The 72,089-nt window shown below is 37.7% G+C and overlaps 1 protein-coding gene across 1 annotated transcript; it reads right to left on the bottom strand.

Moving 5' to 3' along the window:
- Positions 1 to 40,547: 40,547 nt before the first annotated feature.
- LOC139733569 (E3 ubiquitin-protein ligase MIB2-like) lies at positions 40,548 to 62,497 on the bottom strand. The gene is made up of 8 exons (XM_071644379.1): positions 62,266 to 62,497; positions 61,851 to 62,028; positions 58,928 to 59,034; positions 57,479 to 57,670; positions 54,872 to 54,978; positions 53,889 to 53,999; positions 50,815 to 50,916; positions 40,548 to 40,703 (listed from the first exon to the last, which is right to left on the bottom strand). The coding sequence occupies exons 1-8, from the start codon at positions 62,495 to 62,497 to the stop codon at positions 40,548 to 40,550; spliced, it is 1,185 nt and encodes a 394-aa protein (XP_071500480.1).
- Positions 62,498 to 72,089: the final 9,592 nt, after the last annotated feature.

The following is a 72,089-nucleotide window of genomic DNA, read 5'->3' as shown; positions in this document are numbered from 1 at the left end:
AAATTTGCCCTTTTTTTGAAATTTGATGGCCCGACTTTCAATTTTGGTGGCCCCGGGCCACCGGGCCACCGTTACTGTCGAGCCCTGTATATATATATATACACGAATGCATATTTTCCTAGATCGTAGATTGATGCTGATGAATTGGACCCATTTGAGTGCATTTTGAAACGGTAAATTCGTAGTGCATTCGTAAATAGTAAAAAAAAAAGGGCTTGTTTATGTCTCACTTTTGTCGGAATATCTCGTCATTATAAACATTACATGTATTGAATAGCTTTGAATAATTTGCAATCAAGTGTTCAGTTATGCTATATACAAGACAAGACATTTTCACAAAATCTAGTCTATAATCACTTCTTCTGAAGCACAACGATGCTGCAACGCTATCACCCATTTCAAAATCTTTCTCCACCGACACACAAATTAAACAAACAAATAGCCAAAGGTCTTAGAGATTATTGACTCACGTACTCATAATTCGAGGTTCATTTGTTCAGTTTTTTGTTTCAGTTCTATTCTTTTTTTTATCATTGCATATGTAATTTTCCCGCTCTTCTTCTTACTCAGCAAACGATGATTATGACCTCTTCTTACAAAGATACCAACAAGAACTACACTGCAAAAAGTCGGGTGTTAAATATGAAACACCGAGCTCGTGTTAGATTTCCGGTGCTAATCTGTAGTATTAGATTAACACATCCGGGTGTCACTTCAAAATATGAAACTCTTAAAAAAAAGGAAATAGGTCTTTAGTTCCTGGTCCTCTTGTTGATTTTGAACCTTAGACGAACAAGAACTTTCCGATAAATGATAAAGAACTTAATTGAAAAAAATGTGAACACATTTACACCACAGTAACACAAGTTGGTGTGGTCTTATATTCACACTGGGCGGGTGTTAAACCATTGGAATTAACACCAGTAATGTCAAATCAACCCCCATGTAGTGTCATTGTTAAATTAACATGACCACAGTGTCAAAAATATTACCAGCTGGAGTGTCAAATTAACACGCCACGAAGTGCCAGGTGAACACCGTCTTCTTCAACACCATCATAACATGCTTTCTGCAACTGTCGGTGTTGTCCTCTATTGACACTGCATGGTTTGTGTTAGATTTAGCACCCGTGGTGTTAAATCTAACACCGATCTTTCTGTGGTGTACATAGGATCCTCATATCAAATAATAATTATACATAAATACGAGAACAGGGAACAGGAAAAACAGATTGTTATATTTTTTCTAAATAAGGGTCTGCAGAAATCGACCCATTATTAAATCAAGACAAGCGTGCAGAGTGTGCTCTCGAATATAATAATTTACGCCGTTATTATAGGGACTAAATTCTGTATGGGGGAAACTCGATACAAAGAGATATGTAATACCATTTGCGGAAATTTCCGCGCTGTCCCGATTTTGTTTTTCACACAATGCAATCATACACGCTTTACGCTTTCCTGAAATCGGCTATAGCGTACTAACTGTTATAACAAGCTGAAAGTTGCAGAAGCACAACTGAGCGAATCCGTTATGCCGACAAAAAAAGAAAGAAAAAAAACAGTAACTGTAAAAAGTTCCACAGCCCACACGTTCAGTACATTATCCCCTCTGATACATTGCTACTGGTGTCGTATACAACACAGTCCTTATGATCCCATCATGGCCCAGTAACATTTCATAGATTCTGATCAAATAGGACATCAGTTGGTTCATCACTTATTCCATGAATAAGCAACATGCAGTGGCTGCTCATAATTTACATCGGTATACAACACAGAAAGCACGCTATCCACATGCATACACTGCATATGTGACCCTGCACCTCAAAACAAACAAAAAGTCGCCAGACATGAATTTTTAGTTAAGACCATAATCTGAAAGAGCAGACTTTAAGCTTTAAAATGATGTATAACTCAAATCAATTGGGCTCTCCTATTCTATCTAAATATTGGAAAGAAAGCACAAACTCAGGAAAAGTGTGAACTGAGAAAAGAGGCTCTGAAGTATACAGTGTCTATTCAAGCGCTTAATCTTTACCAAACCGTGCTGGCTGTGCGATGAATGGGACAAAAAACAGGAAGTAAACCACAAGAGTAACAACAATGAAGGGAATATCAGATTAAATTGAAATTAAGCATGCCTCATTAACACAATCTGTCCATAATTAATACCAACTTTCAAAGCAGTAGCACTATTCTTTCAAAAGTTATTAGAGTTGAAAGTGAAGAGTGTGGACAAGGTTTTTCAGAAATGAAAAAGGGATTCTAAAGACAAACCTAATCACACTATTCTACCAAAAATGTTCGAGATAAAATGCTAAAAAAAACACACTTTCCTGCCCGTTTTAAGATACCAAATTTTAGCATAATGTAAAAGAAGACCCGTTCTTTCAGAAAATATGAAAAAGTCAAGTTCGGCTGCATTGACCCATTTCACTTATTTTCAGTCCTCACGCAAAATCAGTGCGTGCGACTTTATGTTCGTTTTGAGGTGCACGGTCACATATATAAGTATACACCCAATCTAATTATATCATACTTGTGTCTGAGTGCTTATTTGTGACAACGTGCCCCATGAGTGACTAACAATTTGTCACTGAACGGGATAAACACCTGATACAATAACTCGCATTTTAGGGTGGGGGGGGGGGGGGGGATTACTCAGTAGGTTGGAACAGGCAAGAGTGGCTCACTTGACAAAAATCCAAACACACAACAAACAAACAAAAAGATTATAAACAGTTCCACCATCGCATAAAGGAGGACAATTCATTGGATCAAAAAAAAAAGTGTAGTTTATAAGAATGTTATAAATTGTTTTGTGGTCTTACTGATCTTAAGAGAATTTTTCAAATCATTCCATAAAACTGTGCCTTTATAGAAGATTGACGACTGCGTACAGGATGTGTAATTTACTGGGAGAGGGATAATTTAGGCGTTTTTGGTGTTCATTTAAAGATGTTAACCCCTTGGAACAGTTTATCATAACACGTCAAGATTCACTAACACCATCAGAACCGTCACTTGTATGAAGCACAACGCCCGTCAACTTCCCGCGGCAGCTTGGGCAATCGGGTACCAAATCGGCAACGCTCTTGATGACGTCATGCCCGCAGGCGAACGATACCCTCATCTCCGTCAGGTGGTCGAAGCGGCGGAGGTTGCCATGTGGGGAGTCCGCTTCTCTTTCTAGATCTTTCAGTTTAGTCTTCAACTTGGTTATCACTTCTGTGGTAAAAGAAAAGAAAAAAAAAAAGAGATAAACGCAGAAATATTTGTATTTTGAAAGAAGAAAGTCACCGAATAGACTGACGATAAGATCCAGGAATTCTATTAAGGGGGCGCAAAGCAGTTTGTATTTCTGGTGCAACTTCCGAGTTTCATCAGCTGACAAGCAAAAAAAAAAAAAACAAACAAAAACAAAACAAAACAAAACAAAAACGGGAAAAAAAGGCTTGATAAGCGCGATTTTTCTGGTGCAACTACAATCGGCTGAAAAGGATGGTAAAAAAAAGAACAAACAAATTAAAGGTCATTTTTTTTCTTCTTATTTCTTTTATAAAGAAAGAAAAGGAAATAAAACAGGGCGCCCGACATTGTATCATAAGTTTATACAAATAACTGCTTGGTTTTGCGAAATAAAACTGAGAATTCGCTTCAATAGATGCATATTATTGTCTACTTTGGACTCCAGTCCAAATTCTCATCTAAAATCATACCAAGATATGGATATGAAGATACTCTGGGTATATTTTCATCATTTAAAACAACAGCCAAATTAGAAGACAACATTTCAAGTTTACGCTTAGGTCCCATAACCATAAATCCACATTTCTTGATATTTAACTTTATTGGAAACAAGCCACTCGAAGGTTTAGATCTTCATTAAGGGCCGTGTCCAGTAACGCATCGTTTTTTGGCACTATGATACATACACGTGACATTTGCGTATTACTGCACTTGTGAGTATCAAACCACTTTGTGAAGATCATTGATATATATTGCAAATAACAGCGGTCCGAGATTAGAACCTTGCGGGATCCTGCACTAAACTTCCATTATGTCCGATTTAATCCCATTCAGTACAACATACTGCTTGGGTAAGCTCAGGTAATTCATGAACCACTTACTCACATTAGTGGACATACTCGCATAGCTTAGTTTCACCAGCACGACAGAATGATCGATTGAATCAAACGCTTTCTACAAGTCAAGGAGAACAATTCCAGGGATGCCTCCATTTAATATTCATATTCTTAAGAGCACCTTCTGACAAATTCAAGAGGGGAGTATTAGTCGGGAAAAGTGGGCGAAAGTCCGATTGATTATCGCAGTGCATGTTATCATTATCAATCAGATATTTTTGCGCTTGTTTGGTAACAAACTTCCCGACAATTTTGGCTAAAACCGATATAACTGAAATTGATGTGTAATTGCTTATCATATTTTTCTCCAGTCTTAAATATAGGCACAACACGCGCTATTTTCCATTGCTCAGGGATATCGCCTGTTTAAAGTGACACCTGATTATCTAACATATAGATATATAGCGAAATGGTGCTGCTTTACGTATAAATGAAGCCGATGTCTTATCTGGTCCGGTTGCTCTGTTTTCTGATACGGATTGCAACTCAGATAATACTTCTGTTTCAGTTACTTCTGGAAAATTCAACCTTGGATTATAACAACATTTGAAATAACCTTCGAAATCATTTTCACTGGATTATTTTACTTCTCCTTGAATGATGGTTCTTATACCGACACAAAATATCTATTAAGTTCATTAACAATTGATTATATTCTTGAGTAAGAGAGCCATTCACTCTGATACAGGGGATGTTGTCAAGGGTGCACGTCACGAGACCGACACCCACGAGTCATACAGCCCACAAGTTATACAGCTCACAAGTCATACAGCCCACGAGTCATACAGCTCACAAGTCATACAGCCCACCAGTTATACAGCCCACGAGTTCGACACTGAGTAAATAAAGCCCACGAGTTTGACATCAAGTAAAATAAGCCCAGGAGTTATACGGCTCACGAGACCGACACTACGCACAAAAGGCTCATTGAGACCGATAGTAAGCAAACAAAGCCCACGAGACCGACACTACACTTAAAAGGTCCACGAGACCGACGCTACGCATACAAGGCTCACGAGACCGTCATTACGCAAAAGAGGTTCACAAGACCGACAATAAGCAAATAAGGCCCACGAGACCGACAGGATGAACAGCGCCACCTATAGACCAATAAATTGTATAGGGTGTCCTGATAATAGCATAGGAAGATATGAGAGATGGAAAAGAAGAGTTGCCATCTCCGGCAGGGTGTTACTTCATCAGTTGCCCCCCCCCCCCCCCCCCCCCGAAATGATCAGGATCTTTAACTGTGTTTGCATGGGTGTGTGTTTGTGAAAAAAAAAATGCACGAAGTACAGTAAAAGTGTGTAACAGATCTTCCTACAATAAACCCGCGAGGGTGTTGATTTAGTACCAATAAAAAATAAAAAATAACATAATCGTCTATTAAGGTAGCGTTAGGGACTCGGAAAAAACCAGATGCATCTATGAAAACAGCTATTGTATTTCACGATAAAATGTACAGTTCGAAGGAGAATAACACAAGCCACAAAATTGAGGTGAATCCCTGCGACATAAAACGTTTTAATCAGTAGAATTACATCATAGTTACAGAGAAAATTACAAATAGATCTTACTGCAAAACGTCAAAGCAGTAGGGTAGAATATCTAAAATAGAATAAGTAACTAGTGAATCGGGAAAGAGAAGAGGTAAAATCTTGTCCATTTTCTAGCTAAAAACTGGGAAAGCCTATTAAAAATAGCACGATGGCATTATCAATGCTCTAAAATTAATTCATACATCGTTATTGTCCTCTGTTAAATTCATTTGTGTTTTTGTCTCTTTTTTTTTGGGGGGGGGATGAAGAATACTAATTCTTCTATTTTTTTTTTGTGGGGGGGGGAGCGGGGGCATGAAGAATACAATTCAATTTTTCTACTTGATAACAATGTCGCTCCCTGACACACTTGGCCCCCCCCCCTCCCCCAGAAGTATTTAGAAATACATATTTGATGACGTTAATAATTATGTAGATAGATGGTCACCATCTTTCAATTGACAGCGTTACGAAATTACACCCGCCAGTATGTTATTTTTCCGTTCATGGAACACCCTGTACAGGTGATTGACATGTAGATGGCGCTGTTTATCCTGTCGGTCTCGTGGGCCTTCTTTGCGTACTGTCGGTCTCGTGGGCTTTCTTTGCTTAGTGTCGGTCTCGTGAGCCTTTTTAGCTTATTGTCGGTCTCGTGGGCTTTTTTGCCTACTGTCGGTCTCGTGGGCTTTCTTTGCTTAGTGTCGGTCTCATGAGCCTTTATTGCTTAGTGTCGGTCTCGTGGGCTATGTTTGCTTAGTGTCGGTCTCATGAGCCTTTTGTGCGTAATGTCGAACTCATGGGCTGTATGACTCCTGAGCCGTATAACTCGTGGGCTGTATGACTCATGGACCTATCATTGATGTCGGTCTCGTGGACCGTATGACTCGTGGGTGTCGGTCTCGTCAATGGTTGTTACCAAATTTCTGCTTACTGGGCAGGAACGATTTCAAAGATGACCCAAGTGCATTCTTATCCCTACTCTTGCTAATACAATAACCAACGTGTTCTTTCTTCAAGAGACGTATTCCACTTGTGAGGCTATTTCTCAGGGCTTTGTACTTATTCCAATCATTATCAAGTCCACTCTCTGTGGCCACGTTTTTCATTTCATTTCGTTCACGTATTAGAGTATCAGTATCTCCTTGGTCATCAACGGGGATGACCTGTTTTTCACCCTTACTTTTTTGCTAGGTGCTAGTTTATCTAAATCCCTATTCAGATTCAGTTCAAGACAGCTATAAGCAGAAAATGGGCTCGGTTGCGTATCTATTTCATTCACTTTGAATATTTTAATCTTTAAACTGTAGCTGATTAATTTGTCCAATATTTCTATTGTCCAATATTTCTTCTTAATCTGTACTCAAGGAATTGTAGAGTTATACGGCTTCTCCCTTTCAGACACTAAACCATAATGGTCAATGTCAGACATATGAATAGTTCCAGATGAGGATAAATTTGATAATATTTTTATCATACTTAGTAAAGCAATGTTTGCGTTTCCATCGTTACATGAGTAGGCTCTGAAATCAGTTGAGTATAAAGCTTGGAATTTTCCACAATTTGTATAGACCTTTTCGTTTGCAATTGGTTTACATTCAACATGTCGCTTTTAATATCCCCAATAATAATCGTGTCATGACAGTGACTATCAAAAAATGTAAGTACATGTCGGGAAAATTTCCCAAGTCAGAAAATAGCGCGCTATTTCGAAACATCGGGCTGATGTGAAAACGCCCATTAGGCGTTTTCACATCAGCCCGATGTTTCGAATTAGGCGTTTTCACATCAGCCCGATGTCTCGAAATAGCGCGCTATTTTGCTGACTATTTTCTGCGAAAAATATCTCGAGCTTGGGTTTTTATCGGGCTGATGTGAAAACGCCTTAATGAAAACACCTCGACGGAAAAATTTCATGAATTGGAATAATTACGCAGTACTTGCTACATGCTATAAGGATTAGAACCAACACTTGCTGTAGGGCGGGAGCTCGTTGGTCTAGTGGAGATGACGCCTGTCCGGAGATCAGGAGGTCGCAGGTTCGAAGGTTGAAGGGTATGAATTAAGTGGAGATATAGCTGGATCTGTCTGAGAGAGACTGGGATCACAATTATTGGCGAATACGGTTTTATGGCCGACATTATCATCGACGTGAAAAGCTAACTCCTGACACGCTGTTCGCAGGTCACACTCGACGTCGAACACTGCTTCTCCGGTGGGATAACATTTCAGATAAAACCATAAGTTGCAGGTACAACAAAAATTACTATTTTGGTTACTCTTAACGGCTTTACGACATACCAGACATGGATGACAAGAAGGCAGTATGGAAAAAAAAAATTATTGATTTTTCAATCCTGTTCAATTAAAAGTTAACTGAGTTTCTTTAAGTATTTCTGGTTTCGGATTACCACTTTCCTGCAATCCTTGGTGAGAGCCGTGATTCGTCCGTCAAGGGACCATGTGTGCACGACATTCTGGTTCTTTTGGACGGAAGTTATGAGGCGTTGTCTGTAGGCTGTCAGAGACTCGATGCATATTGCAGTGCCCTTAAGCCTGACCTTGGCTTTGTGTACCGCTTGTAGGTCGACAACTTCACTATGATCCCCGCGTTTGTTGCCTTTCCTTCCCGGAAGAAGGCGATGTCTCAGCGTGTCGTCTCGCGACAGAGTGGCTGCAATTGATGTCGCTGAGCTTCTGCTCAATGTTGAGTGCTTCCCTCATCATGGCGATGACGATTTCATCAGTGTTCTCTCTGGGTTTCTCCTGGATTCCGTAAATTCGCGAGCAGTTCCTTTGACTATACTGCTCCTGTTCCTTTACAGCTCGAAAGTTTGAAAGCGTGTTGTCATATTAGTATCACTATTGTAACTTTAATGATGATTATCTTTGTAAGCATCGTTTTAATCCTAGAAATCCCGGCAGCATCCCTGAGAGGGTAGGACGACAAGGAGAGTAGTGGAGAGGGGTCTTCACTGGTGTCCCAACGACATCAATGAATAATGAAGCCGAGGGATAGGTGAAAGTGACGTCGAAGGAGATATGCCTTGCGATCGCCGCGTATATAAAATGCAGATTTGGCGCGCTAGAAAAGATCCTTTATATCATTCCAGAAGAAGGTACAGCTGAGTAATTGTTCGTTCGCGAGCTCTGTTGCTCACAGCTTGTTACCCAAACAATTTACTCCTTTTACCTAAAACCACTTGTGGTAATGTATGCTTCCATTACGGCAGGGACAGCAGAGCACACGGCAGATTCAGAAGAGCATGACATACGCAAAAGGTAGCGAAAAGGGGGCGGCAAAGGCCGCTTCCTTCCCAAGAGTCATGAGCTCTGGGTATTGAGATGGTCCCCTGGATTTCCGTTTTTTTTTATTTCATTTTATTTCATTCCATTTTTTTTTCTGTATGGTAGAAATAATCAACTATGTTCACTTTCAGGAATATACGCATGGTTCATAATAATCCATGGCTGAATTTTGCACATGAAAGTAAAGGAAATCATTGTGACAGAGAGCGGAGACATAATAACAGAAAAGTCAAGGTTCCATACAGGAGGATACCCAGTAAGCCGAGCTGAATATTGGTGCCTCGTGCATAAATAGATAAATAAACAGTTTTAACCAACTTTTGACTTACTTAACTACAACAAAAACAAAATTCATATCACACACACAAAAAAAAACATGCATGGTCATGTACACAGGTGATGTTAAGAAAGAAAAACAAAGAAAAAAGGGGTAGCGATAATGAAAGATGGTGAGAAAGAACAGCAGAGAAAGAAATAGAGAGACTCCTCGTTCACTGCACAATAACACACTGCACAAATACAACACTATTGCAGGTGCATTCACCCTGTTGCCCGCATACCAGGTAACGGCTGGTCGAAGCAACGTACAGACCAATTACTGACATCTGTACACTAAAAAAAAAGAAAAAAAAAAGAAAACTCTTTTCGAAAGGTTTCATCCGTTATAGTGTATTTGCAATTTGACAGAAGAGACTGTTGAAAATGTACCTTCAATTCGATTGTACTACATAACGTGTATTGACGAATACAAATATCTCATATAATTGTGTCAACATTTTGTTAAATTTTATCATATTGTATTCAAAACGGAATGCAGAGATAAAAATTGAACTGAACCGAACTGATAACGAACATAATCGGCCTGCAATACTTACTCTATATGCAGAAGTGTTGTTGAGAGATAAGATATTTCAGACACACAAAACATAATGGAATCATGACAACATTCAACTTATTTCAAAACTTCTCGTATCGAAAATTAACTGTAATCGTTGTTAAGTCCCACATAACGTACACGTCTACACATCCTGGCCTCTATATTCACCATTCAGTTTCATGATACATATTTATTATATACACATTATATATTTGGTTGTAAAATGACATTTTTTTTCAGACAATAGAACTAAAAGAGAAGAAATAATCAGAATTGTTTAATGACCTTCTCTGTCTTTCAATAGTCTGCAGAGCAGGCAGGATGGGATCGCAAAGAGTTCTCAGGTTGTTTCGTATAGTCCCGTTCTCCCTGTTGATGCAATCTAAATCACCTCCGTGCGATACGAGGAAAGCGACGAGTGCATCTCCCGTTGACCTCACGCCTTTCTTAACCCACTTCTTTTTCATCTGTGGCAATGGAAAGCAAAAACTCGCACACAATTATGTCTGAATGACATTTGATTATTGTACATGTCCCAACAAAGGTAAAAAAATAAATCAATTCATCTGGACTTACTGTTTTAATTCCGTGAACACTTTTACGTCCGGCCATGGACGCTTCATCAGTTCGTCTGATTTGATGGCGGGAAGGCTTCGTTGCCAATCGGCGCAGACGCAATTACTGTACGACTTAACGTCCGGAGTTAGTCGTCGAGGAATTCTCCAGATGACAGAGGTGTACACCCGGGAGAGGTTGTGTCGCAGTCCCCATCCTTGTTAAGAGAGGGATTTTCGAAGTTGAAGCACCGAGGCCAAAGTTGTGTTTGAAAGTCTTCAGGTGGGAGAAGACGGCCGAATCGTTGCCCATTGTACCCGGTCCTCAATATTCATGCAATCGCTTATGTAGCGGCTGCTTGGTTTTACCAATATAGTTTTCTTAGCAACCCTCTTCTTGACACTGTAAGGCGTAGACAACGTTGCCTCTCTTTTCCTTTGGTACCTTGTCTTTTGGATGCACCAGTTTCTGTTTGAGTGTATGAGCTGGTCTGAAGAGGACGGAATTCGGTAACCTGAAACAATCCGTTGGATTTTCTCCGATAGACCGTTGACCTAGGGCACCGAGACACCTATCCTCCGGCATTGTTCTGTTGGGGGTGTTTCGTTATCACGATGTCAATGTTTGCGTGGGTGGATCGCTTTCTCGATGCTCCATCCGACACGCAAAGTGCTTCCGGAAATGTTTCTGCTCTTTCTCCTTTGCCTCCTCAGTGTACGAAGTGTAGAAGAGGGCGTCCTACACTTCGTGAAAGAGTGTTTTTACCACTCCCAATTTGTGAATGAGGGGTTGGCGTGAGTCAAACAGGAAGTTTTGGTCTGTGTGAGTGGTTTTCCTGTAGACAGAGGAAAGGAGCTTTCCGTCGGCTTTGATGGTAATGAGACAATCTAGAAATGCTAGTTGTTTGTCATTTGTTGTCTCAACCATGAAGTTGATCGACGGGTCGCAGTTATTGATGTGTGCAAGGCTTCTAGTTATGCAGTCCTGATCTTAACCTAGGTATCATCAACATATCTAAACCAACAAGAGGGTAATTGGCCAGCGAATGAACTCAGAGCCCCGTCTTCGAAATCTTCCATGTATAAGTTGGCGAAAACTGGCGATATGAGAGAGCCCATAGAACATCCGTGTTTCTGTTTGTAGAAAGTGCCGTCAAAGGTGAAATAGGTTGCGGATAAGCAGAGTTTTCATAATTGATAAATATGATCAGGATTAAGCTTGGTTCTTAAGTTGAGGCCAGAGGCTTGAATAAGTGTGCGAACTATTCCTTTGCCTTGTCGAGCGGCACGCTTGTGAATAGAGCAGACACATCCAGAGAAACAATACATTAATTTTATCGTATTCTATCTTGATTTCCCTTTTCGATGAAGTCTTTGGCGTTTATCACGTAACGCCCTGATGAACCTAAAAGGGGGATGAGAATTGATGTGAAGAGCTTAGCAATGTTATAAATAACACTGTTTATGCTGCTCACAATAGGTGTCACTGGTACGTTCTCCTTGTGGATTCTGGGAAGCCCGTAGAAAGCGGGAACATTCTCATCAGGGTATAAACTGAAGTACGTAGCTTTGTCAATAAATACAATACACCTCTCCCGGGTGTACACCTTTGTCATCCGGAGAATTCCTCGACGACTGACTCCGAACAATAACGTTGTTAGTGCGTCTACGCCGATTGGCAACGACGCCTCCCCGATACCAAATTAGACGAGCTGATGAAGCGTCCAGGATCGGACGTGAAAGCGTTCTCGGAATTAAAACAGTAGGTCCAGATGAATTGATTTAGTTTTGTACCTCTATTGAACACTACTTGGATGAATCAGAACTTAGACCAATTGATACATGTCCCAACGTTTTGTGTATATACAAGTGTGTGTGTGTGTGTATATATATATATATATATATATATATATATATGTATATACAAAGTAGCCGTGCTGACCAGATACTCCTTGCCTTCTTTGCGTTATGTCCTTACTGTACATGATATGACAAACACCCAGTTATCTATCCTTGACGGAATGGTAACTAAGCAACTAAAACTATGGCTGAAGATACCAACACACGGCGCTACCCCGGCTATTCTCCACAGCCGAGATGGTCTCCAATTCAAAACCATATCTGAGTTGTACAAAGAGTGTCATGTACTAGCACATGCATCCTCCCGTTTGGGAGCTGACAATAAGGTTCAAAATGCTCTGGATAACAAAGTATCACGGGAGTCAGAATGGTCAAAGAAAATGTCATTATGTAATGCTGCAGTCTGTGAAAGTTATGTACATCAAACACAAGGTGTAACCATTGGAAAGACAAAGACTAAGATCAAAGGGATACTCAAAGAGGAACAGAAAGATTATTGGAGATCTAAAGTCGCTCCTTTGGTCTTTCAGGGTGACTTTCTGAAGTTGGTGGAGTTAGAAAAGGGTGACCTTACATGGAGATCACTCATATTTAACCTCCCTAAGGGCGTGTTGAGCTTTATAACTCGTGCGGCTATCAATGCCCTTCCAACGGCAGACAACCTCAGCAGATGGGGCAAAAGGCTAAACACCCGCTGCACTTTATGCGGAAACCACGAAACCCTGTTGCACATTCTCAATAATTGCAAAAGTGCACTGGAACAGGGTAGGTACAATTATCGACATGATAGCATCTTGCAATACTTGGTCTCTTTCATAGGCAAAGTGAAGCCCGACAAAGTTATCTGTCATGCAGACCTCCCGGGACATGACATCAATGGAGGTACTGTTCCGTCTGATCTAACACCCACCTCAGAAAGACCAGACATAGTCTTAGTCAATCAAAGTAGCAAATCAGTAGTAATTGGCGAGCTCACCGTCCCTTTTGAATCAAACATTGACTCCGCTCACAATAGAAAATCTGAAAAATACGCCTCATTGGTGCTTGACATTGAGAACCAAGGATACTCATGTGAGTTAATCTGTTTCGAGGTAGGATCCAGGGGACTGGTGACCAAGGAAAACAAACGTCAAGTCACTAAGCTGTTCAAGTTTGTAAGTGACACCCGAAGAATTCGGGAACATATAAGAACCATATCGAAAATTGCTATTCTTACCTCGTTTGCCATTTATAATGCCCGCAACGAACCCTCTTGGACAAAACCGGCATATCTCCAGCCTGCAATGGAAGATTCTTGGTGTATCTAAATAGTTCTATGTACACACACATACATAAACACCCATTTGAATACACACACCCATACCCACATATAAACACACACACACATCCACACACACATGCACATAACTACACCACACACACTAATTTTTCACACTCACACATGATTATAAACTTACAAAACGCATGCACATACACACACGAGCGGGCCCATGTGCGGACCTATGCATGCCTTATATTCACATGTTTATTTTTGGCGAGTACAGTATAGTAGATTGATCATTATAGGTCAATGATATTGATTATCATCAATAATATGTACCCCTTATTTGTATTGGACATTCTGCGCTCCATATCGGTATATTATTCTGTTATAAATGTGTCTTATATCTGCAATGACGACGAATGGATTTTGTATTGTATAGGTACTGTGAAAAGATTACATATCTTAAATTCTGATGAATTGTTTTTGGCATAAATTGTCAGAGATAATTAGTTAAGTGTTGTTTTGCTTTATGTATTGTATTTGGGGAAGTTTTCATACCTGGATTTTTTCTTTGATTTTTTGTATTTTGTATTAAGAATTTGAAGTACATTTTTTTTCCTCAGGCATCTTTACAGTACATGACCCAGCTCCTTCAGAAGGCTTAAAGAATTACATGTTTTTTTCCTGTAAAATTGAACATATTTATCTATAATGATATTCTTTTGTTAAATATGCCAAATAGAAACAATAAAACAGAGGCAAAAGTTTAAGAGGGTTGAAATGAGATGAACCTAAAGATTGCAAAGGTTAAGATTTGGTGGTTTGCTGGCATCTTAGACTCATCCTCTTCCTCATCGCCACTATCATAATCATCATCAACATCATCAACATTGTCATCATCATCATTTTCATCAATATTGTCATCATCATCATAATCACCATCATCATTACCATCGTTATCATCATCGTCATCACTATGAATTATACCACAGAGGTGAGAGGAATACTATATGTATATCATATGTTTATATAGAGTAATTATTTGTGGGCCGGTTATGTCCATTTTGATCTTCCCCCTTTGTATTGTTAATTATGTATATTCATAGGATCTATATTTTTGCATTATGTATTTATCATTATGTATATTTTCCCGTTTTTTCTATAATATTGGATGTGAAATAATTACGATTATGTGGGGTGGATTTAATGCAATTCATTGGTAGTGAATTTCGGTAGATTCGTATAATTGAACGAATGATTAGAGTTATTTGTGTGTGTGTGTGTGTGTGTGTGTGTGTGTGTGTGTGTGTGTGTTTCTTAGGTTAAATTTATGCTGATATAAGTTCATTTTAGCGTTTTTTTTTCTTTTCGTCCTGAAACAGCTGTTCATGTATCATGTTTGTGTGTAAATGTACTTGTATACATGTATATATTTGTGTAACTGTCAATTGTGGTGTGATGGACCGGGTCCACTGTATTTCTTTCCTTGTACTTACCTGCCTGTGGGCAGGTAGTATCCTAGGAATATTCATCACATGCTTTAATTTGCAATTGAAATAAAGTATGTTTTATATACATATACATATATATATATATATATATATATATATATATATATTAAATACAAATGTTGGGACATGTGTATCATAATAATAGAATGATATGACAGAATATTAAAGCATACCACGATCTTATCATGTCATTAATATCATTTTCCTTTTCTTACCTTTCATTTCTGCATTTAAAGTATATAAAAATACACACAAAAATAAAAAAGATAAAAATGTAACAGGGTAAGTACATTAAAAAAGGTAATCAATATTTGGTCAAAATAAGGGTCACAAGGAATGACAAAATTACCGGTAGGCCCTACCAAAATAATCAAATGTTAAGTCTTATAAAAAATGTACGGACCTGAAATTTAAAATGATCGTGTAGATGCAGCGAAGATTGGGAGGAGTAATCACCGATCTAGATGCAATGGTGGGGGTTTTGTTTCAATAACTATAGACCTACTCCACATTCATCCTGCCCATATAGGTATCAGAATTCAGGTTTGAAATATTATTATGAGCTAATACGTAATCCTGTCTCCATCCCTCCTCAGTCCTCGAACAAGAAATTGACATACCATAAAAGTGATCACACGCGCTCATCCAAAATCATAAACATCACATACCTCTTTGATGAATGGCTTCTGCGCATGGTCAGTGGTGAACTTATGCTTGCGGACAATAAGCGCCATTTGAAGGCTCGTAAATGATTTGGGATCGTTCTTGATATTACAGCTGGCACCGTTCTTTAGCAAGATTTCCACCACGTCAAGACTCTTGTTTGCCAGGGCGAAATATAGCGGCGTGGGTGTCGCTTCATGAAAGTTCAACTCGCAGCCGACCTGTGTGTAGCAATGTTTCGTGGAAAGCAATAGCAAACACAAATTCGCAGTCGATAGCGCACAATAGGACCTTCATTCGATAACATAGATTTGTCGTTTATGTGAGTTGTTTGATAACAAAACCTTTGCTACCTACAACTTAGCGGGCTTTCGCGATTTGCTGTACACGTCATATGAAAAAAGAAAAAATGCCATGTGTTTTACAATGTAATACATTTTTCTGGAAAAGACTGAGAAATGTACGACACGCTGTGCCTCGGGAACCGTCCATATACTGGAGATATTATATGACTAAAACGTGAAAAGGGTTATACAGAGGGCTTAGAAAAGACAAAAAGTCAACATATCTTATTATTCGTAAAGCAGTCTCCGAAAATTGCACTGCACATCGACCTTTACTTCAGCTGATTAGCTCGTTGCACTTAAAATGCACGTGATGACCAATTAGTGAAAGATCATGTTGTGATTGAGATAGCAGGTACACGAAGGGAACATTGAGATGCGTGTATACTTCCCAAATCCGTTTAAAGTGAACGTTTTTCTTCAAAAAGACCAGTAACTAACACACCTATAATGCGTGCAGCGGATCAGCATATGATTACCTGCTCGACAAGATATTTTGCTACGGAGATGGAGTTATTTGCAGCTGCAACGTGTAGGGCTGTCTGTCCAATTGAGTCCCTTGTTGTGGAAAGACGTGGTACTCTTTCTAGAAGCTTTCGCATGAGACTAGCGAAACAACAAAATTAAAGGACATTATTAATTGTCTGCAGATGTCTTATAGATTTCCTGCCCACATGGACACTTTCACGTCACATGCATTTTCATTTTTTTTTTACTGTAGACATGTCTAACAAATAAGATAACGTATAGATTTAAGTGTGTAAGGTTGAAATGTTAATACAGCTTATAATACGGAGCAGCTACGTTCCTATTCAACCAGTAGCCAGATTTCGTGTGTTCTTGGAGATCTGTGATTTGTTTGCAAACTGTTCCATTATCCACTCTCAAGTTACTATTGCTGAAATCTTGTATACTTTTCCTGTCTCTGGTAGAGAAGTTGCCATCATACCTTTACTGACCCCTGATAGAGAACATCATTTGCATACCTTTTCTGACCCTTTGTAGGAGCTAATGTCTTCATATTCTTACCAAAATTCGTGCGAAGTGGTCAGAATTTGTTTACGAGTTGTTACTGGCCCATGAAACTATCCCTATTTATAACTGAACCAACGCTCTGCACACATGAAGTAAGCATCTTGATGGTCTTACATGATTACTGTAAATAGGCTCCTTCACTGCCAAAACAAGAACGTCAACGATCACCCATCGGATAATCAATAACTTATCTATCAAACGCACACCCACACAACACCAAACACTTGACTTTTAATAAACTTGCTAGAGGTTGTCGTGTTTTGCTGCGAGGTGGACGGCTGCTTTTGCCCCTTGTTTCTCGCTAGATGCGACCTTGAAATCTGTTTCCTTGCGCGCTGTCAGCAGATCGACAACAGTGCGACTCTGATTGCGTGTAGAGGCGGCGAAATGTAAAGGTGTCCAGTTGTCTGCTTCCGACAGGGGTCTAACCTGTAAGATAGCAAAAATGGCTGGTGATTGAGAATCATTTCCCCAAACTGGGTCAGCTTGTGCTATAATGATCGTTTCTCCGAATGATCTCATTATGTATCTTAATACACGTAAGATAAATATATTTACATAAACAACACATATAAACATAGTACTGGGTGTTTCAAAAAAACATTTTCCACTTTTGATCATTAATAGTTCCAAACTATTCATCCCATAAAACTGTCATTATGATAGCTGAATAGTGTACAATTTTGGTGGAGGTGATTTGAATGTGGAAGAATAAATTAGTTTCATTAAATCTATGATTGATTTTGAAGTAAGGTTTCAGATTTGGTCAACTTTTAACCCTCTGTACAAAAATTGAACTTTGCACAGGTACCAATGATGTGTATAGCCCTTTTTACACTTGTGTTTCTTAACCCCGTACTTTCTCTGACCCAGGACTATCGTTAGTCCCGTACCAATTTTTTTCAGCTTTTTACACTCGCCAATTAGTCCCGTACTAAGCTCTTGTCCGGGGCTAAGGAGAAAATTGACCTTTTTACACTCGTATTTCTTAGTCCCGTACTTTCCAAACCATATGAATATTCATGATTACGCTGTGCACTGTACACGTACACGCACGCACCGGCAGCACTTGATTACCTCGTTTCTGATTGGTCAGTGGGGGTCGGACTTCGTCTCCGTCGCTTAGCCCCGGATTATTTTTTCGTTCTGTTTACACTCGCTTGCTTGGCACCGCAATTGCGGTGCTAACCCTGCTATTTTGCAGGGCCAGATAGTACGGGACTATCGGTGGGGCTAGCCCACTTTGGCAAAAACAAGTGCAAACAGAAAGTGGGCTAAGGAAAGTCCGGTACCAACGATGGGGCTAAGCCCCCCCCCCCCTTATCCCCACCGTTTAAGACGGGACTAAGCAAAATTTTGCAAGTGTAAAAAGCCCTGGAGTGAGTGTGTGCTGACAATGGCCTTGAACAATGGGCATGCCTGAACCACCTGTTGACTGGACGTCAGTCTCAGGTTCCCAGGCACATGAATGCTTAATCCATAATTCATGTTGATTGCCCTGGGCATTGCTAGTCTGAATTCATAGCTGGCAATCATTTTCAAATTTTGCTTCACATATCACTGAATTTGGGACATAAATAAGCATAAATGATCTAAACTTCTTCATTTTAACACAATTGTCTACTAATAGTCTGACATATTTGTCGCTTTTTCGATAAAAAGATATCATTTTTGGTAAAGAATTCAGCAGCATATTTCATTGGGCCGATTTGTTTCACAGTAGATTTATTTAAGGCTCCATATACACAGGTGTATACTCTAATTGATTTTCTTCGTTTCCTGTCACTACAAGGTATTCAGAAAGTTTTCTTTGAATTTCGTTTTTCGGAAGTAGGGAGAGCACTGTCGCAACTCAACGACAGTATCGGTAGGCGTTTGACTTTACACAGATACTGCCAGAGGCTGAATAAAGACTAGTTGTGATAGTGGAATTTCTCATGAATGAATTTCGAAGCATTCAAACCCTGGCCGTTGTTCAGGACCATTGTCAGGGTGTTAACCACACACTTTCATACACACCCATTGACCCCTGTGCAAAGTGAAATTTTATACAGAGGGTTGAAAATAAAGCAAAATCTGGAACCTAACTGTGAAATTAATCATGGATTTCATGAAACTGATTTATGCTTTCATATTTAAACCACCTCCAACAAAATTGTACACTATTCAGCTATCACTCATATCAATGACAGTGTTATCTGATATATAGTTTTTGATTTATTAAGAATCAAAAGTGGGAAATGTTTTTTGAAACACCTAGTAAACTGAGATAGATAGATAGAGAGAGAGAGAGAGAGAGAGAGAGAGAGATTACTGAATATGATAACAATGTACTTTAAAACATCAAGACAAGCGCCCTGTGTGGCACCCTTCTCTGGACCTCGCTGCAACGGACACGAATGTTTCACCGACAGCTGCGGCGAGAAGTCTACATGAAACGACACATTGCCCCGAATTCACGAAGGTGGTACAATCTTTGTCCATGCATGCTTTAAAGGCAGCCGATCGTCATCCCTAATGGTACGTAAACTCCGAACGACCGAAGTTTGTGCATGCAGTTACGCAATGCCAGACTCGGTGCTATATCCATAAACGTGTGGGACAATGCTGCCACTGAGACACGTGTATGTGTGTGGGTGTGTGTGTACGCATCATACACAAACATTGTCACCGCGAGCTGCGGTGATTGGAGGAGAGAGGCCAGAAGACGTGTGTGTGTGTGTGTGTGTGTGTGTGCGTGTGTGTGTACGTATCATACACAAAGTGTCACCGCGAGCTGCGGTGATTGGAGGAGAGAGGCCAGAAGACGCGTGGCTCTTTTGGCCTCTCTTCATGCGCATGCGCACTGAGAGTGTGCGTCCATTCGGAAGCTCTCGTGGCTCGCTCGGACAACCATTTTGGGTTAGGAGATTAGCACAGAGAGCTCTCTTGTAGCCTAGCGTTTTGATCGCTGACCCATTGAGCCAGCGCTATTCTCATTCGGGGTCACTACATTTGATACAGAATGGGGGAGGCAGCGTGTTGCGTTCGTCTCCGTGCCGCACAAACCACTCGCCACGATTGCGTGCCTTTAAACCATGTACAAACGTATGGGGCGCCAAGTGTCGCATGGCCTATTTCGTTACGAAATGTTAACATTTCGTCGATGAAATGACTGATTTCGTAACGAAATAGGCCATGCGACACTTGGCGCCCCATACAAAACTACGGTCTTTGTCCATGGTTTAAACGATGGACAAAGATTGCACCACCTTCGTGAATTCGGGCCATTCGGTCTTCACGGTCTGACTGAAAATTGTTCAAGTGTTTTCTAAACTTTTTCACTGAAAAGTTTCCTTTCATTTTTTTTTTTACTGAACAGAAGTTCTCATTATAGTACCCACGTGATATTGTCATTACTATATGAAGCAATTGGAGCACGATGAGTAAGATGTCCGTCTGCGAGTCTCTGCCGTCGCAAGCAATTTTGTAGGATAAAGGCAATTGCTTCCACAAAGCTCAACACGGACATTCAGAAGTCTGAGATACTATCATCAGATACATCACATCTGCTGAGACTCTATTACTTCAGTTCTGCATGTAGTCCAGGCTAGAAGTAACATGACATTGTTTTTGACACATTCAATGTTTTTTTTTTTTGATGGTTTCTTGTCATATCGAGGCTGCTGATTCCAAATCTGATTGAGCATTTTTTGGAAAATGCAAAAATCCAATATGGCCGCCAGATATGCTAATTTGGCCATGATAATCACAATAATGTGCATTTTATGACCAAGTATCCCATCAAACTTTATACACATTTGTTCCCAGAGTAACTCTATCAATATATGCATATGAATTTTCATCTCAATAGGTACATGTAATATTTAAGGCTAAATTTCAATTCAAAATGGCCGCCACCCCCTTACTCATGTACAATATGAATACGTATTTTTACTGCATATCAAGTTTTGCATGTGCAATACAAATATGTAAAAAAAGAAGAAAAAATCAAAATGACCGCCACTATTATTCTCCTGCACAATATGAATGGCAAAAATATACATGGAGACAGGAAACGAATTTGCTGTTTTCTCTCATTCAGCTGCAATGTTTATAAAGATTTGAGTGCTGATTATACATCTGAAGGTTATTATTAACAAAAATGTATAAAATTGTTTTGTGATGCAAATATCCCGATTTGCCACATAAATTAGGATTTTCACCAGGAATTATGAATGGAGTGGTAAGCATTTGATACTCTCTCGATATTTAACACCATTTAATGTTAATATTAATATTATTATTATTATTATTATTATTATTATCATTATCATTCTTATCATCATTATTAGTATGTATTCGACCAGACAGAGGATAAAGAATACATATCATAACATTATAACATGAAACAAAAACCAGAATGAACATTACAAGGGAATACACTGAACCGTACACGTTACACAAAATGAAAATGAAATAAATGGAGACAACACGAGGGTCAGGGCACACAAAAGTAAAGACATTTACTGTCGGCATGTGAACCCACACGTGTTGCCCCTAAGAAACATTTAACAATAAATACAAACTAAAAAATTATCACTCATCACTTATCACTAATCCCCACCCCTTAATGCCGTGGCCCACATTAAACTTCATAACATGAAAAACAAAATAAAATTCCAGTATAATCGTCCAACCATCGACTCATGGACCGAGGCACGCCTTGTGAAATAATTATACAATAATACATTCGTAATTGTATTCATACATTAACTAATTTCAAAAACTGAAAAAAATAAAACTTCAACATTACTCCTACAAATTCCTGGGTTACCATCCGACACCAATCCTAAATCTTTGACCTCATAAACAATAATAATCATCATCATCCGCATTGAAAAAAAAATGTACAATGGCACATCCGTACAAATTAAAACTGAAACTATTACTTAATGTGACTAACACCATACCCAACACTGAGAGAGCGAACTCAACCAACAATTACAGTAGTTTGCAGGCCTATGCTGTTACCAAAGCAACACAAAAGTTAGCACAACCGTATATCACAGCTGCCACATAAGCCAAACTTCAAATCAAATACTCAAAACTTGAGAGAGTCAGCTGAAGACACATTATCGCATGATTTTCACCCAAAACATGCTGCCAGCATGGAACAAACTCCTCAATAATAACAAAAAATAAATTTTGCCCATCTATGTAATACAACGGTCACATGTACCAAACCTGAACCAAATCGTATTTATCTTTGTTTTCAACAACAAAGAATATTAGTGTACTAAACATCAAGCAAAAAATATTGAATTATATTCTACATGCAAGTTGAATATCAAAATATAGTAAACAGGTGTAAAACATGCCCCCTATAGCTAAAATGGACCAATCCCATTATTTCCATCAAACAGTAAATCACGTGCATTGCACTTACATTGGTAAATAATTCCGTTAATTCCACAATTTATTCATCATTGAAGGAGAGGTGTGAGCAAAGTACTCAAGAAGGACAGGTAAGTTTGTCATTTCTACAGTGGCAAGCACAAAATTAAGAGAACCTGATGTTATTTAGGGTTTACTGTATTTCAAGAATGAAAGCATTGAACATGTTGAGTAATGTATAATAAGATCAACTCTTTCCAGTAGAAGTAACTGGGTACTTCCCAAGATCGTGTGGGGGTAAGGCAGATTTTTTTTTCCTGATAGAAGAAGCAATGCTTCTGACAAAGACTCACTCTTACACGTCTTCCAGCAAGATATGCGTCAACTATATTACACAGTGTTTACATTCCTAGACAAAATATGTGACCCTGGATCACAAAACCAACAAAAAGTCGCCAGGCATGGATTTTCAGTTAAGGGCAGATTTTAAAAGAGCAGACTTTAAAGGGGATGGCTAGTAACTGATCACTGGGAATCAGTGGGAATGCTGGAGGATGATTGTTCCAATCCTTGTGGGGTTCATTTAAGAGTACATTATATATCTATTCTTGTGTGAAAATTATTTACCTCAGAATGGTCTCATATTCAAGTAATGTGCAGTTTAATGTTTCCAGGTAAGCGTCCCTGGTCAGTGACCGGGCATTAATCTGCACATTACTTGAATATGAGACCATTCTGAAGCGAATAATTTTCACACAACAGTAGATATATAATGTACTCTTAAATGAATCCCACAAGGATTGAAACAATCATCCCTCAGCATTCCCACTGATTCCCACTGATCGGTTACTAGCCATCCCCTTTAAAGCTTTAAAATGATGCTCAAATGAACTCCCCTAACCTATATCTAAATACGGGAAAGAAAGCACACATGCTGGAAAAGTGTGAACTGAGAAAAGAGGCTCTGAAGTACAGGGTCTATTCAAGCGCTTAATCTTTACAAAGCCGTGCTAGCCGTGCAATCAAAGGGACAAAACACAGGAAGTAAACTACCAGAGTAACAACAATGAAGGGATTATTGGATTAAGCTGAAATTGAGCATGTTACATTAAACTATTCTGTCCATAATTACTACCAACTTTCAAAACAGTAGAGATATCCTTTCAAAAGTTATTAGACTTGAAAGCGAGGAGTGTGTAACGGATTTCAAGAAATGAAAAGGGGACTCTGAGACATACCTGCTCATTCTCCCCCCCCCCTTCAAAAAAAAAGGGGGGGGGGTTGTAGAAAAACTGCTGAAAACACACTTTCCAATTGTGACTGTGCACCTCAAAACAAACATAAAGTCGCACACTCTGATGTTGCGTGAGGACTGAAAATAAGTGAAATGGGTCAACCTGGCCGAACTTGACTTTTTCATATTTTCTGAAAGAGCGGGTCTTCCTTTACATTATGCTAAGATTTGGTTGGATTTGTTTTTTTTTTAGCAGTTTATCTTGAACATTTTTGGTAGAATAGTGTGATTAGGTGTGCCTTTAGAATCCCTTTTTCATTTCTGAAAAACCTTGTCCACACTCTTCACTTTCAACTCTAAAAACTTTTGAAAGGATAATGCTACTGCTTTGAAAGTTGGCATTAATTATGGACAGAATGTGTTAATGAGGCACGCTTAATTTCAATTTAATTTGATAATCCCTTCATTGTTGTTACTCTGGTGGTTTACTTCCTGTTTTTTGTCCCATTCATCGCACAGCCAGCACGGTTTGGTAAAAATTAAGCGCTTGAATAGACACTGTACTTCAGAGCCTCTTTTCTCAGTTCACACTTTTCCTGAGTTTGTGCTTTCTTTCCAATATTTAGATAGGTAAGGAGAGTCCATTTGATTTGAGTTATACATCATTTTAAAGCTTAAAGTCTGCTCTTTCAAAATATGGTCTTAACTAAAAATTCATGTCTGGCGACTTTTTGTTTGTTTTGAGGTGCAGGGTCACAATTCATGATCCAAAACTAAAGAATAATGTAAAAGAAGGACAGCTCTTTCAGAAAATAGTTATGAAAAACTTAAGATTGACTCGGTTGACCCATTTCACCTTTTTCGAGTCCTCAAAAATCAAGGGGTGCGACTTTTTGTTCGTTTTGTGGTGCACGGTCACATAATAATGAGATAATTTTTGGATATTGCAAATAGTAGAAGTACCAGGGTGTGATTACCTTCTGTTAGATATATCACCATACTGAAATATATGAAATATGGTGGATATTATTGTCACAATGTGACCAGTTTTACCCCCCTCTCTTCCTCTCATTTGCATTAGCATCATGTATGATCACATCTTAGTTTTATTTTGAACACATTAGCTAGGGATTATTATAAGGAATAGGATAAGGTGCCAGACTGACTAGCAAGTCAATAACACAGAGCCCAAGATGTTAGTATAGTTCAGACAGGTGGGTTTAATTGGGTAGGATGCAAAATCTTTTGTGTTTGTGTATGCAAGTGAGTATGAGAGTGCCCAGTTATGAGAGTGTGTGAGAGTAGGCAGAACATACCAAGAGCTCCTTGCAGAAGGACGACAAGCTGAGAAGCTGCAACCCAGGCTCCTATATGTGTAACCATAGGGAATTGGTGGAGGCACTGAGGCTAAGGCACGCCCAATTTGCAAGGTGGTTTTAGCATGCCTGGCAAAACTACAGATTTGCAGGCAGCGTGACTTCTGGCAGCACAGGCCAGGAGAAGCCCCACCTCCCCCCGGATCGACTCACCCCTTTTATGAACTGTAAGTAGTTATATTAATTGCATCTTGTTAAGTATTTCTGTATATCCTGGTCAGAGCGGAGAAAAATTTTAATTGCCTATATTAATTGAGAAATTTGTTGTTGTTGTTGTTTTTTTTTTTTGCCTGGACAGTCTGAAGAATTGTAATACCCAGAAAGTAGAAGTGTAATTAATTTTCACATATATTTTGTATATATAGAACTGAATTCCAAAAAGGAAAATAATTATAATGTAAAGAATATAATTGTTACAATATGAGAATGATATGTTTTGCTCATTGCATGTAAAGGTTTGGTGAGGTTTATTTTTTAAGTTATAACAAGGCCGAAGAAATGTACATTATGGTGAGTTAATGCCATTGATTTTGTTTATAGGCAATTACTCTGATGTTTTGAGAAGCATAATAATTGTATGTAATATTTTTGAGGAGTACATATGTATCAGTCCTGAGCAAGAATAATGAAAGTAAGAGGCGGTGAATGTGAGGAAATTATTAATTTAACAGAGTAATAACTAGTTTACGAAGTTGCAGTATATAGATGTCACAATATGTACGATTGAGATGGTGATCCGTTGTAATAGGTAAGTATGTAATTGAACTGATTGTATATACATGTATAAACCTTTTGTTGATAAGATGAATGTGGCAGACAAGTGGTAGACACATGGCAGAGGGAAGTTTAAAGGTATGAATGATAGAATTACCCCTTATTTGCTTAAAGGCATAATTTACCATTTGCAGATGAAAAAAAAAAACAGCATTAGTGCTTTAAAATAGTTCTAAAATGTGAGTTAGGGATACAAACAACCACTGCAAAATGTTGAATCCGTATAATCATTGTTTAGTATTGTTGATATATAAAATGTGAACAATAGTTATAACAAAAATGTTTCCCGACTAAACCGTCTACAGTTATGGTTTAATGAGAAGAATACAGGTATCTCCTTATATTTTAGGCTTTATTGCAAACATTTTATATGGTAGGATGTTTTGTGATACAACAGACCTACACATAGGCATCAAATGTGATATCTCATTTTTTTAAAATCACTGTTCCCAAAGGTAAGCAGGACCTTTAACCTTATATGTTAATTATTTCAGGGATGAGCTGGGCTCATGACAACGGTCATAACAGCTCATGACAAACGTCCAGCCCGCATCGCTATAACGCGACACCCCCGCTCTCAGCATTACGCCACTCGTCATAACCCCGTCATTATTCGGCATCAGTCGGCGTCGTTCGCCGCTGGTCGGGTCTCGGAGCCCTGCCCTCAGAACTACTCGCCGTCCTTGTCCTACAGGGTGACGCGCATGCCCGTCGTTCGTCGCGCGCAAGACCTGGGGACACCCCAGTCCTCTATGTGAACCTCACGACGGTGAAAACTGAAGGACTCGATATCTCGACCCGCACACCCCCCCCCCCCCCCTTTCCAGGTGCTATTTAACTATTTAGATCCCATGATTGTGTGTATGTCTGCCACAACACTGTTCGTTTATGTAACCCTTTGAATTGTTCATTTTTGTACTACTTGATTTTCATTTCATCTTGACGAGTCCGGGTGCCAAAGCCACTTTTGGGGCCTAACCTTGTTTTACCGTCCACGCAATGTTTTTTTATGGTTTTGCCCTATTTCGAGGGTGCTGAATCCGAATCAGGATGATGCAACTCTTGCATCCTTGAGGGTTTTGAGATATTCAAGATGGCCACCAAAATGGCCGCCCAAACCGGAAATTCCCATGTGTTTCCTTCTAAATGGTGAGAAATTCAGAACAATTGATGGTTTTACCCTATTTCGAGGGTGCTGAATCCAAATCTGGATGATGCAACTCTTGCATCCTTGAGGATTTTGAAATATTCAAGATGGCCGCCAAAATGGCCGCCCAAACCGGAAATTCCTGTGTATTCCCTTCTAAATGGTGAGAAATTGAAAATAATTGATGGTTTTACCCTATTTCGATGGTGCTGAATCCGAATCTGGATGATGCATCTCTTGCATCTTTGAGGATTTTTAGATATTCAAGATGGCCGCCAAAGTGGCCGCCGAAGTGACCGCCAATTAAAACCAGAAATTCCGATGTATTTCCTTCTAAATGGTGAGAAATTGAAAACAATTGATGGTTTTACCCTGTTTGGAGGGTACTGAATCCGAATCAGGATGATGCAACTCCTGCATCCTTGAGGATTTTGAGATATTCAAGATGGCCACCAAAATGGCCGCCCAAACCGGAAATTCCCATGTGTTTCCTTCTAAATGGTGAGAAATTCAGAACAATTGATGGTTTTCCCCTATTTCGAGGGTGCTGAATCCAAATCTGGATGATGCAACTCTTGCATCCTTGAGGATTTTGAAATATTCAAGATGGCCGCCAAAATGGCCGCCCAAACCGGAAATTCCTGTGTATTCCCTTCTAAATGGTGAGAAATTGAAAATAATTGATGGTTTTACCCTATTTCGATGGTGCTGAATCCGAATCTGGATGATGCATCTCTTGCATCCTTGAGGATTTTTAGATATTCAAGATGGCCGCCAAAGTGGCCGCCGAAGTGACCGCCAATTAAAACCAGAAATTCCGATGTATTTCCTTCTAAATGGTGAGAAATTGAAAACAATTGATGGTTTTACCCTGTTTGGAGGGTACTGAATCCGAATCAGGATGATGCAACTCCTGCATCCTTGAGGATTTTGAGATATTCAAGATGGCCACCAAAATGGCCGCCAAAACCGAAAATTCTCACGTATTTCATTCTCAATGGTGAGAAATTGAAAACAATTGATGGTTTTACTCTATTTCGAGGGTGCTGAATCCAAATCTGGATGATGCAACTCTTGCATCCTTGAGTATTTTGAGATATTCAAGATGGCCGCAAAATGGCTGCCCAAACCGGAAATTCCTATGTATTCCCTTCTAAATGGTGAGAAATTGAAAACAATTGATGGTTTTACCCTATTTCGAGTGTGCTGAATCCAAATCTGGATGATGCAAGTGTTGCATCCTTAAGGATTTTGAGATATTCAAGATGACCGCCACAATGGGCGCCAAAACTGGAAATTCCCATGTATTTCCTTTTATATGGTGAGAGATTGAAAATAATTGATGGTTTTACCCTATTTCTATGGTGTTGAATCCAAATCTGGATGATGCAACTCTTGCATCTTTGAGGGTTTTGAGATATTCAAGATAGCTGCCAAAGTGGCCGTCGAAATGACCGCCAAGTAAAACCAGAAATTCCGATGTATTTCCTTCTAAATGGTAAGAAATTGAAAACAATTGATGGTTTTATCCTGTCTGAAGGGTGCTGAATCTGTATCTGGATGATGCATCTCCTGCATCCTTGAGGATTTTGAGATATTCAAGATGGCCGTCAAAATGGCCGCCAAAACCGGAAATTCTCACGCATTTCATTCTCAATGGTTCAAAATTGAGAACAATTGATGGTTCTATCCTATTCCGATTTCAAAATGGCCGCCAAAACCGGAAATTTCCACGTATTTCCATCTTAATGTTTTGCAGTTGAGAACAATTTTATTGATGATTCTACCCTATTTCGATCACTGTGCTGAATGCGAATCTGGACGATACCACCCTTGCATCATTGAGAGTTTGGAGATATTCAAGATAGCCGCCAAAATGCTCGCCAGAATGGTGAGAAATTGATAACAATAATTTATGGTTTTACCCTATTTCAGGTTTTCGTCAATGGCAAAATCTCTAACCCAACCATACTCTGCTGATAAACGAACGCATATTGTACATCCCAGTTTGAACTTGCTGTACAGTGAAACCAGCTTTACCGGACATCTTGGAGTTTGTAAGATACAGCTGTGTCAGGAATGAATCCTGCAAGACTACAGATGCGGTTGAATATTTGAAAGATTACACTGCTTCATCTACATATAATGGATATGCTTTGAACACTAACAATCAGTGGACAAGACATACCCATCTCGATCATAATTGTGATAGTGATGTAGAGAAGTTTACTGAGATTCCCAACATTACCTGTTTTAATCCATGAACAGTTTTAATCGTTTCACCCATGAACACTCACATTGATTGATTGGTTTATATTGGTGGTCTTGATGACATTGTTGAAGACAAGAGTTGGACATTTTTTATAGTTCTGCATTCAAATTTTTCTTCAATATGATGTAATATCATATATATATTATTATATATACATATATATATATATATATGTATATATATTATATATATCTATATATCTATATATGTATATATATATATATATATATATATGGGGCGACAAACTCGTATCTACAACATGTCACATGTTCAGGAGAGAAAAACAAATACAAAAACAAAAAGCAAACAATCATGGCAGCCAAAGCACTATAACAAATGAGAGAACCTTTCCTTTGACATGCCATGGTAGCTTCATTTTTGGGGTAAGACAGCTAAGGTTTGGACAGGACATCATTAACTGATTATCTGACTGTTTATTAAAAAAAGTCGTTTACACTAAAATTTCAGATACAGGGTCTTGTCGCCCAAGCGACGATATCATATACTTATACACACGAGGGGATGGAAAAGTCACAGGTAACGCGCAGTAAAAACAAACAAACAAACAAACAAACGACAACATGTAAGGTAATAGTTGATAGTCCAGTACTTACGAATATCATAATCACGCAGAGTGCTTTTGAAATTACCCTTATATTGATATCTACTATAGTGGTCATGGATGCAACCATTTCTAGTGACGTAATCAGAATATGCCACAAGTTTCATAAGAGTACGCGGCGAGACTCATAAGAATACAAGACAAATTTCAACACCAAATACCAGCAAGCCATAATTTAAGATTACTCTTATAGCCAAAAAGGATTAACTTCACATCAGTCTGCGGAGCCCTTATTGGCTACCACAGGCATTACTTTATAACAATTGTGCATAAAAAAAATTCAGTCTTATCTTTGTGTTTGTACGTTTCAGTATGATGTCAATATCATTTTTCTTTCCACTACGTGTCAAAGTTCCGTTCGAGACATATCGGAATATCTCAGTATATTACAATACCATTGTGACAGTCATTTTGTATGCCATTAATTGTTGGCTGATTTGACAAATTTGCTAAACCGCGTTGAATCCAAGAATACAGATTATTGCTTTTAATCCCTCGCTTATAGCACAATATTTCACAATTTATAAGAAAATATCAAGGAATTTTCGTTTATACAGGACATTTGTAAATATCTCAAAACCTTCAGCACCATCGAAATGGGGTGAGACCATCAATTTATTTTCAAATTTTCACCATTTATTAAAAAAAATATTAACATTGGAATTTCAATTTCTGCCAATAATTTTGGCGGTCATATTGGACATCTGAAAACCCTAAGGAAAGCAAAAATGGCAACAATAAAATGTCGAGGGTGCTGAATAGGCAGGGTCTCAAAAATTTCAATATTGACAGTTAGTTTGGCGGTCATCTTGGAATTCTCAAAACCCCCAAAACACAAGAGTTGCATCAACCAGGTTTGGATTCAGCACCTTCAAAATAGGGTAAAACCACCAACTGTTTTCAATTTTACACCATTTAGAACGAAGTAGGGGGCCTACATGGGAATTTCCGTTTTTGACGGCCATTTGGGGGCCATTTTGGCGGCCACCTTTATCATCTCAAAACCATCAAGGATGCAAGAGCTGTATCCTGCAGCTTCAAATTCAGCAAACTCAAAATAGGGTAAAACCATCATTTTTTTTCAATTTTACACCATTTAGAAGGAAAAAAGGGGGTCTACATGTGAGTTTTCATTTTTAGCGGTCATTTTGGTGGCCATCTTTATTATCTCATCAAGATTCTGATCCAGCACCCTCGAACTAGGGTAAAACCATCAACACTTTTTCAATTTCTCACCATTTAGAAGGAAAAACAGGGGAATTTCCGGTTTTGGCGGCCATTTTGGCGGCCACCTTGAATATCTCAGAACCCTTACAACGATGCAAGAGTTCATCATCCTGATTCGAATTCACCACCGTCGAAATAGCTTCGAACTATCAATTGTTTCCAATTACCCACCATTAAGAAGGAAATACATAGGAATTTCCGGTTCTGTAGTGGGCGGCCATTTTCGCGGCCATCTTGAATATCTCAATATCCTCAAGGATGCAAGAGTCGCATCAGCCAGATTCGGATTCAGCACCCTCGAAATAGCTTAGAACCATCAATTGTTTTGAACTTCTCACCATTTAGAAGGAAAAACATAGGAATTTCCGGTTTTGGCGGCCATTTTTGCGGCCATCTTGAATATCGCAAAATCCTCAAGGATGCAAGAGTTGCATCATCCAGATTTGGATTCAGCACCCTCGAAATAGGGTAAATTCATCAATTGGTTTCAATTTCTCACCATTTAGAAGGAAATACATGGGAATTTCCGGTTTGGGCGGCCATTTTGACGGCCATCTTGAATATCTCAAAACCCTCAAGGATGCAAGAGTTGCATCATGCAGATTCGGATTCAGCACCCCCGAAATAGGGTAAAACCATCAAAAAACATTGGGTGGACGGTAAAACAAGGTTCACCCTTTGGCACCCAGACTAAAAGCACCGAGCTTCGTCAATAATAAACAATTTATTTCACGGTATACATTTGTGCAACGCCGCCTTTCTTTGTAGTTCATAATTCATACCATTATACCACTGTAACAGGACTTAATCTATCGTCAGCCAGACTACTCAGAGCCAAGAGCTTACAACTATTATCAATCATCTTGCTATCAAGAAACCTGCAAAGACCGGAAGTTTTTTTAATAACGTCAAATGTCTCTTCTCCTTTGTCCTGCTGGTAATTATGTAGACGCTCACTGCAAGTTCATGTTAGTGGACTTTGGACAGACTAGCTCTGGCTATGATACTGGCGTGTTCAACCACAGCCCTTTCAAGACAGCCATTGAGACCGGGAAGCTGAACCTCCCTGCAGCAGACCCTCTGCCCCCTGATGACCAGCCACTTGACTACTTCCTTGTGGGAGATGACGCTTGATTGCGCTGGGGACTTGGATGATGAAGCCATTGCCAATTGGTGACATGACTTACTAGCAGCGAATCTACAACAATAATATGCTTTCTCAAGCCAAACGGCCGGTTGCAGATAAAATGCGTTTGGTCTACTGGCAGCAATACTGGTTCCGCTGCCTGCTGGTCACTTTGCCTTTAGCTCCAGAGAGAGCAATCAAGATTACCCATGCATGTTGTGTCCTACACCACTTTCTACTATTCAAAAACCCTAAAGTTGATTAACTACACTTGAACAAGCGGACCAGCAGCACAACCATGAAGTGCCGAATAATTTCAGGTTCGTGGAGACACAATGTTCATCTGCCAGACATGGAACAACTGTAGCGTGCATGGCAACACAAGTAGAGCAGCAAATGAGCAAAGAGACTACCTCGTAGAGTATTTCAACTCGCCCAGAGGCAGTGTGCTGTGGCGAGATGAGACACTCATCATTCAGATCAGTGTGACTGAATGACATTGCAGCAGCTACCTCTACCTTGAGCATCAAACCCATCGTGACATTTTGGAGACAATAATGTCTTTACCAACTTTTCCTTGATGCTCCTCTAGAAGTCTTCAATGGCCTATCAACTTTATCTTGTTGAGTTTTTCATCCATGTCTGCCAGCGCTGGGCTGGTTGATCACTTGTACCTTCCACCCCAATTTCCATGATCTTTTGCTGATACAGTTGCTTCTTATTCTCCTTGTCATTATAGTCTTCACAAGCCTTATTGTAGAGCATCGGGTGTTCTTGGTCAGTTGAAATTGAAAAGAGTGGAAGCATGGTATGTGGCTACTACTACCACACTCATTAAATTTCCATGGTGGCGTGGTAAATACTTATAACTGTAGCATGTGATTACAGACATTGTAAATGTCTTACCGTGTTTTCCTTCCGGTTTTCATCGTTTCTTACCTTACTCTATTCAACTTCATGTTTTCATAATCATTGTTGCGTCGTTAATATTAATAATAATCTTGCGTGACTTTAGACAAAATGAGCAAACAAGGTAACTTGCTACTACAGACAAGTTGATACAATTTCATTTTTATCATTAACATATTATCATGATTTTTGTATGGGCCGAGATTTTTCTGTTGTAAGATAAAAATCAAATATATTTTGTAAGACATGCAATCTTTTAGAGGTACCAGTTGAAATTATTCTTCGGTGACTGGCATTGTTACTATTGCAATGCCAGTTACCTCTAAATCCATAATTTCAACTGGAACATCTCAGTGCATGGTATATCAATTTTAATAGATATTAGTGCTGTACAATAGTGACATAGTAGTGTGAACACGTACACACGTAAGATGACAATCAGAAAGTAAATCAGTGACATGAACAAGCGAAAACTAGACCAGATTTCATGCTCCAGTGTTCGACACTGTTGAGATTATAAAAAGCAGCTTATTTACACCCACATACGCATGCTGAAAATCTCCCAATTTCCCGGTAAATAAACGAAATTAAGTGAGCCTTGTGCTCATGCTCACACTTACAAATCATTACCTCATCAGAGACTTGTTGCATGAAAATTAAGATCAAACATAAGTCAAAAATTCAAGCATAAGTCTGTGGATACTCAATTCTGATTGGCTGATACCTGACTTATGTTTAATTTTCTGACTTATGTTTGATTCAAAGAGATTTTGTAGGATTTCGTATTAGAGTACGCAAGCGTCTATACGCGTGCGTAGAAATTAGACGTCCAAATTTAAAGAGGGAGCGTACGCACTGATCCTGGAATTGATCGCATCTTTATTTAGTCTTCATTCAAGTCATATCTTATCCTATCACAATATCTCATATCAGGGCCCCATTTCATGAAAGATGTTAGGATGACAACTCTTGCTGGAATGACAACTTCCCACAGCAAACAGCCAATCAGGAAGCTGTATTCTTGTCGTTACCATGACAATTGTCATTCCAGCAAAGAGTTGTCTTCAAATAAACTCTTTATGAAATGGGGCCCAGGAGTTTTTTTTTCCTTTCATTTCACGTTAAATTATTCAGCAATGAAATGTGTTTCATTGTTTAAACGTTAGTTTCTACAATAATATCATATCAGCGTAGCGAGTCCAAAGTTTAAACGAGAGCATCCAATTCTCACTGATCCACGAAATAGGCCTGTGCATCATTTGTTTTTTTTTAAATCTGCCCATAAATTCATGAAATTCAACCTTTTTTTTTTCTATCCAGCGTCCGGTACACCTGCAATACTATAATAAGGCTTGAACCATGCGTTCGGATTTTACCGGATACATGACCACGTGCTCGGATTTTACCAGACACTTGACAATGTGGAGCAGAACAATCAATGCATGATAATTGATCAATCAGATTGCAGAGATTCAAAAGCCCATTTGTGACCGTGCACCTCAAAACGAACATAAAGTCGCACACACTGATTTTGCATGAGGACTGAAAATAAGTGAAATGGGTCAGCCTAGCCGAACTTGACTTTTTCATATTTTCTGAAAGAGCGGGTCTTCTTTAACATTATGCTGAAATTTGGTATCATAAAACGGGCAGGAAAGTGTGTTTTTTTAGCAGTTTATCTCGAACATTTTTGGTAGAATAGTGTGATTAGGTGTGTCTTTAGAATACCTTTTTCATTTCTGAAAAACCTTGTCCACACTCTTCACTTTCAACTCTAATAACTTTTGAAAGGATAGTGCTACTGCTTTGAAAGTTGGCATTAATTATGGACAGAATGTGTTAATGAGGCATGCTGAATTTCACTTTAATCTGATAATCCCTTTATTGTTGTTACTCTGGTGGTTTACTTCCTGTTTTTTGTCCCATTCATAACACAGCCAGCACGGTGTGGGAAAGATTAAGCGCTTGAATAGACACTGTACTTCAGAGCCTCTTTTCTCAGTTCACACTTTTCCTGAGTTTGTGCTTTCTTTCCAATATTTAGATAGGTTACGAGAGTCCATTTGATTTGAGTTATACATCATTTTAAAGCTTAAAGTCTGCTCTTTCAGAATATGGTCTTAACTAAAAATTCATGTCTGGCGACTTTTTGTTTGTTTTGAGGTGCAGGGTCACATTTTATAAGCGCACATGACCCCCACCTGGAGAACCTCGTCTTTCCTTCTGGTATCTGGTACATCTATTCTTATTTCCTTAATGCCGTCAAGAAAGTACATACACTCAATAAAAAGCCTATTAGAGAACGTAGAAAGTGGTTACAGTTCACCATGCAAGACAAATGTGTGTTTTGTTTTGTTCTGTTTTTTTGTCATTGTAAGAAGTGATAACTGTCAACTGCATGTGTGCTATGTGGCAAAGCGTTAATAGATGTGCAATAGGAAAACAAGTCTGTAGTTTAAAGATGATGGCTTACGTTATTTGAGGCTGATTTGCAGTTGACATCGGCGTCATGTAGTAGGAGGTAATGCACACACTGAAAGCGGCCCAGCTCCACTGCCATGTGTAGACTTGTTATGCCGTCTTTGCTGGCTAAATTGATATTGAATTTCGCTCCGTGGTTTAGCACAAGATTAACCACATCCGGTTTATTGCTGCAGGAGACCAGAAAGAGAAAAAGGAAACTCAAACACTGAGTGCACGACAATTGCATTTTATTTCCGAATCAGATGATTATTTACACTGGAACAGATTTGAAATATGGTGACAACGATTATTGCAGGGGCTTACAATTAACGTAACCTTACAAAACATAATTTGCAGAGGGGCATGATAACGCAATGTCTTAACAAATTTTAATTACAATGTGTTAAGGTATTATATGGGTGGGAATTTCGAACGATGTACAATGACAAATTTTCACACCTTATGGCACTCTTTCCCTTAGAACACACCAGGATGATCAAAGAAACCAGTTCCTTTCATGTCATGTCAAAGTCTGGTAAATGTCCTTTCAGGAAATGTGTGAGTTGGTATACTTTTGACTGATATTTCGTATTTGACAAGGACTTAAAGTGTAAAAATATGGTAAAAACGTATTTTTTTTCCAATAATTTTTCTTATTCAAACCAGAGATGTGACTATTTAAAGGTACGTGACATCTACTATCCGGCGGTGTTCTGGATCTGACATATCTTGGGTATGTACCTGAAAAATATAGGAAGTCTATGAACACATATAGAATTACAGAGAACAATTGAAATATCAAACTCCTAAACAGACGAACGTCCGTGATACTTATATCTCTATCTGTCTATCGCTGCTGCAAATCTTACTGTGTTGTCCCAATAGGAATGTATAGGAAAATTTGGTGTTCCACGTAATGTACATATCCTGCAAAATTGTAGGTCTTGCTGGCTAAACATGGGAAGTAACATTCTTTTATGCAAGATTATACTCAGTATATACTTCACGGAAGTGAAGTATATAGTACTTTGATGGCGCAGGTACATCTGAGCTTTGGCTCTCTCGTTTCTAGCCGAGGAGTTGCGAGCCATGTCTGGAGCCGGCTGGGGCTCGTCAGCAGTTTTTGGGCCGTACAATTCACCGAAAACTGAGGAATAGTAAATAATCGCTCTGTAAATCCACCTCCTGCTCCCTTCCTGAGATATATGATACATGTGGCAATGCTGTCAAATTTCTAATAATTTGTATTGAAAATACTTTTTTACAATTTTGAAAGAGTTAGGAAGGTTACGTTTATTCTCTATCGATTAGTTATCTGTCGGTAGAACGAACGTCAATGACAATTTCAGCAAACGTCCGTGACGTAAACAATCCGTCCGATAGGGATCATTTGTCTCAAAAGTTTCCTTCATTCTTTCAAACTTTCAGCTCAAATAGTGAAAAGTAAAATACTACAAATGGAACAATGAACTTAGAGCGATACCTTCATAATTTCTAAGGCGTTATGTGATCATGATAAACAGACAGCTCAAAATTGACTTGGCCACTTTACGCTTGTATTTCCTCCAATTATATAAATGGAGCTGAATACTGAAAATGAAGTTGTAGGTAACTTGAAGCTTGCGTAATCTCTAATTTCTGGGCATTTACATTTCTCTCTGATGAGGTTTTTGAGACCCTCCGCATTGTTATAGGTTCTCAAAGTTTCACTCACGGACGTTCGGTCCGAGAAAAGAAATATGTGATAATTGCAATTACAATGTACATGATTGTATGATTAGTGAATGTTGAAAATATTACTAAATTACCAAGTCTCTCATACCCAAAAGCGAATAACGTTCAGCATTTAATTTACCTGTAATAACAAAGGTGAAACGTTTTGCTCACGGATGTGCGTTGGTAGAAGAAGACTAGTAAATGGATTACATAGTAGGAGATAGAGGAACAGTGTCACTTTTAGTGACAGATGCTCCCCGTGTACATCTTTTGAGTACGGTGACTTCCATCTGGGTCTCTATTATGGACGTTCCCTGTAGTTGTCATACATTCTATGCCTTTACACACTCCTATTTTTTTCCTTCACAACCATTTTTCTCTCATTCCCTATATAGCCAGAACATGCTGCGACCAAAAAGAAAAAAAAATAAAATCAGAAAAGTGCTATGCAGTCACAGTCGGAATATATTGAAAGGAAAAGGATGAAATATTGAAGGAAGTCTGTAATGGGCAAGAGGCAAGAAGAAATGTAAAAGTTCAAAAAGAACGTGGAAGCGGTTGAGTGAAAATGAGAAGAAGTGGAGAAGAGATCAATCTCCAACACGTAGAGAAAAGAAGGGCAAGTGCATTCTCGTTATACCGAATTCCTCAGGAGGAGCTGTTTTTGTTTGTTTGTTTTTTTATTTATCGAAATTTTGTCATAAACGAGAAAAAATAATGCAGTATACAATTTCATGATAAAAACACGCAAACCCTGCGTTTATCATGTGTTTTTTTTTTCTCGATACTCGTCAGTGAAAAGCAATGTTAATTTGCAGCTCTATCTCATATATCTTTTTCATTGTTACATTCAAGAGACAGAGACATCGTCAAGTTGTATGTGCTTCCGTGCTTACGTTGAAAACACATATTAAAAAGTGATGATTTACTAATAGGTTTCAGGTCGCAGCCTGATAAATTCGCTATTGCAACGGTTCGTTATTCCGAATGACCGTTATTCCCTGAATTCATTATTCCAAAGGTTCGTTATTAAGAAAATGGGAAAAAAATCGTAATTAATTCAGGAGGTTCCTTGTTCCAAAGGTTCTTATTCAAAAGTTTGCTAATCCGAAAGTGAAATATTACAGTTCACTGTTCTAAAGGTCCGATCTTCTAAAAGGGGAATTAACTCGATATTCGTTTAATAGGCGCAAACGATATAAGGTTTTTAAATCTGAAGGCTTTGGTTGTTTGTTTCTCCATATTTGGATTAACGAACCTTATTTCATGTTCCAATTAACAAACATTTTGATTAACCTTCGGAGATTGCTATCATTACCGAATAACAGCTTCATAATAATGAACCTCTATTAATCTTCAAATAGACAAACCGTATGAATATCAAGCTTTCGAAATCAACGCGCTACAAAATGTTTTTTTATAACGAACCATATTTAACAATATCGAAGTCACAAACATAATAATGGACTCTGTGCGTTTTGCTTTGACGAAACTTTTTAGTAAAGAACCTTATATAATTTTTGATTTTAAGCACAAGTTCTCCTCGGGAATAGTGTGTAACACAAGGAGCAAACCCAGAGGGATTTCTGCTTAAACACACTGAAACGTGAAGCGTTTGCCCTCCACAGTTAAACTTCGTATTTCGAGAACAGAGCACATTTTTTTAGTTTTTCTTTGTCAATTCTTTGTCATATTCAGTTGTGACCGTGTTCGTTGTAAGCACATTTTGTATTGTAGACTTTAGATAACAAATTTTGGACCTGAATTTTTACTTCGTGATTACGATTTTTTTAAAATTAATATATTCGTTATCAAGGACGTGCACTCTATTGCGATTACATGAGAGCGTTAAATATTCTAAATAAGTCAACTGTCAATGTGATCTTATCTTATTCTCTTTTATTTTTCGTACGGACTTGAGCAATAAGCGATCTTCAGTTTTGACACTTTGACTTAAAATAGAACATGACATGATCACACACAAAAAAAAAATTGGATGATGATTTGACAACATTGTTGTCAAATCATCATCCAATTTTTTGTGTGTGATCTTAATGAAATCAATGTGAGTAGAAAATACATTTTTCATTTTTCAGAGTTTGCCGTTAGCCTACTTACAACTGACAAGACACGACATTCACTTTATTTTTTTTTAAATAGAAATGGTACCTGTTATAATTGCTGAGTTAACTGATTTGCTTGATGGAACATGCTAACGATAAGGCGTAATGTTTCATCAGATTTGTATTACGTCGATGAGATTACACGTACGTTCGTATGTCCATCTACGAGAGATGGAAAGTGTTTTTTTATTCCTTACCAACAACATAGAAACAAACTTCTCGAATTGAGCATTGCAGAGGAGTATGTTCTTGACATGAAATCGTTGTTTGTTGTGAATAGAATGCATTTCCAACTCCACAGAACTGGATTGTTCAATACAGTGTATCTTGTTTGTTCAGAACCTCCGTGAGCTATATGCGAACCTCCGTGACGAAAACTATGCCGTGTTTGCTGAGTTTTAAGATTGCCTAGATCAGATACATCGTAAAAAAGCATGTTATTATTTGGGAGTGAGGATTGAAGTATGGGATATTGAAATAGGATGTCGAAAAAAATGAGTTTCTGTTTATAAATGTGCGTAAATTGAAGAAATTGTTTAGCGAAAGAGTAATATTTCAACAGTAATTTGGTTAAATCTTCAGTCGTCCTCCATTACATAGAGATGAAAAGCACAAACTTTAAACTAGTATTCTGCCCATACATACACACATCCCTTACAATATTTCGCTCCGATTCTGAACTGAATCAGATCGTTAAAAGCTTGGTTGAATGGTATTCAAAATGTATTGGCGGTAATATTCTCCCTCGGACGTTCACTGCTCTGGAAATGGTACACATCCGCGGTGAATAAAATTTGTTAATCTGGTAAGATCCTGGTATAATCGGGTTCATATCGAAGTTAAGATTATACTCTTTCAGGTAAAATAAACGATTTTGGGTAATTCCTACTTTTTAAATTTGGTGTTGTTTTGGCTCAATTGTATATCGTTCAAAATTCTGACCCATATACTCTTGATGTCATCTCAAAATTGTGTTTTGTAAGTTTTTCGATATGTATGTGTCCGTTTGGGTCTTTGCGCTATCAAAATGAATGCCTTTTGTTGCAAAAGAATTTCAACTGCCTCAGCTCAGGTTGTGACGTACTAATAAACTGCTCGATGGAGCGCAGTAGGAAACGAGCCACCCACGCCTTCGATAAATGCTCCACGGGCGACGAGCACCTTGATGGTGTCCGCGGCGTAATTACAGCTCATCACAGATGAAATCAGAGTCAAGCCAGGTATAAGTTCAAACTCCACCTATCGTGGGAGATGCAGACAAAAGCATAGTCATTCATTGGGGGGGGGGGGGGGGAGGGCAGTTCTCGCTATCGCATATATAAAAGCTCCAAAGATGACGGCGCTATACTTCCGTAGTAAAGTGTTGACTTACGCGCTGTGCCGTTGCTCGGCATGCCCTTGTTTAATAGTTATACACAAAAAGTATTGATAACTATCTCTATGTCCAAAGTACCATAATTTTGTAGATTTTTTCAGCTCTTGTTTCGTTTTGGAAAAGAAATATCAACTCTAAACTCTTGAAATGTATTTCTATTGAAAAATGTGGCAATGTTTTTGTCATGAAAGAAATAAAAATAAATCAAAATAAAGTGTGCACAAGATGGTTAAATGTTAACTTCTTATAACATATGAATATCCATTTACATTTTTTTTTTAGTCGTGGGGAATGGGTAACAAGAGGATTTGAAGAAAAACTGAAAGGATTTATTCCGTAACATATTACCAGAACTTTCCGTACAGTATTTTAACAATTCCTCTGAAATACAGCTTAAAATTGTTAAAATCAAGAACCTGTTTTTTGGGCTCCATATCAAAAAATTATGGAAGAGCGGCTTGGAGCATGAAACATCAAAGCCAGTGGAATGCTAAGCATTCAGCTGTCATTCTCTAGAAGTTACTCATAAATTTGCACAAATTGGGAAGAGATTTCCCTCCTTGTCTACCTCCTCTCTGAATATAATAAGTAATTTTCATTCAGGAAGCCAGAAAACATGGATAAACCTGTCAAGATTTTTCTGTGACAAGGGATCCATGTATACCAACAATTTCCATGAGGTATGACTTTTCTTTGATAAACCTTATCTCTCCTCTGTACAAATGAAATTCGTAAGATCGCAACTTCTGATCTACATTTCTACAAATATGGCGTAAAAAGAACCAGCGGGAATCGAACCCGTCATGTACTGCTTTCCAAGCAGCGACCACTGCCACTAGGCTATCCCTGGTTGCCGGCAGTGACATAATGAACTTAGAGCAAATACAAATACCACAAATACCTTTCACCCCTCTGTTTAATGATCTCTAGCTTTCATTGAATAGTTTACATTTTGAGATGATGCAAGTGTCATTATCAACATAATGGCATGATTTTCCTATGTACACGTCTAGCAGATGGCAACATTATTATGTAAATGGCATAGAAAAGTTGTTTTGTATAAGGTTTTTTGTTGATTCGTGTTACAGATATTGAAGTAAATTAACTTTGACTGCTACCTTGGCAGCCATGAACAAATTTTCCACGTCATATGCATAGTATATGACACCATATTCTAGGCTACAAGGTACAAATGTGGAAATTAGCTCAATTTGTTAATTAACAAAAGGACAATGGTATCATGTCATGTTATTTTTATTTGTGCTTTGACTTGCCTATTATCTCTCATTTTTAATTTTTTCTTCATCTTTTCCCTTTAGCGCTTAGAAACATTGTATTAAGCGCATTACAAATGTTATGTATTATTATTATCATTCAAAATGGAAACTGTTCTCATAGATGGATTTCTCGTCATGAAAGTAAACCCTTGTTAAATTTTATAATCCATGTTTTCCGGCTTCCTGGATTTATATTAATAATAAATAGGGGCCTACATAATTATGCTAATTATATGATAAGGATAATTTGGCTAATAAAACAAAGTAAAACACTACCATGACTACCCTTCTAGAACATAAATCAATACAAACTTGGTGACATTGTACTTAGAAACTTTTCAGGGTCTGAAAAATTCTGCCCGACGATGACGCCTCTTCCGGAGAATCTCTTTTCAGCGCGGTTATGGCGGTTGTACGACTCTGTTATCACGTCGTATAATACACCTGCTCGCAACTACAGAGTTCGAGAACATGCTGAATTATGTTTTACAGAACTCGAAATCATAATGAAAACTGGTATAGAAAAGTGAAAGATGGAATACTACATGGAAAAAAGTTACCATGCATGCATATACCTTCTGCTCTTGCGAGACACACGCTGCACCGTAGCTGCGCGTTACCGGAAGTGCACAAGTAAGAAATCGAAAATGTCACCCCCGCATGACCTCCGCGTATTGCGAATGGGTGCATAAAGATCCCCTTAATCATTTGCACATAGTGTACGGCCAACGTACGGGCCTGACCGCTAGCAACGATTTTTAAAACATTTTATATGCGACAGGTAGAAAACAATGAAGCGGACCGGGATTACAAAAATTGCGATGATTATCATCACTTCGCTATACTACTCCATTTGCCCACAAAAGTATCATAAAAGTCATAGGTTATCACGTCAGCACACTACCAATGCTTTTCCCGCCACAGGTTATTGTAGCTATTAGATTACACAAAACTACAAGCATTGTAATGTCACTGGTACATCTTAATCTTCCTGATCTCACGTAAACACACACACACACACACACACACACACACACATACACACACACGCACACACACACGTAGACATTTAGTGTAATTTCATATGAACTGGTCAGTGGGAACCTTGTGAGGTAATGATATAATCACCTACTCCTCTTTGCGTTTGTGGTTTCGATTATATCACTTTTTCATGAAAGCATATGGAGCTCTGTTCATTATTTCCTATTTTGAACACCCTTTTTGACTATTCTGTTTGCCTAATTTCATATCATTAATGAAGGCCAACTTGAACATACTGTGGAGTTGCACTATACGTTCTATAGGTCTACACTTCTACTGTTCATTCAAATTGAACTAATACATATGTATAATTTCTTATTTGCACTGAACTTTAACATTCTACGAATCGGACAGTCCGTAAAATGGGAATGATGCAGAAAAGGGTTACCTTTAGACTAAAGTGTCACTCCATGTCAAAGTTGGGCCTTAAAGTACATTCGAAGTTAAATGGGAATAGGAAAAAGTCACAAGTTACGAGTTGCGGAATACAGAAGGTATATGCAGGCAAGAAACACTTATTTATCTCATGCACAAACATACACATCACTTGAGATGATTTAATGGTCTCGAAGATAAATAGAGTGCAATTCGTTTTTAATACACAAAAATTATAGCTACAATCAAAATTTAATTTCCCTTGATAGATATCCAAGAAAGATAAATCATTGACTTCGTAGCATACTACTTAAGAGTTGCGATGTTTTGGTTACAATAACATTTTAAAGGGATTTCTAGGTGCTGTATCGGGTGAATTACAGACTGAACAATATATGTGTAACATATTTGTTTGTTTATATACTTGTATACATACATTTCTTACGTACAGACCTATGGGACAATTCGAGGGAGATCACTGTTTCACTGTTTCGTGAAAACGTGAAATTGTTAAATGCTTTGTCCAACTTGAATAAGAACTGGTGCTGTTTTGCGTTAGCATTGACTTTTGGATGATTTTAGATAATTGATGTAACATAACGTCCCTCAGATTGAGGACAAAAAACCCCTGCTGCTCTGAGTGTAAGTCTTCGCTAAAAGAAAGCTCATCGTTATTCAGCTGTGGATTTACTTTGATAGATATAATCAAGATAGAACTCACCATTTCGGGCGTCTTGTCCAAAACGCGATTGACGATATGCGTATTCCCTCCAATGGCGGCATCCATAATGAGATGTAACTCTTCACAATCCCAAATGGGCTTTAACTTATCTTGGACCAAAATATCGCATTACATCACGTTATTGTTGAAAAGGAATGACAAAGGAAATCATTAATAATTTGCAGCGTCTGTCCAGTTTCTTTTTTTTTTCCTTTTTGAAGTAGCTTGTCTATTATTGACTAAACAGCATTCCCAATAGTGCCTATCTGTCGTTCTGAAATTCGCCAAGAGAAATAAAAAAAGGACACTCGGCATGATTGTATTTACTTCTCAAAATAAATTTATGACAAAATGGGATTAAAAAGAAATATATCATGAATAACTCATATAATTAGGTAAGTCTACAAATTTAAGTTGATCTGTGATTAAAAACTAATCCCTACGATTGCTTGAAATGACAATAAGAAAAAGAGACAATCCTGTGATTGCTCGCGTTATTTCGTTAAATGTCAATACGAGAATGTATTCACAAACGATTCAGCGATCTCAGTCAGCTTCTAGTCATTTGTTTTTCTCAATTGATTGAATTGGCAAAACTAGAGACGGCATTATCATACAAACCCTCATTTCTCTCCTACTTCATTATCCTATTCAAACAACGTTAATAAGCCATTTCGTAGTTAAACTTTGCGCACGAGCAGAAAAACAGGTCATTTGCCAAAGCAGGAATGTCAGATAAACATGATAAACATCTGTACAGTAATGATTGAATATGTAATCCTTAATAGCGCTTGCCAGCACATCCATCTGACGGCAGCAATTTTTTTTTGATATTATTATAATATCTAATATCATAATATCATAATTAAAAAAAAAAATACTTTATACAATGCATATGAAATGGATAGGCCTACTTTTCCAACAAAATTGTTGAGAGGTTTCTCTGGTCACCTGGTCTATGCAAATTCATTCTTTGTTTGAACACGAATTTCATAATTGTTGCCTTCGAGCAACCTCATGCGCTATGTCTCTTTGAGGCGAGTGACGTGCCTAAGGGCCGTGTCACACCTTTCAGGGCAAGCCTTGCGTGCGACTTGCGAAGAACAATCTCTGCTACCCGAAGGTCCCCGCAGATGACCCGCACATGGCAGTACCTAGCACGTATCTCACCCATAGTTACACGGAGTTGCGCACGCAAGTCCTTTTTACCCGCAGCCAAGTTTTGGCCCTGTCACATCTTTCCGGGCAAGATACGTGGGCTTGATGCGTGTGGGGATTTTCGAGCACGTATGACAATTTTTGCAGGCGGACAAGGATTTGGGCGAGTTTCGCATGCGTCTTACCTGCTGGACCCGTGCTACTTACGTTCTGCTTGCGTTCATTCCGTTTGACCTGCGTGTAGGCGCATGGGTGGCGAGTGAGGGCTGACAACTCGGTGAAGGAATTCCTCTGAAGTAATTTGATATGGCAGATGTTCCACAGAATGTCATGCAGATGACACGCGCTTCCGTCGCAAAAGCATAGATCCACAGGCAAGTTACGTTTTTCAAGCAGGTCAACTGCCTGTGACTTGCAGCAGCTCGGGCCTTCTTCTTGCGTGCGCACCACCGGGCAACTGCGGGTGAGATACACGCTAAGTAGGCTACTGTCAGGTGCGTGCCAACTGCTAGGAGGTCCGGGTAGCAAAGTTTTCCCCGCAAATCAACCGCAATGCTTTCCCAGACACGGTGTGACAAGATCTTGAGCATGCTCAAAACTCGTTCCGGGTGAGTTGCGGCGGTTTTCCCGCAGAGGTACGCGGCAGAACGCCAGTAGGCGGCCCTTAGCGGCAACACCTCGCAGGCAACTCATACGAGGGTACTTCGCAGCTGTAAGACAGGTACTTCGCAGCCCCCGTATGTCGCTCACAAGTAACTGAAAACGGATCGGTTTCGAAGCTCTCATGCAGGTCACACGGAATACACGTGAGTAGAAGGTAAGTAGCACGCGTCTGGCAGGTAAGACGCAAGGACGGAACTCGTCAACATGCTTGTCCTCAGAAAACTTTCCTGCGTTCTGGAAAATCCCTACTCGCAACAAGCCCGCGTAGCTTGACCTGAAAAGTGTGACAGGACCTTAACCCACTGAGAAAGTAGCACATGAGCTAATTACGAAATGGCTTATTCATTAACAAGTAAAAGCAGAATAACGTTTAAGACGTCGTAATAAGAGATACATGACTATGACATGCCTGAATTCTATCATATCTAGCCCGCCATACAATAACGGGCCTAAGTGCCGAAATTCAACATTGACATACATGTACATACAAGCCAGGGATGGTCAGTACCCCTTACATGCAGTTACTGCATGTTCAAGCAAATTTATGGCTAAGAAAGCTACAACCAAAGAGGTTCTATTATATGTAATAGAGCGCGCGCTCGCATATAGAAGCGGGGCCAATTGAACGACCCGCCGCCATTTTCAAAGAGGTCAAGAAGTTGAGCATTCGCGAAGGTACCACACGTAATACCTATCACTCTCACTTGTGCTGACATGATTAACTTTGTTTTTTGGGGTGTTCTAACATCAGAGGGAACAATTTTTCATTGCACACGTTATTTATACATTCAGATTTGATTGTCTTTACATATTATGTGAACTTATAATGGAAAGAAATGTAAGAGCACAGCAGAAAGTGTATTACAATGATACTGATATAACATGCCAAAGTGTGGTCTGTATATAAAATGCCAAGCTTTATATTTCATATTTATTATACCATTTATATTGACTTTACATATTTTTTAAGACGGTGCAATTTTTATAGCACACATACTTTCTGTTATAATAATGATAATGAGTTGATTTGAGATTGTGTGATATTGATTGAGCGTATGTACTTAGATCATATTAGAAAATAATCTTAATTGTTATATCAGAATAAGTTAAATGTGAAATATAAATGAATATTGCTATGTTTGTATGCTTATTGCATATGCGTGGGTAGCTCCCTCCCACTTATGTATTATGTATTTCGGTTTTTGTATAATTTTGACCATTAATGATATAATTTTGTTAAAAAGGTAAGAATGTTTAAAGATAATATGGATTGAAATGATGATTTTAATAGAATACAAGATGAAAAAGAAATTGATTCATTATTTTATCTTTTTGCACATCTCATTCCAAGTATTCTCTTCTGCCTCTTTCTATCTCTCTTGTTATCTCCTTCCTACCCCTTCTGTGTTTCTTCTTCTCCGTCTCCATACACAATTGTTTGATACCTCTTATGTTATCACTGCCCGCCTATTTTTTTTTCAGTATATGTATAAACAAAATTTGAAAGTTGTTGGAGAAGTATAACGATTTGTGTATTTGTGATATGTCTTAGTCTATTAGTTTGTGTATGCATATGTGATGGTGACATGAAGATGTTCAATTTTTTCTCCCAGCTCTTTCAATGTGTATGTATTAAAGTGTATTTGATGAATTTTTAATTTTGTCATCAGGTGTCTTATATATATATATATATATATATATATATATATATAATATGTATATACATGTTTATATAATTGTGTAGTTCTATTTTTTCAATCGTAGAATGATTGCATGATTATGTATGTATTATAAAATGAAATATGATATTTAAACAAAATTCTGCAATTCAGCCATCTTCATGGCTCCAAATGAATTTTTAAATAAACTATTACCATTACCATTACCATTACCATTACTATAGTATCATGAGTGAGTGTACACTGCCTTTTTCCACAATTACTATAATGATGAATATTTGTGCTTACCGTCAGTGACAGTGAATGATTACCTACTGGCTAATAAACCGGTGCCACAAACAGCAACATTTAAGACAGAAGCGCACATAATTAGCTGTCCATAATTATGTGTACCATGCACTAATTATATGCAATCAACTTTAAAGCCTCCAAGGTGATAGTGTACTGTATTCAATAGTGTTCTTGCAGTCCTTCCTGATGTCTGTGCCTTGAGTTATGCATGGTCTGGACTCAAGACATACATTGTGTGTGTGTGTGTGTGTGTGTGTGTGTGTGTATGTGTTTGTGCGTGTTGACATTGAAAAACAAAACAAGTGTTTGTGCGTGGGTGTGTGTGTTGTGTGTGTGTGTGTGTGTGTGTGTGTTGGAATTTGAAAAAAAATGCGGTTTGATGTGTACGTGTGTGTGCGTATGTGTGTGTTAGTTGTGAGTGTGAGTGTTTGTTGTGGGGGTGTGGGTGTGTGTGGGAGTATGTGTTGTATGTATGTGGGAGTGTGTGTTGTATATGTGTCTGATCAATGTTTATAAGTGACATATATTATGTGAAATCAGTATTCGTTAGCAAAGAGTATACACTGTACCTTTCTGCAACTTTTATTGAAGTATGAATGCATGTTTGGCAATTTGGGCTTCATGCTAAGGCACATATTTGACATATTAGAGAAAGTCTTTTTTTTTCATCAAAACACGTGTACTGTGTTTAGAATGTATCTCTCTTCTAAAAACCGGAGGCATATGGACAAATATTGATTTTCCTTAAAATTAGAATGATTTTTCCAACCCAACCCCATCTTCAAAGCTGTACTTTACGTGTATTACTATAGGCACTTCCGGGTTCAGGCTTCTGGTAGTCGACCTCTTTCGTGCGCGCGCGCCACTGTTCAATTGGCCCCGTTATTCATTTGTACGCACTGAATGGTGAGCGCTTACTCTATTACATAATAGAACCTCTTTGGCTACAACACTTCTTAACGTTGCAGAACGATGAAAAGAAAACATAAATTTAATCCAAGATGTTACATATTTTTAGGAAAATGAAAAAGTACTTGACTGACTGAAATTTCCGTCTTTTCCCTCACATTTTTTTCTATCTATACGGACCTTTCATTTTTTAGTTTTAAATCAGTTTAAAACTTAGAATTCGCAGTTTACGAATTAGACCTACAAACCAAACTTTTAATGGTATATAACTGGGTATGCAGCTTTCGTGATTGTATGGTCACCTTGAGTCTTGTTCGCCATTCAAAAATTTAATCTGTGACATACAATGCGTGATTAGATAAAGTCCATCATGTCCATGGACTCCAACGATGAGGGAATAGGCGTTTGCCAGCTTGCGTTCAGTACCGGATTATCTGCTGACATACATTTATTCGAAATGTCACGCGCGTTTAGAGCAATCAGAGTGTGCATAATGCTTGGATTGACATTCAACTTCCTTTGTGGATTTCGGCCACTATCTCTATTTTACTAAATTTGTTTTGGTTTGATATCAGATTAACTTTCATATGCTATGTAAGTAAACTCCTTTTATTTTCCTTTCTATATATTTTAAAACATAAACACAAGGCTCCCATATATATATATATATATATATATATATATATATATAATTCATACAGGGTTTATAATGTCGAAATAGGGAGATATGAAAGAATGTACACAAATAGCAATATTCATACCAACAAAGACGCGTGGCAGGTCACCGTCCGGAATAACGGCAGGGACAATTACGATAGGTGTCAAAAGCACAGCACTAAGGACGCATCTTCGGTTCTGATGAAAAATGACTTGAATATCGCCAGCCATGATCTTCGTTACCCTCCCTGTCTTTCCGAGAAACTGGTGCGTTCGGCATGTTCGGAGAGATACCAAAGACAGGTAAGTAGAAAAAAGTATTATGTCGTTATGGCGCCATATTTTTTTTTTTCGCTGCGCCTAGTTTCATATCACCGTTAGATATTATTGACGACATTCCAATCGGCTCTTGGGGGGGGGGGGAGGTTTCATAAATATAGTCAGCGCTGAAAAGTTGTCAGTCTCTGACAATTTCAGTAAAAAAAACAAAAAACAAAACAAAAAACTTGGTTTTGATTGGTTAAGACGCTATTGTCACTGATTGTTACTATGATAATTGTCAGTGACTGACAATTTGCCAGCGCTGACAACTTTCGTGAAACGGTGCCCTGGAATTGGCTAGACGGATATTCCAAACACACATCGTTGTTCTATATCTTCCAACGTTGTCGACGTTTCCGCTCTCATTGTGTCAAATGCAAGACGAATACAATCCAACAGCAGTGAAAACGACAAATTTAATATGAAGAGTTTGACCGGAAATTTAAAGATAGAACAAAATAAACCTCTCCAGTAATGCCTTACATATTACATAACAAGGGAAAATTCTGGAAAATGAAGAAAAAATTCCGTAATTTCCCTGAAATTCCACGTGCTTTTAGCAGCTTTAATTGCGAATATCTCAATTTAGCACAAGTGGAGTTAACTGGTTTTGTGATCTAACTGTAGTGAAGTGATGAACTTCCTGGAAACGTAAAACTAATTAATGCCATCCTACATTGGTCCAATATTTCTCCGATGTACGTGACATAAATCCGCCCTTACTTCTTGATCTTGCATACAGCATTGCAATTTATTGCAGACCAAATGCAATATGAAATTTTGAAATATGAAAGAAAAATCTTCAGAATACGTTAGAATTAGTATCATCATAATTATGATTTTAAGTAATAGTAGAAGAAGTAGTACAAGTCCAAGTTAATACCTCTTCGATGTCATCCTTCCTGCTTACACGATCATGAAACCTCGTCACCAAGTTTTCGTCGCTGCTGACCAATACGGTCTGACCAGGGCAGAAGGTGTATAGCTAGCAGAATGGAAAACGTTTCAACACAACCGCAAGTTCATTAAAAAAAAAATCATTCGTAAATTTTCCCTGTTACGTCTACAAGTGTGTTGGCATTTTGCGGCTCAAGTATTTTTTCAGATTTCGGATGACACGTGTTCTTCCGCACTAGAAGATATCAATAGTCGCATTTTCATAATGTCAGAAAAAGGTATTTGGTATAACAGGCTTTAGAATATATATTTTTTCAATAGTAATGTTTTATCCATAAGTGCAAGCTTTAATATTGTTTCACTTTACGACACTTTTTCAAGAGATCAAAATGGCCAGTTCATCTATTCTAGCGTCATATTTTGGAGGTAGTCTGTAGAGGTCCAATTGCTTACGGACTCTTTCTGTAAGTGATTTCTATCTTCAAAATGAAGAAATTTATCATGCTATAATACGATATGTCATATTATCCAATTTCAGTTGAAGTGTCATAAGGGATAATGCCTATGTTCATTATGAGGTACACATCGGTGTTATTACATGTATCGTATCATTTCGACTAAAATTTGCATAAAACGCCAGGAGTCGTAAACGAAAATGAATAATTACAATATAAATGAGCGATTGATATTACCTCAATCATTCGAATATAGTGTTTTAAATATCAAAAACAGCAATGTTAAATGATTTATCTCTGATTACATAGTTTGATAATCATTCTTCCTCATAATTGTATATTAGAAAATGCTCCCTCTTCTCCCCCAGATTTGGTTAATCATCACATTTCAAATGGTTCTACCTTAACCCTATAAAGCCCAAGGGGGGGGGGGGCATATTGCGCCCCTACCTTATTTTCATTTGCCACTACTTATTAATCCAATTTCAATCAAATTTGGTGACTTTTCCTATGTTAGCAATAACGTTATTTTATTGTGAACATTTTGATAATTATGATTTAGATATCCGATATTTCTGGTTGCCATGACAACCGTTAATTGACAACCATGCCAGTCAGATTTTGCGTGTTTTTCTGTTCCAGTACGATATGAGACCGTGCATCACTAAACAAACAACAAGTCACACCCCTTGATTTTAAGTGACGACTCAAGAAAGGTAAAATGGGTGAAGCTAGTCAATTTGGGGTTTTCCATATTTTTTTGAAAGAGCTATTCTTCTTCTACATTATTGTTAAGTTCGGGATCATAAACTGAATGAGAAAGTGGGTTTTCAGCAGTTTTTCTATAACCCCTTTTTGGTAGAGTATTGTGATCACGTTTTTCTTAGAGGCCCCTTTCATTTCTTGAAAATCCTTTGCACCCTCTTCACATTCAACTTTTGAAAGGATGATGCTACTGCTCTGAAAGTTGGCATTTTTCATGGTCAGAATGTGGTTATCAGTGGAATCAGTGGAATGTGGAATTTCAGCTTAATCTGATAATCCCTTAATTGGTGGGGCTACAGTGGTTAACATCATGTTTTTGTCTCATTCATGGCACAGGTAGCACGGACTATATAGTAAAGATTAAGCACTTGAATAGGCCCTGCACTTCAGAGCCTCTTTTCTCGGTTCACACTTTCCAGAGTGTGTGCTTTCTTTCCAGTATTTATATTTGTCAAGATAATTCATATACATTGAGTTATACATCATTTTAAAGCTTAGAGTCTACTCTTTAAGAATCTGCTCTAAACTAAAAATCCATGCCTGGCGACTTTCTGTTTGCTTTGTGGTGCTGGGTCACATATAATAGTGGGTGAAAAGGGGGTTTCGGAGCTGTAATTTGCTGAATTAGCAAAATATGAAATAATTATGGTTGTGAATGGACCTAAAATGTTTTTCCTATTATTTCGTTTATTTTCCATATAACATAGGCATCAAACAATAGGCATAATAGAGATAATTGAAAAAGAGGATATTTTTCAAAGATTACCATTTGAAACGGCTTTGTAGTCTTGTACTTCAGTACTTGTACTTCTCCTCGGGTCGAATAGCGCAATGCAGCTGTGCAGTGACAGGCCAGTTAAAAAAATCGTGTACGCGAAGAGAGTTGATAAACGCAACTATTTTGAAAGCCGTTTCTAAAGGGTTTTGGAAAGGGCTATCGAAGGCCGTTTAAACAGGGGAAAGTTGATAAACGCAGCCAAAGTCTCATGCCGCCACTCAGAAATAATTATTTGAAGTATGTGCTAAAGTGGAGCTGCCTCACAGATAGGAAGACGATTGATTCATGTGGCATTGCATCATGACTCGTCACTCTCAAAGGAAGATATGTCTTTATGACGGTAATTGCTTTTCGCCGTCCCTTCTTAGAAAACAAGCGGCACATTAATAGCACAGGCAGTCAGGGCTTTGGAAAGGGTTCTCGAAAGGGCTATGGAAAGGGCTTTCGAAAGGGCTATCGAAAGGGCTATCGAAAGCCGTTTAAACAGGGGAAAGTTGATAAACGCAGCCTATGATACATCAAATAATAAAGACGTTATGGCGGGGAGGGGGTCAAAATAGCTTGGGCTTTGTATTGTTTATAGAGTTTATGATTATTATTCGTCATCATCATTAGCAATATCATTATTATCTTCTTCTACTTTATCATTATTACTAATTATCGTCATTTACTACTTAATTGCTTCTGAAAAAAGCACAAGGAACTGAAATCATTCCAAGGATGTCAATACACGAGTAAATTTTACATGTTTTTATTTGTCTTTTTTTCCGTGACATATTTATGAGTGACATACATACTCCTTTAATATTTACCTCTTAATTTTTTCTTTTACCTTTGACATTTTGTTACCCTAGCCAAAACAGAACATGTAGTCTTGTATATTAACTGTCAATAAGTAGGGAGCCAGTTATCCTCATTTTGATGATGAGCCCCTCCCGCCCCCCCCCCCCAAGTAAACATGAGAATAAGTACGGGAGCACACATGGATAAAGGTTCAGAGATTTCAGTATTCTATACGAAAGTACTTACCAAATGAATGGACCAAATATCAGGTGACTTTACCTTTGTCAATGCAAATGGATTTATCCAAACAGTCTGTTGACAGCCTGTGAAGTTGATAGCGAAGTTGCCTTTCTCTGACCGCATGGTGACCACGCCCTCTTTTCCAAGATTCTGTTCCAAAATCCATGGACAGCATAATGCAGTGTCATACTGACATATCAAAAACTCTCTCGCTATTAAAGAACAGTCACTGCAAGAGTTATTTGTCAAGTATTATGTAGTTATCTACATGGGTGACGATTATCCCGAGAATCATTTCACAGCAAGCTCAGAAAATCTTGAATCCTAATAACAGTGCAATAAATAATCGTTGGGCCTATAAAAAATAACCAACAGCAAAATGATGTTCAATTTTATTTCATGCATGGGTCGGAAGGAATCGTATACATGTTTGTACAAGCAATAGTTTGTGAGACTTCTTTCGAAGTGTGCATAATTCATTTCCACAAAGTTTTCTGTGAACACAAGAAAAACGGTTAAATAGACACCAAGTTTTTTTTTCTCCTTCGTATGTTATGTTATTTGGTTTTTAAATGTTATTGAATTTTATTGAAAAAAAATATTGACCAATAGTTATCTGCAAGCATCAGTCTATAGAAATGGAAGATCTTAACAGTAAGTGTTATTCGAAGCTTTCTTTTAACGCCACCAGAAATAATAGAGTACCATATTTTAAAAGACAGATGTAAATATCGCATCATGAAATCATGTAGAATATCCTAGAATATAATTATATTTCCAATATAACGCGATCAAGAATACTTAGCAAACAGCAAATGTGAGATCATCAGAATATTACGGCAGCTGACAGCAAGTTTGAGTTTGAATGCACACACGGACACGTCATACATTAGATGTCTATAAGGAAGCGTGATTCTCGATAGCCCATGAGTGAAGGTTTCATTTTTGACACATGATGTTATACAATAAAGGAAATGAAGGTTTTAAGCCAAAAAAAAAAAGATACTCCATGAAGGATTCACCTCAGTTTTCAACTCCAGCAAAGCACGGCGCTTTTGAAGTCTTCTCGACTCTTCAGGACTTGCTGTCAGAACTACTTTGTCCCCAATCTTTATCAGATCTGCATTCCCTATTTTGTATCAAAAACAAATAAATAAATAAAATGGGATACACACATATTTCATTTATTTTGTATACAATCATATGCACATTCGTATGAATATTTCATAAAATTATCATTCGTTTTCATTTTATGTGTATTCTAATTCGTTTGTTTGAAGCGGCGCAGAACCAACTTGAAATCAAACGAGTTCATATTGGTTTTTAGGCACCCAAACTATTGGTTACAAGTTCAAATTCGGATGTAAGCGTTCAAGTTCGTGATTAGGCTTGGATGTCCAAGTTTATGCATTCAAATTAGTGAGATGGGCTGGATAAGCACATTAAATCACTTTTAGTTTCGTTTTTTGGGTAAGCGATTGAGCATTTAATCTCGTAATACACTTATACTTCTAAATAAGTAAGAGTGTTAATGTCTAATGATTACATGTTACTTTTACTTTTTATCATAAGTTCCATCATCATGATCAGTATTTGGTTAATTGAACTTGCAAACCTTTTTTTCCTTTGTAAAACATTTTATGTAAACTTCAATATAAAATCCTCATTTCGTCATGTCCTCACATGTTTTTAAATATCCAAGTTAGATCTTTATTTTCAGTACAACTAATGTATCTTCTAATGGGCAGGTTTAATTTGAATGTTTCTTTTGTGAACTCGTTTGCCCATATTAATTTTAATATTCATAAAGAGCTGGCGACATGTAGGGACGAAATTCGATAACCATTGCTGAAAAATGTATTCCCAATGCGGAAATGCAAAAATCTGTTGTCAAATTTATGAATTTGAACGAAGAATAAAGATTTTGAATCCCGGTATTTTGATGCCTGAGCAAATAATTATTACGAAAATTGAATGCCTAGTGAAATATATGGGTTTTGAGTAAGGCCTGGAAGTGATCCAGTTTGTCAATTTCACTGAGAAAAGATGGGAGGGAGTTCCATAGGCGAGGAACGATATAGGAAAATGTCTGGTCTCCGTATCCCTTGAGACGTGTAACGGGCACCGGGAGAGTAAGACCAGATGAACGAATTCCACGGCGAGGCTGCCGTCGCTCGATTACAAAAGACAGGTATCCTGGGGCCAGACCATGGATGGCCTTAAATATGAGCAGCAAGATCTTGAAATCAGTATTGTTCTTGATGCGAAGTCAATGTAGCTCAGCCAGGACAGGGGTAATGTGATCATACTTCCTCAGCCTGGCGAGCAAGCGTGCTGCTGCACTCTGTACTGCTTGATGTGATCATACTTCCTCAGCCTGGCGAGCAAGCGTGCTGCTGCACTCTGTACTGCTTGAAGTCTGTTCAAGGTTGCAGACGGAAGGCCAGCTAGAATACGGTTACCTATAAAATCCAGTCTTGATGTTATGAGTGAATGGATGATGCTTTCTGCTGCCGTCATTGTAAGCAGAGAGATCAATAGCAGCAGTGCTACGAAGCTGGAAGTAAGCAATCTGGCATGCCTGCGAAACATGCCTATCCATCTTCACAGACTGATCACAGTAGACCCCAATTTTGAATGCACTAAACATGAAATCGTTTGACCAATGTCACTCCACACACTGCCACAGCTGCAAACATAGTACATGTATTACGAATATAATTTCTTAATTTCTTTTTCATAAATACATTTAATACAAAGTCAATTGAACGATGTAATTGAGAACAAGACTATTGGAATCTGGCAGCTGAAACAGATGAATGATTAATTCAGATATCCATCGTTATTCTGTCACAATGCAAAATGAAAACGAGGAGGCGTTATTTATGATTTTTTTATTTATTTTTTTTGCATATAAAAATATGCAAAAAGAAAGAAGCCCGCGAACCTGCCGTTAAAAAAAGTCAAATTAAGCAACTCTAGATATAACAGAAATACAGGAAACCATCATCATAAGCAAATTTTTGACGAGCATAATGACCTCGTTAGTGATTGTCTAAAAAAGACGACATACAAAAAAGAATTTATAATCAAGTTACCTCTCACTGAGTGGCGATTAAGAGAAAGAAGGAAGAATGAAGAGTGTAAAAAAATGGGGGAAAAGGTGCAGTGGTGCATTGTGCAAAATGTGAAATGTTTGCGTGGAAATGAGTTGTGAGTGTTAGTTGTTTTTGTTTTGTTCGGAGCCCTTACTTTAACTATAGAACTGACTGGGGAAAAATATGAATGTGCATATTATGAAAATGGATGGAAATTTTACATAACTAGCCGGGCAAACCTGTTTATCTTTTCGATATTCCATATACTTGTTATCAAGTGAACAGTTTACAACATGCTGCAGAAACTCATTTATCATTAAAACCTTTTTGTATAAAACATAGAAAATCACAAAGGAATCGTGGGCAGAAACACGGCTATGCATAGACACTCGTACGAAGGTCAACTTTACATCCTGAAGACATTATGCAAATTACATTATACATGCGTGAACACAGATTGGTAGTATATAAAGACACATACACAAACACACCCGCGCACACACGCATACATTACACTGCCAATGATCTTACCCAGGTCGGGCAAGTGAGCTTCATAGATCTCTCCACCCTGGCTAGGTGAGGTACACATAATGTCGACCTTGCCCTTCCATCCGCAGTGCACCTGTGACGTCACACCATCACGAAATTCGACGGTGGCTTTCCCACATTCTTGTCCCATCTCCGGAGTGCAGGTACTCTCAACAATTTTGCCCAGCCCGTTGTCTGCAGATTGAACAAATTTGGAACTGGACATGAAGGACGAAGGACCCATTGAGAAATGTACAGTGTATGTGATTTTTTATTATCTTGTGCTAGATTGATGCAAGCGAGGTGTTGTTTTTTTTTGTGTAAATCCCGTTGCATAGGAAAATCTTGTGCATGTATCACTTTGAAGTATTTGTTGTAGTAGAGTAGACGACATGGCTAAGACTTTGATGTATTATTATTATTATATGGGTTCGTCGAATCAAAATGCAGGAATTTTGATCAAAATAATCGTATGGTAGCGGACCGTTTCAGTATGTTCTCTTGTGGGCAGAAATTCGATTAGTTATGTTTTCCAAGTCGAGAACATGAAAACAAATGGAACACACGGGAACACAGCGTGTAACAAAATCATGTTATAGGCCTATACACACTGTGGGTCTGCACGGCGACACGAATGGCAACGGTACTGAAGTTGCACATGTGGACATAATTATGTTCATACATACGTGGCTGTAAGCATGTGGAAGGTAGGCCCTATGCCTTATTCTAACATACAAATAGGAGCCTCCTTTAACTACTTTATATCCACACGAGATCATATTGTAGTGAAATTTGCCGTCGAGGATATTAGAATGTTCAGTGCTTGAAATGCTGTTTGAAAATGAGAATACGTAACACAAATAAGACCTAACCCTATATCGTATATGACCTTGTACGCAGTGTTGCCAGATGGTGATTTCGGGAACCAAAAAGGGTGAAATTTGGTGATTTTTGAAGTTGTTTGGTGACAAAATTTTAGCCTGGTAACCAAATCAAAATTTGGTGATTTTTGGTAACTTTTTGGTGATTTTTAGACCGATGAAAAATAATCACACTAATTGAAAAGGAAAATGCATTTTGCCCAAAGTTTTCCCCTTATTTCCTGCAGAAACATAACATGTGCCCCTTTTTTGTCACAGCGACACACACAAACACTCATAGTCATATGTCCATACACATCGTACACATTTTGCACTTAGTGTGTGTGACTACGGCGCGCCGAAAATTGCACCGAGACTCGCGCAGTGTTTGATAAAGGTTTATTGATACAATTTTGTCTTGAAATTAAAGCCTTACCTACGCTCTTCCAAATTTGGTGATTTTTGATGGCTTTTGGTGATTTTTTGCAAGCCTTTTGGTGACTTTACTCTGTTGGGACCTGGCAACGCTGCTTGTACGTGATTAAACTCTTTTTGATGTTTCTGCCAGTGAAAACACTGCCATCTTGCTCACCTGATTCCGCCCGTTGGACCAAGGAAGGGTACATGACTACCTTCGCGCCGGGGAAAAAGCCATATATTGGTGAGAAAGATGACGAACATCTTGGAGGCACCTTTTCCCTGTAATAGATTGTTAACGCAGACGAAGAGGGATAGAGAGAGAGGGGGGGGGGGGGGGGGGCGGGGGTAGTAAGATGAAGAAATGAGTAATGAGAATTCAATGATATTAAGCATAATCATGAGTTGTTCGTAAGCTCCCGGAAAGCAAAATGTAAAGTCCAAAAATATGTATATTATATATATCGCCTTTTGTTTTTGATATTGGGTGTTTTGTTGTGTTCCTAAATCAATGCATAGCCTACACGTACGTTACTGTCCTTTTCAATTGACTACATGATAAATAAGCCCTATAAAGCTGATAATCTCTTCTCTCTGAATCTGACCTTTATAAATACAATTATCTGGCAAATATAAAATCATGTTGTTTTTATGCGAACACCAGCAGTCCTGATATCAAGAGGAGGGTAGATATGACAAGGGGTGCAGAGCAGAAAATGCAAACGATTTGCAGAAAGAACGACATCCATAGCATTATGTAAAATAAACAGGTCACAGTATATACCCCTGCAACGCATGGATGTGTCATGTGAGACTTGGGCGATGAAATAGGCTGATTGCAAGCATTTGGCTGCATTTGAAATATGGTATCACAGCAGAATGAAATTTGCTTGGGTACAAGAGAATACTAATATTGAAACAGAGTCAGTCATCCGTAGGGGGAAAGTCACCCAAAAGCTCCTATCTTTTGCACACATCATGAGAAAAAAAATAAGGAAACATTCAGTGGAAAGTGAAAGGCAAAATGAGACGAGGGAGACTAGCTTAGAAACACTGAGAAATACACAGGACTTAGACTTTGTTCAGCTGGGTCCTATGGGGCAACAAAGAGAGAAGGTGGGGTGATCTCATCCATGGCACAACAGCTCATATTTGTGCCGACTGAAATAATGATGATGTTGATAAAAAGGTCACATATAAGCCGCCTTCTACAGTTAAATTCTTGTCCTTTGGTTTAGGTCAGTTGTAAAGGTTTGTCACGTATTTGCTGTAGTTGCATCTGATACAACTATTGGTTGTTATTGCTATCAATTTGCTATCATCATTGTGCCATAATTATTGTTACTTTGAATGTCATATCATAGCTTCGTAACTAACTATTAAATAACACTTTGTCAATAAGTAAATCCCTTATAATAAGACTATTGACTTCCAGTAAATCTCTGTATTTGGCTAGCTAGCCAGCTAGATAAATGAAGCAATGAATTTTTGAATATTAATAGTTTACATAATTAAATAAACAGTGCTTATCATTTACTCAGTTCTGTATGAGAACACAAAGAAACACGTAAGTAAACCGCGATAAAAAACGTTAATCCAGAGAAAATTGTGATTTTGTTTTCCTTGCTGGACTATTTTTGTGATGAAGCACCCTCGAAAGAAATATTATTTTTTAATCTTTAATACACGTGCGAAGGAAGGCAAACGCTCTTATCAAGTAGTAGTTAATATGTATATTCTTATATCATATATAGCATTGTATATATTGCATAAATACATGCATATACCATATGTCTTGTAATTCTATTATAATATGTGACCGTGCACCACAAAACAAACAAAAAGTCGCACCCCTTGATTTTACGTGAGGACTCCAGAAAGGTGAAACGGGTGAACCGAGTCAATTTTGAGTTTTCCATATTTTCTGAAAGAGCAGATATTCTTCTTCTACATTATTCTTGAGCTCGGGATCATAAGTTGAATGGGAAAGTTGGTTTTCAGCAGTTTTTCTACAACCCCTTTTTTGGTAGAGTATTGTGATAAGGTTTTTCTAAGAGGCCCCTTTCATTTCTTGAAAATCCTTTGCACCCTCTCCACTTTCAACTCTACTAACTTTTGAAAGGATAATGCTACTGCTCTGAAAGTTGACATTTATAATTGTCAGAATGTGGTGATAGACCATGTTTAATTTCTGCTTAATCTGATAATTCCTTAATTGTTGGTGCTACATTGGTTAACATCATGTTTTTGTCCCTTTCATGGCACAGGTAGCACGGCTTAGTAAAGATTAAGCACTTGAATAGACCCTGTACTTCCGAGCCTCTTTTCTCAGTTCACTCTTTCCAGAGTATGTGCTTTCTTTCCCGTATTTAAACAGATTAGGAGAATCCGTTTGAATTGAGTTATACATCATTTTAAAGCTTAGAGGCTGCTCTTTCAGAATCTGCCCTTAACTAAAAATCAATGTCTGGCGATTTTTGTTTGCTTTGTGGTGCAGGGTCACATTATATATATATATATATATATATATATATATATATATATATATATATATAAACATATATATATATATATATATATATATATACATCATATATAATTTATGTAAACCTACACGCAGACAGACAGACACGCAAAAATAAGATTATATACATAATTACAGAGACACAGAGAGAGAGAGAGAGGAAAAAAGTAATGAGTAAATGAAACTTTGTACAAAACTCGGAGAGGAATAAAGAATTGAAATCTAATCTTTGAAGTGTAGGGATTAATTTGATTTTTTCTGAGGGACGGACATGTATAACATAGAAATCTCTTTCACTATGAAAACTGGTATGCCGTTGGACCATGAAAGTAACTCATGTGAAAATAAAACTTTTGCGAAGTTTGATATTCAGAACAAATAGAAGCACAGTAAACGTGCTTTCACAGTAGTTGTGTTTCTACCTGACAATAAATACATTTTGAAAGCCGTGATTTCTTTTTTTTTCCTGCTAAATGTTGTCCAGTTTTATTGATTAATCTAACTTTATCTAACTGTAATATGACATTATTTAGGAGATGTTTAATTCCTTTGAAATGCTGACGCTACGACTTACCCCATGGATGAACGGTCTGAGCACCGCACTCTCATAAACACGTGCCGAATGTCATGCTTGTCCCCCATGTAACAGTCGGTGCAGAGGTCAATACCATAGCATTCTGTGCAACGCCATCGGAGCCCCTGGATTTCAGGTTTGTTACAACCGTCACACCATACCTTGGTATGAACCATTCCTAAAGATGGAAAAACAAAGAGAAAGACAGGAAGATAGAGAAAGAGAGAAAAGACGCATGCGATGATGAGGGTTGGATAATTAGACTGATCATGAATCCTTGACATTACCACATTGATAAACATGACAAAGGAGAAAGCATTTGGTGTGAAAGTGGAAAACAGAAAAAAAAAACTAACATGGAAAACGTTGAGACAAAATAGGATATTGCATGTCATTTGCAATTCCTCATCAGTACCTGGGATGTCCAATTCTCTGAGTTCGAACGCATGGTCGTGTCCGATTCGATAGAGTCCCTTGTTTCCTACGTCCCACTGCACCAATACTGTGTGAGGTGGGAAACATGGCCCGCAGAGAAAACGTCCATCAGTCATGTCAATTACAGTGCCCACATGACCTGGATCGCCATCTTGGCTCTTGTATATCCAATCAACGCCGCGTACGACACGGCCACCGCCCTTCACATTCATTACGAGTGACCTAATGCATGAAAGAGAACACAGTGTGTCTGTAATTATGTTAAAACGCGTCAGTCCATAATATAGTAATTGACACGGCAAAATAAAGTGACTACGAAGCGTTCTTATACATGACGACATATCATATTGCGTAAACAAATTATATGACATAAAGGGGAAATCCAGTCCAAATATAAGTTTGTCTAATAAAAAAGAGTAATATATAACGAGTTCAACAGTAAAATTTTGATCGAAATTGGATGAAAATAAGGAAGAAATGACATCTCGAAGTTTCGTTAAATTTTAAGGAAATAGTTCTTGAACGGTCAATATGAGTATTCAAATGGCGAAGTGAGCATGTCATCCCCTTACAACTTGCTGTATAGTTTTTACATACACTTTTGAAATTTCCAGTTTTTCATTCAAACGCATTTATGCTCGAGGCTCAAATCATGATAAATCTAACTGATCACCATTCTGAAGTTATCCAACCAGGAATAACATCATGTTTCAGACTTCAATGACAGAAACATTGAATTCTTTTTCATTTCTTGTTCACGATAAATGGAAAATTGTAAGGTAATGACATGACAAGCTTTATATATATATATATATATATATATATATATATATATATATATATATATATTTATATATTCTTATCCACTGTACAAGAACTGTTTTGCATAAATTAGCAAAACTTCAAAATTTCATAACTTCCTTATTTTTCATCCGTTTTCAGTCAAGTTTTTACTGTTGAACTCGTTCGATTTTACTCTTTTTTATCAGACTAACTTATTCTTGGACTGAATCTCCCTCTTAAGCCGAATGCCCACCATGCCCACTGTGAGACCTGAGCCTCCGGGCTGGCGCGAGCTGGAACAAGCTCCTGCGAGATGCGGTGAGGTCGCAGAGTTGGTGACCAAAGCTCGCACCAGTTCTCACCAGCTCGCTTGAGCTACCTTGAGCTCGCAAGGTTTTGAACATGATCAAAATACCTTGCGACCTGCTGTTAGCTCGCGCCAACACTTGCAAGGAGGTTGCACCATGGATGACCCCCAGCTTGCAGCAGCTCGCAGAAGCTCTCAGTAATCCGCAATCCGGGCAAGATCGCAAGCATTCAAACCTAAGTTGTAAAAAAAACCTAAGTTGAGTTTTAAAGACAAATTCAAATCCAGTTACAAGTAAACCTATAAGAGTAAAAAATTGACCAAAATACAAAAAATAGGGACATTATGACATTGTGAAGTTTCACCCATTTCTTTTGAACAGTTCTCGAACAATCTATATTTATGTGCAAATGAGCTGACGACGTCATCACCTCTCATTTTTTTGTATTGTTAGTGAACAAAAGTAATGATAAACATTCAATGTTTCTGTGTTTCATGTGTAAAATATGATGTTATTCCTGGTTGAATTACTTGAATAATGATCAGCTAGACATAGAATTATCAGGATTTGAGATCCAGGCGAAATTACGCTTGAATAACAAACTGGAAAAGTGAACATCTATGTACAACCTATGTGGCAAATGTAAAAAATAAAATGCAATTATAACTTCACTATTTGCTTATTCGTTCACGAACTTTTTCTAGAAAAATTGACAAAACCTCAAAATGTTATAACTTCTTTATTTTCATCCAGTTTTGAGTATCAAAATGTGACCCTGCACCACAAAACCCAAAAAACAAACAAACAAACCAAACAAAAATCAAAAAACAAAAACAAAACAAAACAAAACAAAACAAAATAAAATAAAACAAAAAAAAGGCCAGACATAGATTTTTAGTTAAGGGAAGATTCTGAAAGAGCAGACTCAAAACTTTAAAATGATGCATAAACCTAACCTATATAGATGTTGGAAAGAAAGCCCACACTCTGGAAAAGTTTGAACTGAGAAAAAAGGTTCTGAAGTACAGGGTCTATTCAAGAGCTTAAAGGGATCGTACAGTTTGGGTTGAGACCTAACTTCAGGTTTCTAACATATTTTGGTGAGATAATTATTATTATTATTATTATTATTTATTCGACCAGGTAAAGACTATAGGATACATATCATTAACATCACAAACATGAAACAAAAACCAGAATGAACATTACAAAGGATACACTGTACTGTACACGTTACACAATGTGAAAATGAAATGAATGGAGACTACATGAGGGTCAGGGCACACAAAAGTAAATACATTTACTATTGCCCATAGGCATGTGAACCCACACATGTTGCCCCTAAGAAACATTTAACAATCATTAAAAAAGTATCACTCAACCCCTGATCCCCATCCCTTAACTCCATAATCCTTATCAAACTTCAAAACATAAAAAACACTATACAATTCCAATATAATCATCCAACCCATGACTTCATTTATAAATATATTCATACATTAATTTCAAAAACTGAAAAAAATACGTAAACGTTAATGTCGAAGATTCCTGGATTTCCACCCGACCCCCAACCCTAAGCCTCTAACCTCTTAGAACATAATCATCATTGTCGTCAGCATAAAAATAAAAATGAAGCACATGTGTACAAATCAAAACTAAAATTGTCACTCAATGTGTCAAACACCGAGAATATAAACTCAGCTAACAATTAATTTGTGATATTGTTGCCACAACGACTCAATGTTCAACGTGAACAAATGATGAATTGTGCACACCCACATATCATAACAGTCACATATGCCGAATTTCAAATCAATTGCCCAAAAATCTGAAAAAATTTAACTGAAATCACATTATCATATGATTATCATTCAAAATATGGAGTTACCATGAAACACATTTCCCAACAATAAAAAAAAAATCAAAAAAAAAATCAAAAAAAAAAAATCAAAAAAAAAAAAAATCAAAAAAAAAAAAAAAATCAAAAAAAAAAAAAAATCAAAAAAAAAAAAAAATCAAAAAAAAGATCAAATCTTTCACATCAAGGTAATATATTAATGATCACACATATCAAATCCGAAACCAAATACTCAAAAAACTGAGAGAATTAGCCGAACTTTTTTACATAATTTTTGAATAATCCTCATCCAAAACATACTAATACCATGGCAACACTTTGTTCAACAATGACGAAAAAGTATAAATGAATAAATTTGCGCATGTGCGTATGTACTACAGCGGTCACATGTGCCAAATCTCAAACCAATACCCAAAAACGCTCAAAAGCTCAGTGAGCTAGCTAAATCCACAATACTCTTATCCGAGTTCTTTATTTAAAATAGGCAATTATCATAGAAACACACTATTCAACAATACCAAAAGATTAATTACGTTTGCACATCTTTGTACTGTAACGGTCACATGTACCAAATTTCAAGCCAAATACTCGAAAACTGAGAACGAGCCTAATCCACAATATTTTTGTAGAAACCTCTTATGAAATGTGAAAGAGCATGTAATTCCAAGAGGAATTCAACGTTTATTTGATGAAAACTGGTATTGAAATGGCTGAGATATCAAAAAAGAGCGATTCTAATAAAATGTGGGACCCACACTTTATTACGATCACTTTGTTTTACTTTGTTTTTGGATGTTTCAGTCATTCATAAACAACATTTTCATCAATTAAACTTTTAATTCCTTTTAAAATGGTATGTTCTGTACTATATTATAAGTGATTAATTTTTTAGTATCTCGCAAAAAGTTAAAAGCTCAATTCTCATCTCCACCAATACTGTACCATCCCTTTAATATTTCCTAAGCTGTGCTACCTGTGCTATGAATGGGACAAAAAAAAAACATGATGTAAACCACTGTTGCAACAACAATAAAGGGATTATCAGATTAAGCTGAAACTAAGCATGCACTATAAACACATTCGGTGCATGATAAATATCAACTTTCAAAGCGGTAGCAATATCCTTTCAAAAGTTATAAGAGATGAAAGTGAAGAGTGTCCAAAGGATTTTTAAGAAATGAAAAGTGGCCTCTAAGAAAAACTTGATCACACTACTTTACAAAAAAAAAAGGATTGTAGAAAACCTGCTGAAAACTGACTTTCCCATTAAATTCATTATCCCAAGCTCAGGAGTAATGAAGAAAAACATTAGCTCTTTCAGAAAATATGGAAAATTCAAAATTGACTTGGTTGACCCGTTTCACTTTTCTTGAGTCCTCACAAAAAATCAAGGGGTGCGACTTTTTGTTTGTTTTGTGATGCACGGTCACAAATTTTCTTTGTGTTTGGTAGAACATTATTCCTTCCTTTCAGATTAAATCTCAACTGCATTGTAATTCTCCTTCAAAAGCCACATATTTTAAAATAACAATGTAAGATGAGACTGTTCCATTCAAAGCCCTGTTGTCACTAGATCCTGAGCGAGAAGAGCTAAGGGTGCAGAGATACAGGGACCAGTTATTGAAGACTTGCTCTACAATGTGGTGGCAGTCGGATACCAACGGCCCAAAAAGGAGAGTAAACTGAGTTTTGTAAATTTTCAACTGATTTTAAACGCAGAAGTTTACAAAATAGGAGATTTTAAGAGTGAAATGATTTCCAAGACAATATCAAGAGTACGAGTTTTTAATAATTTCAGATTTTATTTAACACAGCAGCAGCTGCAATTCAATATTTTCTATGTTATGGATCATTTTTGTTATCATGTAAAGGGAAGAGTATTATTGTTGTTTTGTTTTATGTCAATCTCTTGTTAATGCCCCTCTTTCTAAATATATTTATATTCTCTCTATGTGTGTTTTTTCTTTCTTTTTATCATTATTCTGATTTTTTTCCTGTTACATTGTACATGTATACATACATGCCCGGCCTTGCAAAAAGTAAATAAATAAATAAATAAATAAATAACACAGCCATTGACTGAGCAAGTTCCTTTTTCATCACTGTGTTGAAATGACATAAAAAAATGGAAATGGAAAGGGGCCTCCGAGCTTGATCAGTGCTGTGGTAAGATCGCTAATCATTGGTTGACTTTTACAGTGCAAAAACCCTCGGAAAAAAAGACTTTAAAAGCTGATGATAAATGTTAAACAAACAACAAATAAATAAAGTAAATGCTGACCAATTCCTGGATGCTAATCAACACAAGAAAAATAGGCCTACTGCGCTCCCTCCTTGGACACACGAGCTGGTGCGAGCTGGTGCGAACTGGCGAGAGCTCAAGTTCACTTTCAATTCGCGCCAGCTCGCATCAGCTCGCAGGCTCAGGTCGCACATTTATTTATTTATTTATTTATTTATTTATCTATTTATTTATTTATTTATTTCCAGCAATAGGGTGGATAGCCCTTTCAGCACAGCTGATTTTCAAAGGGGTCCACTTGACATACATGTACATATAAAATTCATATAAGAAACAACAACAGCGATAAATACACATTTTAACTTGTACAACGTGGGTATGAAATCATTGTAAAAAATTTAAAAATGTGACTTACAGTCGACTAATTGATAAATTCATCAAAATTATTTCAGTAGCAAGTAGAAAAAGATAAACACACAATGGCTCACAGTCGACATGTTAATATCATATATTGAAATAATGGCAGTAATAGAAATAGCCGGACAAAAACGATAGAAATATGCTCAGAGAACTAAACTTAACACAACTAAATACCTAATCAAAATACTAATCAACGACAACAAAAACGTATTTGAGTGTGTGTGTGTGTGTATGTTATGAAGAAGGGGATATCTAAAACCGCAAACTTGGAACCGGTGACCAAAATAATAAATAAAACAATACTTTATATAAAAACAGATATTGAAAATATGAATACAAATATATCAAATTACAACTTAAGAAGCCTGGATCTCATTTTTCATCTTCTTACAAAAACAATGTATATCTTTTGTGTTTCGGGTGACCAATGACAATGAATTGAATAAACCTGAACTTGCATATAAAAAAAAAACAAAACTTCTTTTCTTAAAATTTGTTTTAGGTTTGGGTACCCAAATTTGAACCTGAGAAGTACAGAGTTTATAACTGTGTTCTTTTAAATGTATTCTTGACGAAAGATGTTGTGGAGCAAAGCCGTACAAACATTTATGCAACAAAATCACATTTACTCTTTTCCAACGAACATATATTGAATATATACCTGATTTACTAAACAGTATCGAGGTTCTTTCTAAATTATCTACCTTTAAAACAATACGTAAAGCCCGTTTCTGTAAAACAAAGAGCCTATTCAAAGTGGACTTTGCGGCATTACTCCATACTGGTGAGTAATAATCCAGATGAGATTGAATAATAGAAAAATACAACATTTTTGCAACTTTGAAATTCACACAAAACCGGATTTTCCTCAGTAGGAACAAATTTCTCAAAATTTTCCCTCTTTTTGGATCCACGTGAAGTTTCCATGTAAGGTTTGGATCAAATACAACTCCTAAAATTTTACATTTATATACTTCTTTCAATCTTATACCATTTATTTGAAGAATAATGCCAAAATCATGAAAGTACTTCAACTTCTTCCTGGAACCCAAAATCATAATTTCTGATTTATCAGCATTCAAAACCAGGTTATTCGCCGTCAACCACGTAGAAATCTCTTTCAAATCTTGATTTATACATCTTGTCATTTCAACAGGATTATTGGAGGGAAAATACATACATGTATCATCTGCATAAAGAGATAAATCACAATTTTTGATTGTGTGAGTAATATCGTTTATAAAAAGTAAAAATAATACCGGCCCCAGTATCGAGCCTTGTGGCACCCCATACACAACAGGAGCAGGGTTAGACATGGCACCATTCACTTCTGTTCTTTGCATTCTTCCGTTTAGATAATCCGTAAACCACGACAGGCTGGTGTGGTCAAACCCATATAACCTTAACTTTTCAACCATTATTGTGTGGTCGACCATGTCAAAGGCCTTTTTCAAATCTAATGTTACAAGCCCAGAAACCAGGCCTTTATCCATACTTGACAATACATTTTCGGTAACGTTTAACAAAGCTGTTGTAGTGGAGTGACCGCGTCGAAACCCCGACTGATTAGTAGACAAAATAGAGTACACGGTATTCAGATAAGTATTTAGTGACTTGAGAATGAACAATTCTTTCAATGACCTTAGACAAAACCGGTAGAATGGAAATAGGTCGATAGTTTGCTAACTCTGTTTCCTTGCCGCCTTTGAATAAAGGAACGACTTTAGCACATTTCCATTCACGCGGGATGACCCCGCTGAAAAGGGATAGATTAACTATGTGAGTAAATGGCAGAAGAATACCTGGCGTTGACAGTTTAACGAATCTCGCAGGTATTCCATCCAAACCTGTAGCTTTATCTAAAGACATATCATCAAGTACATTACGAACATCACTTTCAGTCACTTTAGTAAATACAAAAGTTGAATCAGACTCCATCTTCATATACTGTCTAAAATCTCCTTGAAACATTGTATCTTGTTTTATCTGATGTACTATGTTCGAAAAATGTTCGAACTGTTGAACACATTTGCCAATTCCAAAGAATCAGTAATTTCCCTATTATCTATTTTAACATAACACACATCTCTATTTTTAGCTTTAGTGGGTAATACCTTTTGTATAACTTTCCACACCTTTTTACTATTACTTTGATTTTCATTAATACCATTTAATACATAATTCTGCTTCAATTTTCTCATAATCGATGTTACTTCATTTTTCAACTTTCTATAATGATTCCAATCTCTTCTACTATCAGTCTTTCTAGCTTTCTTTTCAGCTTTATCTCTCTTATACATCATATCTCTTACTTCAGCGGTTATCCAGGGTACATTATTTTGTTTTACTCTTCTTTTCCTAAGTGGTGCATGTTTATCAATGACTTTCCTATATTTCGTTATCCACTTCAGGTAAGCCTCCTCAACATCTTTTTCTTCTATGACATCATCCCACAATTCATTAGACAAATCTCTTTAAAAAAATCATCAACATTCATTCTCTCAAATGCACATGTCATTACATACTTATGATGTTGAGTTTTATGTTTAACTCGACCCCAAGTTGCTGTCACCATGTAGTGATCACTGAGACACATTGGTATAACATCGCAATGAGTAACTTTCTCAGGGGCAGACGAAAATATAAGATCAATAACTGTCGAGGAGGAGGGGGTAATTCTTGTTGGCTTATCAATCAGTTGTGTTAAATGATAATCCTCAGCAAATGTCAACAATCGCTGGGTGGACGAACTTTTACGCTGAGTTAAAACATAACATCAAAACCTAATATTTCAATTTTTTGAAAAATATTATCTAACTTTCCAAACAAAGATATTTTAGAATTTGGTGGTCTATACCAAAGACACACCAGAAAAGGCTTCTGCTTGATTCTATCAATTTGTATAACAAGCAGTTCCAAATCATCATCCATCAAGTCATGCCTGACTTCACAACAGATACCCCTTTTAACATAAAACAATATTCCTCCGCCATTCTTATTCCTGTCTTTTCTTATTGTAATGTAACCATCAATTTCTACAGCTACGTCTGGGATACTTTCGTCTAGCATAGTTTCACTGAAAGAAATTATGTGAAATGGTGATTTCTAGAATATGTTTCTTATCTCATCAATGCATTTATACAAAGAACGGACATTTAGGCCCGTGCGAGTGACAACCACACAGGCATTTTTGGGCTGTACAGTTGCACAGATGCATAGTTGTACGGTTTCTTGCGTTCTGATTGGCTAAAACCTGACATCCATTCCATGGCTGTATAGTTGTATGGTTGTGTCGAATTCTGTCGTATCTCGCCCGCCATAAATGCCCACCATGCGACCCGAGCCTGCGAGCTGGTTCGAGCTGTATGGGGCGCCAAGTGTCGCATGGCCTATTTCGTTGCGAAATCAGTCACTGCGTCGACGAAATGTTGTCATTGGTTTCTACTCAGTCATTTTAATTGTAATGCTTAAAGTCATTTTCTTTTAATCAACTTCAGCAAATTGTTAGAATGTTCGACTTTGAAACGCATTAACACATCAGTAGGTTAAGATAGGAGTGTAAACAAACAGTAATCAGTAGAGCTCTCGGTCCATGCTTCAGAAATCCCTAGCCTTGTACATCAGGTCCTCAAACAACACTTCAGCCTATAAACACCACTTAAACTTTACGTCTCAGGCCATTACATTTAGATGGGGCCTATCGATATAACATAGTAGTCTATATGAACAAAACAGGCATATCGTGCTTTCATTTTTTTTTCCCTAGAATCTACTGAAGATATCGTGACGCTGATTAAGGATAGCTTCAATATATTATGCAACAACCTGAAAATCCTGTATCGAATAATTACTTGTACTGAAATACACGCCTTTTTCTTTCAAATTTTCAAGAAGATACACGCCTATATTCTCATTGAAATATCGTTTAAGTGGAGGTGAACTATTACATTTTCTCTGGAGATTTCAGTCGTTGTGTTGAAAGTCCTACAACGTTAACACCTAATTCTTAGTATTACGAGGAACGATTCAGCGAGATGATTTACCAAGCCATTTTAAATTCGAGCTTTAGTTCCTGTACTCACGATTACAGCGGTAAAATTGCAGAATTATCCCTTATCAAATTATTGTTGGAAAGAAAATTTAGAGCGATATTTTCCAACGTACTCACCCCGTTCTAGTCGAGCTTTGCCAGG

Source organism: Diadema antillarum, unplaced genomic scaffold (genome assembly GCF_040938485.1).
Source record: "Diadema antillarum isolate AM-2024a unplaced genomic scaffold, OU_Dant_1.0 seq00000483_RagTag, whole genome shotgun sequence".
Classification (NCBI taxonomy): domain Eukaryota; kingdom Metazoa; phylum Echinodermata; class Echinoidea; order Diadematoida; family Diadematidae; genus Diadema; species Diadema antillarum.
The sequence above is the reverse complement of the archived record's forward strand: the minus strand, read 5'-3'. Positions and strand labels throughout refer to the sequence as shown.

Bases quoted from the DNA above. Each gene is read 5' to 3' on its own strand.
- LOC139733569 (XM_071644379.1), bottom strand. From the start codon at position 62,497: ATGAATGTGAAGGGCGGTGGCCGTGTCGTACGCGGCGTTGATTGGATA. The intron at 59,035-61,850 runs GTAAGTCGTAGC...AATCTATTACAG, and splicing joins TCAGACCGTTCATCCATGGG to GGAAAAGGTGCCTCCAAGAT. The intron at 50,917-53,888 runs GTAAAGTCACCT...CCATTCTGCTAG, and splicing joins ATCCATTTGCATTGACAAAG to CTATACACCTTCTGCCCTGG.